Here is a 71,648-nt window from a genome sequence, read left to right as displayed (position 1 = left end):
CCCTCCCTCCATAAAAAAATGCCTTTTGGACAATTATAAGATGCAGTTAATACCAGCCTATACCATAAAATTATTTTGTTTCCCCCATAGATGGGGGAATGCAAGGTACCTGATACCTTGACTCATAGACAAGTTATACAATTATTTGACAATAACTTTTATTTAAATGATTTTATTTAAAAGTTTAAAAGATTCTTATTTTAAAACTTTCTAAGGGGAACAAATGAGAGATTTGAATGTCACAGTATGGTTCCATCTTCAGTTGTGATATGAAATGATCTTGGGAAACCTTCCAATGGTATGGTGTCTGTAGTGCCTTATTGACTCTGTGGTTGCTTCTGGTAACACTTTGTTGCACCTGCATGGAGTGTGGGTTGAGGCTTAGGCTGCTTGTTGAAGAATTGTTTCTATCTTGACTGGGCTCCTTTCCACTTATTCAGATATGTATTACTTGAATAACCTGCTTTTCCAGATGTTTTGGTGTGTAAGATAGGGTGGAACATAGCTGTCTACATGTGTATTGTCAATAAGGTCATAATGCACTACAGACACCATACAATTGGAAGGTTTCCCAAGATCATTTCATATCACAACTGAAAATGGAACCATACTGTTACATTCAAACCAGCAACCCCCCCCCCCCTACAAAACTCAAAACCAAATCTTGATATGGCTAATTTAGGAAATAGAAAATTTATCGAAATAACTTACTCTCATGTCATCTCCCACAAGGAGTATTATAACTATCATTTTTAAATTCATCTTCTTTTTTTTCTACATTCAACTTGTCCAAAATTTTGGAATAAAATCTATCTTCTTCTTCTTCTTATTGTTTTTTTTTTAAATAGATGGCATTATTCTTATTCTTCAGCCATTAATAAAATACATAATTTTAGGAAGTCCAAATGAAATAAACAAAATAATTTTATGGTAATGGCCGGTATTTTATGGCCAGTATTAACTGCATCTTATAATTGTCCAAAAGGCATTTTTTCGATGGAGGGAGGGAGGATAGAGATGAGGCAATGACATAAAAACAATGTTTGATAAGAAAATGTAGCCTAGCTGTATTATCATTCATCCTTATGGCTAGTCTAAAAGTTGATAGAAAATTTACATACACCTTGATACTGTTAAGGAGTATTTTCATACCCCGTGACTCCACAGTATTCCAATATTCCGTATCCTTACCTATTTTTCTGAGAACTAAAATGTCTACCTTCTTCAATTCTTGTAATAACACTCCTGCTTTTGCATTACTTTTTTACAATAGATGGCATTATTCTAATTCAGTGGGTATTGATAAAATATATCATTAAGATGTTTAAATGAAATAAACGAAATAACTTTATGATATAAGCCGGTATTAACTGCATCTTACCATTGTCTAATAGGTTTTTTTGTTTTTTTTTGGGGGGAGGGTATACAGATGAAGCACTTACACTGAACACAAAGATATTTCAGGCGCAAGATTTCAAAACAATATAAAAATGTGCCGAAAGCTCCAATATTCTAGAGATAATGTGCCAAATGAACGACTCCCATCCCACCCAAAACAATGTACCGATTATAAAAAATTAATGCACAATCGCTTCAAGAGTGGCGATTGCCACTCTGATAAAAAATAAGATGTTTAAATGAAATAAACGAAATATTTATATGGTATAAGTCGGTATTAAGTTTATCTTATCATTGTCTAAGAGGATTTTTTTTTTGGGGGGGGGGTATACAGACGAAGCACTTAAATTAAACACAAAATCGCCCCTAGAGTGGCGAAAATGTTCCTATCTGGCAACCTAGCGCAGCACTAACTGATCTATCATCAGTTCCTAGCTTATATTATTGATATCATCAAAAACTAAACAACATCAAAAGCCCTGATCCTTTTTTAAAATCATTTTAAAAACTATCCCAAAAAAAAAAATATCTAAAAAAGTTTAAAGACGATATTAAACTTGAGATCACATAAATAAAAACCTATCGTAGTTTCAACTCAAACTGAACAGAAATTACAACCAAGAACAAATTGAACCCCAAATTAACAGAAATGAAATAAATAGTCACAGGGTTGGATCCAGGATTTTCCCCAGGAGGGGGGGGGGGGGTGAATAACAGTTTGTTTCAACAAGCTAGTGAACAAAGAAATACCCGCAATTAAAAGGGAACCCCCACAATTATCTGTCGTAAGTAGGTAATGGAATTGGTTGTAAATTTAATCTAAAATTTAATAAGGGTTTAAGGTGTAATGAATCTGTTGAAATTGAGATGGTATAAAAATATTGATACAAAATAGAAAAATATAGAAACAACCCCAATATGAAAAACAAAAAAAAATCTGTTCACCATCTAAAAAAAATATGATATTTAGCATTTGCTGTATAATTTTTTGCCTTTGTACTTCTAATCACTACTGTGGATGATTTATGCGTTTTCTTGTAAAAAAAAAAGACCTTGAATCATCTTTTGGGGTCAACCACTCTTTGCGACAATTTGTTTAGGTCAAACCCTTTAGTATGTCGCCCAACTTTGTGGGATCACTTAGTGACTAAAATAGTGATGAAGATTGGGAAATTAAAATAAAGAGACAACTTGTATATTCGTAAAAGATATATTAAACATTAAATACTAGTTATTTTTTGGGTGTAGCAAGAAAACAGAATGAAGAGATAGAAATACATTGAAGACGCTTAAAACGAGGGTTTAAGTACAGGCAATAAAAAGAATTGTCGTGATGTTTTGATGAGCAGTGTCATCTTTGACAAAATCTCAATATATATATATATATATATATATATATATATATATATTATTGATTTTGCATGTTTGTTATATATTTACAATATAGCTTAAAACGGATTTATAACATAATAATACAATATCTCAATTTACTTTAACAGTTTCATTTTGAAACCTCCCAATTATATATGTGTGTGACCTTCAATACCCACAACTTTTCGTTGGTAATAAAATACTTACTGGGAATGGCATTAAAATGAGTTTTTATGTAAACAAGATTGGTGTCTGAAACTATGGTTTTGTATTTTTTCACCCCTCATTAAACTCAATAAAAAGTTTGAGGAATTCCGTTTCATGAAAACCCTTTCCTGCCTCCCTTCAAAATTAGGATATCCAGATGTTTGGTGAGATATATTATACGGGGTGATTTGGTGAAGTCACCTCTGAGTGATAACCTTATAGTGGCATGAAAAGTTTTACACTAGAGTAAAGTTTTACTTTTTTTGCTTAGCGACGAAAATAGCGATTTTTTCAACCAAAAAAAAGTGCAATAAAAGGAAAAATAATCAAGAATTGTAATCAAGTTACTAATATGTCGCCCAACTTTGTGAGATCACTTAGTAACTAAAATAATGATGAAGATTGGGAAATTAAAAGAAAGAGACAACTTGTAAATTCGTAAAAGATATATTAAACATTAAATACTAGTTATTTTTGGTGTAACAAGAAAAACAGAACAAAGGGATAGAAATAGATAGAAGACACTTTAATCGAGGGTTTTAAGTGCAGGCAATACAGCATTATCACTTTAAATAACAGCAACAGATGTTTTGATGAGCAGTGTCATCTTTGACGATATCTCAAAAATCTACTAATCCAAATTTACTTTTCATAACAACGTAGTGTATATTTCCGCCTTTTAGAGTTCAATATATTTTGCTTAAATTAAAGAATCCACAATTTTAAACAAAATAATCTATTTCTCTTCATAAGAAATGAAGATTTTTTGCCTCCCGGTTGGCTTTTGTGGTAAAATAGACAGAATCCCTTGATAAACCTATATTTAATTAATTACTTTTTGGCAGTATGTACCATTAGAAAAACCTAACAGAGACCGCAAAAAGTAACTTGAACCTTGTTTCAAACTTGTTTGCAAGAATAAACGGTCTTAAAAATTAAAAACTAACTAAAAACTAAACTATTAGAAGCCAATTACAAAAAACAACTTTTGTCCCAACCTCAACCAGAACAAGCAAACTTAACCACAAATCAATGACTCCGTCATGGGGGCTCGAACCCTCTATTCCTTCCTCCGGATCTGCCACTGAATAATCATAGCAAACAAATATGCAACAGGTACCAATATAAATGAATAAATAAATCTTAAAACGAGTTAAAGTTATTATGCATTTGTAGATCAATCTTAAACGAAGAAAATCTATTAAAAAAAAAAAAAAAAAAAATGTCCTACGGCCCACTTCCCTAACGATGATTTAAAAAAATAAGTTTTTTAGCTGCTAATAAGGAGCGACATTAAAACTTAACGCAAAAAACAACGAAAAAACAACAACAAATAAAAAAAATAAATAAAAATAAACACGCATCCATGATTCTGGCAAAAAATACAAAATTCCATATTTTTTAAGATATGAGCTAAAAACTTCTACAGCAGTGTTCTTTGATACGCTGAATCTGATTGTGTGATTTTCATTTCGTGATCATTTTGTGATTTCATTTCGATTCTATAAGTTTTAAGGGATATTTCCTCCTAGTTTTTAAAATAAGGCAAGGTAAACTAAAATTTAATGAAACTTATATACTTAAATTTAGCATCAAATACAATTCTATTGTTGTAACTATTGATGTCAAAATATCATTTTTTACACTGTCGGTTGCTATTGAGCCGGGTGGCTCTTTACTACAGATCGTTACCACGAACTTATAGTATAAAGACTACTGCATAATTAGTACTTCACAGAAACTATAGATAGATAGATAGATCAGTGTATTTCAAAAGCCCATAGACCATATACATACAAAAATATTAATAAATAATAAACAAGCAAGGAAATTAAACGTCAGTATGAATTGCAAACACGCATAAAAACAGAATGCCTAATCTAACAACAAAAGAAAATAATCATATAAAACTTTTTCTTTTTATTAAGGATTTATCTATATACACTCCCACTCGAAATATTATGGTTGGATTACTCTATTTTGCAGAATACCCGGAAGCATCAATTTAATCCAATACAAATAAATTTCCCATTAATCCAAGAGCACCGGGTATTTACGGAGAAAATGATCCAAGTCTTCATCCTCATCTTTACAAAAGGGACAAAGATACCGCTTATCAGGACTAACTACCATTTTTTTTTTGTCAAAGTTTTTGCCTGTTCTGGATTGGAGGACAATTCGCCCTAACCTGAATCCAACGACGTAGAATCATGGTCGATAAATTAAATTTAGAATAAACCTTATGGGAATGAGTTCAAACAACAGCAAGTTAATGGCCTTTTAAGCTTCCTTTAGGTGAGTTATATGTATAATTTTGAATAACCAAATTCAAATATCAAGAGCGAGGAAGGTAGTAGGATTTTGTAAATGTCTAGGTAGGGCATTGTCCTAAATCAGTTGAGAATCTCTGGTTTAGACTGACCTGGATATTTGGATTTCAAACTAGTTCCGTTCCAAAATACATTTGAGTCTGAAAATACAAATTTAAAATACAATGAAATGAAATGAGAATACAATGAAATGAAATGAAAATACAAAATACAAATCAAATTGAAAAAACAATTTGAGTCTGAATGATAGTGTTTCAAACATTTTTTTACGTTTATTTTATTGCGTGAAAATTTATTTAAATCACTGTGGTCAAGCCTAATACAAATAATTTATTTCGCATAAAAATTTGTCTTCTTTTTGCAATTTTTAGTAACTTCTGTTAAGGATAAATAAAAAGAAAAATAGTTTTTTTTAGCTGAAAGTAAGGAGCGACATTAAAACTTAAAACGAACAGAAATTACTTCGTATTTCAAAGGGGCTGCTTCCTCATCAACGTCCCACTCTTTACGCTAAACTGTGACTCTTTCTCTCAACTCTAATTTTTAAAACAGTAAAAAACTTAGCGCAAAGAGCGGTGTTTTGATGAGGAAGTAGTCCCTTTCATATACGAAGTAAGTTCTGTTCGTTTTTGAATCAATGCATGTTTTGACTTTGGCTCTCTGCATATGAATAATTAAAACAAAATTTGCATATTTATATTTATGGCTAAATGGCTTTCTTATAGTTTTGATAGAACGATTTCGAGAAAAAAAGTAGCAGGGGAGGAGGCCTAGTTGCCCTCCAATTTTTTGGTTACTTAAAAAGTCAACTAGAACTTTTAATTTTTACGAACGTATTTATTAGTGAAAGATATTCGTAACTCACAAAGTAGCTTACGTAACGAACTTCTGTATTCTCATGTTTTTACTGCGTATATAAGGGGGTTCACCCCTTCATCAGCAACTCGCTCTTTAAACTAAAACTGAAATTGTGTCTAGATTCCTTAAAAATGACCCCTGAATCACAAAAGCAGAAGAATAAATAGTTGAAATAACTAAAAACACTTTGGCGTAAAGAGTGAGGTATTAGGAGGAGGTGAGCCCCTCATATGCGTAATAATTTCTGTTCGTTTTAAGTTTTAATGATTCTCCTTACTTCCAGTTGAAAAAACTTTTTCATATTTATTTTTTCATTGATTTTTTCAAAAAATGCTAGAAAATCCTGCACCCCTTCATGGAAATTTTCTTCCCCATGACAAATTCCACCACGGAAAGTTCCCTCAATGTATCCCCTTCTTCTCAACCCCTCCCTCCAACCACAAAATCCCCCTGAAAACGTCTTTACGACTACGACTACGTCGTTCGACTACAAACTACGACTTTTATTCGACTACGTAGAATAAAATGGCTATGTCAGAATTTTGATCTGGTGACTTCGGGTAAATATTTAGTGTGGGAGGGGGATAGGTTCCCTCCAATTTTTTGGTCACTTAAAGAGGGCACTAGAACTTTTCATTTCCGTTAGAATGAGCCCTCTCGCAACATTCTACGACCACTGGGTGAATACAATCACCCCTGAAAAAAAATACCAATCGTTAAAAATTCCATTTTGTTAAGATTCTACGCCTTTTAGGGGGTGTTTCTCCCTATTTTCTAAAATAAGGCATATTTTCTCTGGCTCATAACTTTTGATGGGTAAGACTAAGCTTGATGAAACTTATATATTTAAAGTCAGCATTAAAATGCTATTCTTTTGATGCAGCTATTGGTGTCAAAATTCTGGTTTTAGAGTTTTGGTTACTATTGAGCCGGGTCGCTCCTTACTACAGTCCGTTACCACGAACTGTTTGATACCACCAACACTCAAGGAGTAACTTAGGTCGATTCTACTGAAAAATACCAAAACTTGGTGAAAATATAATACTTTAGAAACAAATTTGAACTATTTATTTGCTCATTAGGGTGGGGGGGCAAGGATGGTAGGTTTGCATGCAAAATGTGTTAGCTGCAATTATATTGCATATTTAAAAATAGGAATTATTTTGTAACTTCATGCTGTCCAAATATTTTACCCCCACTACCCTTAATATGCAAATACATAGCTCCAATGTACTCGGCCATCCGTCACTTTACGCTTGTAAAGAGAGATAAAAACGGGTTTGTTGTCGAATTTTACGCATCGTAAACTTGAGTGTTGGTGGTATAATACATAAGTACAAAAAATATTAATCCTATATACAAATTTGAAAAAAAAATCTGAAGGAAGTAAAGAGCGAAGTTGAAACTTAAAAACCAACAAAAATTATTGCTTCACAGTCTATCTAACATTCATCGATAAAAATAAGGCAAATGAACCAACTGATTATGTTTTCCTATGTTTGTATGATTATAGAACTAGTGCTTAACTGAAAACACAAAAGCTAATTATAAAGCCAACTATGGGCTATGGACTGTAGTTTGCTCTGAGATAGGCTGCATAATGCAGTACACGTTATTTTGACATCAAGTCGATAAGAAACCACTGTATAGTTATTTTCTTTGCCCTCACAACCAAGGTCTTATTGTGGATTTTGTAAGGGGGGAAAGTGGGTTAAAAAGAAAAGTTAAAAATACAAAAATGTTAATATGAATTTTCGCAACATTTTTACAAGTCGGGCAAATATTTCAGGGAAGGGAGGTTAAACCTGGGAACCCCTCCATATCGGATACGGCCTTGTCCTTGACTCCTTTCTTTTCTATTTTCAATTGGTACTATGTCTAACTTTCATTTTTTGGCTTCTGCTTGTTCTTAATTCTAACCATCTTTTATTGTTTTGAAACTTATCTCTTTACCTTTTTTCCATTTCCTTTTACTATGTTTTATCTTCTCGAACCTCGAGAGATGGATATAGTCATCTTCCACATCTCCATAGAAAAAAAGAGTTGTCTTTAATCTCACCCTTCCTACCTCCTTCTGTAACTTTTATGTTTAGTCGAGTTTTTTACTATATTTATCCTTGGTATTCCCCTTCTCTCATTATCTTCGTTTTGACTTTAAATTATTTTTAACTCTAAATTACAAATTCAGTACTATGAAATCCAAGGCATTCATAGTCCCCACCACCTGGTGTACATCATGGAACGCTACGTGTGCCAAACAATTTTGCCGTGCATGACAGTTTCCAAAACTCTTGCCACAATCCCAGCATGCTTGGCAAGTGCCACCTCAATATGACCCCCCGATGAAGTCACCATGAAAGTGATTATTCTCATGACCAAACCTATGTCTCATCCAAAATAATATGTATTAAAAAATAAAAAAAAACAAAAAAAAAACTATCGAACAAATATTATAAACTGATCCTAACAAACTGATCCCAACTTTATGGTATAAAGAAAGAAAACGATCAAAAATGGGGTTCTTAAAGGCCAAACGAAAATACTGCAGAAAATACTGAAAACGGTGGGAAAATGTAGAAGAATTTTATTTATCTTTAATTTTTCGGTGGTTTTTTCATTGGCTTTTAACTGGTTTTGTTTTAGTTTCCACGTTTTTTTTCTTTGGTATTGTCCTTGTTTATATTATTTTGTTCACGGAAAAGAACAGAGGCGGTTGTTTTCTCGAAATAAACGCTTTCTGTGTTTTCTGCAGCATTTTCGTTTGGCCTTTAAAACCCCTATTTTGGATCCTTTTCTTTTTTTATGTTATAGCCGGCCAATGTGGTTTGATAAATTATCTAACTCTATGGTATGTAAAGGATTATTTTATTTTATGTAGTATTTTATTCCATGCATACAAATTCATATTAAAATTATAAGTAAAGCGATTTTGATTACAGAACAAGTTACAATAGTTCATTTTCAGTCATGAATTTATTGCTTGCATTTTATAAGAATCTCCAAAGGAAAAATGATTTTTGAATCACATTTTTTACTTGAAAAAAATTAAAGATTTCAGCAAAATCTGGTGAGGGTTGTATTTTGCCCGGTTTTTCTTATGTAAGTTTGCATAGATGCTAACTTGCTTCAGTGGCAATATCCTTTGTATTTGTACAGGCTATCTGTGTATTTGGGAGATATGAGTGTTGTTGGATATCTGTGCATTTGCAGAATATCTGTGTTGTTTCCAGGATATCTGTGTGATTGCACAATATGTTTATTACATAATAAATCTGCGAATTCGTCATAAGATGTAAGAAATAAGTCACGAATTGTGAGATGTTTTGACACTAGCTGAAGGGTCACATGAGCTGGGAAGCAGGGTTGCCACCCTTAGTGATTAATCACTATGTTTAATTATTTTTATATTGCCTAAACAAAAAAAAAAACAAATAAGAAACAGCACATAAATTACTAGATTGTTGAAGAAAATCACTAAAGAATCACTAAAATCTATTTATTTTTTAACTAGGATGTAACCTTGAAAGAAGCGTTCAATAGAGCAAGCCGCAAAAGAGTACAAGACAAAATAAATTTTAAATGTCATTTCAGACTGTTTTTCAATCTAAAACAAATTTTAAAGAAAATTAGAACTTTTTTTAGAAGACTGGTAAAGCTAAGCCTTGCATATCAAATGATAAGAAAATTGTCGATAAAACTGGTGGACTGCATAAAAATGACATCGAGAGGGAACACAAACCTTGAAGCATCTCTTAGATATTAAAATTTTATTGTTTAAATGCTGTCTAATTCTTCCTGGGGATACTTTTTTCTTACTTATTGGTTATATAATAGACACTAAAAAATTTCAACGCAAGAAACTGATCAAGTAATTTCTTCTCGATCATTTGGATGGCAAAGATCAAATGGGATAATAGCCAGTTATAAGTTATAAATTTTCCTAATAAAGTATTATATTTCGTCATATTTTGTTTTATTTCATTGGCTTTATCAAAAGTTTGGGCTATATATTTGCACATTAGGGGTGTGTGTGTAAAGCATAGTATATGTTAAATGAAACAACGGTACACATTTATTATATACTATGTCCCCCCCCTAATGTGCAAATATCTAGCCCAAATTTATTTCTAAACTGTTATGTGTTCATCATATTTTGTTTCATTTCATTAGCATTAATCGAACTTCAGTGTCTTTCAGTGTCGAGTGTCTATTATGTAACCGATAAGTATCCCTTTTTTCTAGCTCCATCATTTGAGGACGCCGAAAAACGATTCATTGAGATAGATGTTGACACACATGATATTCACATACCCCTGATGACGCTCACACTTCAAAATATTTATGGAAGATTGGTGCAATTATAATACTTCCCATTGCAATTACTTTAGGCTTACCATTTCTTGTTTGAGCAATACCTTTAGGCTTAGTTTGGTATATTTTTAATGTATTCCTTACTGAATATATTGGAATACTAGAATCAGCGGGTTGATATCCTATGGTGCAGGGGGGATTTTCCCTCCCAGAAATAATTTTGCCCCCCCCCCCGCTGAAATTTTGTTTCTTAAAAGTATTGTCGAAAATTAGATAAATTTGCATAATTCAGAATCGACAGAAATAAATAATTTATCTCAAGTGTACCTTTACCTTTAAGGTACTACAGGGCTCATTTCTCAGTTTTCGCTATAATTTTTACTGGATTTGGAAAAATTGGCTGTAACTTTGCCCCCCTCCCTCCCCCCCGGTATTTAGACGAAATTAAACCACTGATTGAAATTAATAAGCTGAGTGTTAAAGTGTGACTGAAAAATGTAGAGAAATAAGCAAATTTTCGTCAGAAATTGTTTGGTTTATTTGGAAATATTAGGGAGGGGCTCTAATTTGAAAGAATTGACTATAGGTGCCCACTTCTCACACATATTACAAAACATGAATATGTTTTATATTTTTGCTTGAGTTGATCTAAGTCATGAGTAGTATTGAGCTCTTCCAGTTAGGTGGCCAACTGACATTATGATAATTCAGAATATACCCTTTATAGATGAGTTCTACCAATGGTACGCCCTCAGGCCTTCTTTGCGTTCTTTATAAGGTATGGTGGCAAAGGGATGATCAGTGAAGTCAAAAACCTACACAAATCATCTCAAGGGAATAGCCAATCGTGACCTTTTACTTTAAAATCATATATTTTTCCTCTCTTCGGGGATTATACATATTTTTGAAAATACAATCGACAAGAGGAAATTCATCTTTGCTATCACATTTGATTTTGTGAGAAGTACCAAAGTCACTCTTTGTACACAAATTATCGTAGGTGGGGATGGTCGTAAACATTGGGCATAAATATTACATAGAAACCCTTTGGATTCGGGTTCTTTTTCTTTCTTTTTTTGCAGCTATCCAAAAATCGAATTCCGAGTTGTACATATTAACCAGCAAAACAACCACTGTCTCTTACCTTTATTAAATAAAAAAAAAAACTAATTTTCTTAGCTGAAAGTAAGGAGCGACATTAAAACTTAAGACGAACAGAAATTACTCCATATATGAAATGGGTTGCCCCCTCCGCAATCCCTCGCTCTTTACGCTAAAGCTTTTAATTGTTTTAAAAAGTAGAATTGTGGCAAAGAGTCAAACTTTAGCGTAAAGAGCGAGGGATTGCGGAGGGGGCAACCCATATCATATACGGAGTAATTTCTGTTCGTTTTAAGTTTTAATGTCGCTCCTTACTTTCAGCTAAAAAAATTAGTTTTTTTTTATTTAATTTCTGAACGTTTTTGAATTAATGCATGTTTGGTTTTGGCTCTCCTTACATAAATTATTAAAATGAAATTTGTATATTAATTCTTTTTTTTTGGCTAAATGGCTTTCTCTTAGTTTTGATCAGACGATTTTGAGAAATAAGGGGTGAAGAAGGAGGCCTAGTTGCCCTCCAATTTTTCGGTTACTTAAAAAGCCAACTAGAACTTTTAATTTTTAACGAACATTTTTATTAGTAAAAAATATACGTAACTTAAGAATTAAGTTACGTAACAAACTTTCATAACCTTATATTTTTATTATGTATACAAGGGGGTTTGTACCCTCGTTAATACCTCGCTCTTTACACTAAATCGTAAGTTTTGTCCCAATTCTCTAAGAATGACCCCTGAATCAGAAAGGCCTTAGAATAAATAGTTGAAATTACTAAAAATACTTTAGCATTAAGAACAAGGTATTTATCTCCTCCTAAATACCTCGCTCTTTATGCTAAAGTATTTTTAGAACCCCTCATATGCGTAATAATCTCTGTTCGTTTTAAGTTTCAGTGCAACTTCTTCCTTTCATTTGAAAAAACGTTTTCATGTTTATTTTTCATTGTTTTCTTATAGTAATGCTAGATAATCCTGCGCCCTTTTCATTGAATTTTTCTTCCCCCATGACAGATTCCTCCAAGGAAAGATCCTCCAACATAGCCCTCTCTCCTCAGCCCCACCCCCAAACAAAATAAAATCCCCTGAAAACGTCTGTACACTTCCCAATAACCATTACTATATGTAAACACTGGTCAAAGTTTGTAACTTGCAGCCCCTCCCCCAGGGATTGTGGGGGAGTAAGTCATCCCCAAAGACATAGTTATTATGGTTGTCGACTATGTTGAACAAAATGGCAATCTCAAAATTTTGATCCGTTGACTTTGGGAAAAAAATGAGCGTGGGAGGGGGCCTAGATGCCCTCCAATTTTTTTGGTCACTTAAAAAGGGCACTAGAACTTTTCATTTCCGTTAGAATGATCCCTCTTGCGACATTCTAGGACCGCTTGGTCGATACGATGACCCCTGGGGAAAAGAAAAAACAAACAAATAAACACACACCCGTGATTTGTCTTCTGGCAAAAAATACAAATTCCACATTTTTGTAGATAGGAGCTTGAAACTTCTACAGTAGGGTTCTCTGATACGCTGAATCTGATGGTGTCATTTTCGTTAAGATCCTACGACTTTTAGGGGGTGTTTTCCCCTATTTTCCTAAATAAGGCAAATTTTCTCAGGCTCGTGACTTTTGATGGGTAAGACTAAACTTGATGAAACTTATATATTTAAAATCAGCATTAAAATGCGATTCTTTTGATGTAGCTATTGATATCAAAATTCTATTTTTTTTAGTTTTGGTTACTATTGAGCCGGGTCGCTCCTTACTACAGTTTGTTACCACGAACTGTTTGATGAGTTCGAGTTTTTGATACCTTTTGAAATTGATATATGATTAATCAAGTTGATCAATTGATAGAGAACCCTCGCCGAGAATAAAAGAACCCGAACGTTTGAAATTGAGATTAGATAATGTGCAGTAAATTTCATCCAATTTAATCTTTTGTTATATCATGGAAAGAACTAAGAACTAATAAGAGGTAGCTAACAAGAAAGGTTAGTAAAGTTTTTTTTTAAGCTTCAGCATCAAAACTCTAGTAGGCTACAAGCCTAATGCTGGTGTTAGGAGTTGACTTGGTCAGCCTTAGTTGATAGATAAACAAAACAAGTTTTTTTTTAAACTGAAAGTGAGGAGCAATATTAAAACTAAAAACAAATGGAAATTTCTCCGTATATGAAAGGAACTGTTCCTCCTCAACGCCCCACTCTTTACGCTAAAGTTGTTTACTGTTTTAAAAAGTAGAGTTGAGAGAAAGAGTCGTTTTAATATTGTTTCTTACTTTCAGTTAAAAAAACTTGTTTTTTTTATTTGATTTCTGAACATTTTTGAATTAACGCTCTGCTCTTTACGCTAACGTTTGACTCTTTGTCACAACTCTACTTTTTCAAACAATTACAAACACTTTAGCATAAAGAGCGAGGTGTTGTAGAGGGGAGAACCCCTTTCATATACAGAATAGTTTCACATGCTAATATATGAATAGTTTCACGAAAATACGAATAGTTTTAGAATAGCTTTCATATACCCTTTCATATAAGGAGTAATTTCTGTGCGTTTTAAGTTTTTATATTGGTCCTTACTTTCAGTTGAAAAAATTTGTCTTTTTATTTAATTTCTGAACCTTTTTGAATTAACGCTCCGCTCTTTACGCTAATGTTTGACTCTTTGTCACAACTGTAATTTTTCAAACAATTCAAAAAAAACTCAGCGTAAAGAGCGAGGCGTTGCAGAGGGGAAAAACCCCTTCATATACGGAATAGTTTTGTTTCAAGTTTTAATGTTCCTCCTTACTTGTAGTAAAAAAAAAACCTGTTTTTTATTTAATTTCTGAATGTTTTTGAATTAATGCATGTTTTTATTTTGGCTCATTGCACATGAATAATTAAAACAAAATTTGCATATCATTATTTTTTTGGCTAAATGGCTTTCTCACTGTATTGATTGAGCGATTTTGATAAGAAAAAGGGGACGGGGGAGGAGGCTTAGCTGCCCTCCAGTTTTCCGTTCCTTGAAAATGCAACTTGATTTTTTTTTTAAACATTTTTTAATGTTTAAACTTACATAACATATTTCAATACATTAGGAAATAAAACTAGTTTTTACAAAAAGTTTTTTAAATAAAGCTTCCAATAGTGTCTCCTCATTCATGCCCAAAGGGTCAAATAAGATAATAGGCCTACATAAATCTTTGGTGGAACTTGTTGCAAAAGTTTGATGCTTTTCTTTTGAAAAAATTAATACCAATAATATTAACAAAAATTCAGAAGTGATTTTCAAAGAATACAGATCTGCTAATATACCATTTTAACCATACTGCCAGTCAAGGAGCACCTACAGGTAAAGGAACCCACTAAGGATCCCAAATCTTTGCAGCTTGAGGAAAAACAAGTTATACTTTTAACTGAGAATCAAAATGTTCAACATTTCATATAGGATACCATTTAAATTTTAAAATACACAATGAAAATAAATACTTGTTTCAAAAATTGCATATATTTCAAAGGTATTAAAACAAGCCTAGATTAAAATAACAAATAGATATCTATATTCAAAGATGACAAGACATGCCTATGGTTTAAAAAAATTTCTTTGTGTAAAATAAGTAAAAATATAAAACACAAGTTATAGATAATCTTTCAACATATACTTTTAAAGAAAATTATAGATGTTTTAGAAAATTGGTTAGAAGCAATCAAATGTCAATGCTATTTTCTTGGATTGCTTTTCAAATCCAAAGCAACCCTATATTAACAAAAGAGAAAGAGTATTTATTAAAAAAAAAGCCTGATTGGAAGTGGTAGCATATTGAATATTGATTTCTTAACATGTTTCTTTCTCAATAGCCCCAAATGTGAACTAATACAGGGGGTCATCATAAAATATAGCTTATAAGGGCAATAAAAGCACTAGTCACAATAGTCAAATGTAAAACAAGCTTACTAATCCAAAAACTGTCCTTACTTTCATTGTTCAATGAAATTGTTTCATCATCAATTTTTATACATAAGATACTAGTAATAACTGAGTTTGGTCAATATCCTTAAAATTTAAATGAACCCTCTCATTATCTTGTAGGCTAGGCCTAGCAATTGATAAAAGGAAAGTTAAGATTGAAGTTTTATTATTCAAGATAATGCCTCCAGTACTTAATAACTACTCATTTGGAAAATTTTTCATTGTTCATATTTTTGACTTATGAAGAGTGAACATTTAGGTGCTTGATGCTTTTTTTAAACTTTATACAAATGCAAAAATCACTTATTTGCAGACTCAAATTTAAGCCCTTTAAACCTAACCTGAATTTGCTAACATTTTGAATATCTGTAAATTTAAATACTGCTTTGGATTGGAACCTCATGGGATATTTATCTATACCTTCTTTTGCTGGCTTTCATATTTCTAATATTTTATAGAAAACCCATATATTTTAATTGAACATCAAGGAAGAAGAAAACAGCATAATATTGTAAAATTAAAAAATTGATGTATAATGAAATATTAAGTTTTGGACCAATGTTCTAAACCTTTTTTATACCCAGAATCTAGAAATATTTTGGTCATTTTCAAAACTTCAAAAAGTACTGAAATTGGAATTTGCAACAAAAGCAATAATTATATTTGTAAAGACAATGTAAAAAGAAACATTTAGAGGTAGTTTCACTTTATTCTTAAGTCAATAGTATGAACAACAAAAATTTACTTCCCATTCTTGGAAATGTTTATGTTAACAGACTATTCAGGTAGATAAGAAACAAACTTACCTCCTGAATCTCTGTATTGTATCCTGAATATAAATTTAATATTCAATTGCATCAAAAGTGAACTTTAGGGTAAGACAACCAGTGCTGGGACACTTCAATCACTCTGCCTATTCTGGGACAGAATCTTTGGTTGGATTGCAATATGTCAATACTGGGACAGAAGACAACAGGTTTTTTGGATGCAACCTAGAAGAATGTATGGATTAGACATCCAAGATTAAAGTCCTTTGTCCCATTATTGGACATGTTGTGATCTAATCAAAAATTCTGTCCCCAAATAGGCAGAGTTATCAAAGTGCCCCAGTACTGGTTGTCTTACCCTACTGCATACCAATTCAGGGTATATATTTGCAGGTTAGGGGGATGGGGTGGGAATAAAGTTTATTTATGATGAAAGTACATGTTAGATTTGGATTCAGGCTGCAATTTCAGCTATAAATGTAAGTTTCAATTAAAATTTTCAATAAAAGTATAAGTTATTGCTTGTTTTCCACAAAAAATATTATATTTTCTCAGCACCATCTTTTCTTGGTCATATTTGTTAAAATAATGCTACATTTTCTCAGATAAAAAATTATTTGTAGCAAGCTAAGTTTATATTAATAAGTGCTTAAATTTGAATTTACACTAAAAGAAATTAATATATTTGTAAAGAACACAAAAAAGGCAACAAGTGGTATGTTCACTTCAATGGTAAGTCAGTTTTATCACTGTCACAAATTTACCTTGTTACATATTTATGGGGGAATAAAGTTCATTTCTGATGTAAATGTATGTTAAATTTGGATCAGGATGCAATCCTGAATATAGAGGTAGCCTATGTTTGTTCCTTAGCTACCTGTGTAGTCTGTTAATATAAACATTAACCAGACATTTTCTATTGTTGCAAATACTCTCCTACCAGCTGGCAAAAATGTACAGTTTAACCCAAGCAAGAACAATAAATTACAACTAGGCCTATTGCCTATGATTTTTATTTTAAATCGCCTTCAAATTTAGGCTAGATATCAAATGAAGTCAATACAGAATAATCTCATTAATAGACATCATATGCTACAGGCTTCACATTGAAAAGGCAATTTTATTAGCCTACTTAACATACTATCCATTATGCATAGCCTAGTAATTATCTTTTCTTTTGACATCTATCGTTACTTAGAGTTGCAGACTAATTTAAAGAGACCCACCTTGTTAAAATATGGGTCTACATAAAGTATTCAAGCAAGTTTAACTATTACCTTAATGGAAATTTTCAGGTTCCGGTTGAGGAACCTGAAAATTTCTTTCACCAACCCTTTCTGACTCCTTTAAATATGGCCGGCGAAATTTGAGATGGTTGATGATGAAAATAATACACAAGATCAGGGTTTCAAACTTTCAGTTGCATGAATATGTCCCCTAAGCACCCAATTATTTGTCATTTTCAGCCAGATTTTGTCCATACTTTGTCTAAATAATATATTATCCATAATATGACATATTTTGTCTATAGTTTGTCTACAATACGTCAATTTTGAAATCTCAGAATCTTTTGTTTTTTAAGACTTATTTTTGGAACAGGAACTTGTGCTATTGACCAAAAGACGGTTTGTCAAACTCTTTCAAAGTGGCCAGTTAACCCAATTATTTGTCATTTTCAGCCAGATTTTGTTCATACTTTGTATAGACAATAATTGAAAAACAAGTTTTTCAACTGGAAGTATGGAGCGACATTAAAACTTAAAACGAACAGAAATTACTCCGTACATGATAGAGTTGTCCCCTCCTCAACGCCTCGCTCTTTACGCTAAAATTTTTATTGTTTCAAAAAGCAGAGTTGTGAGAAAGAGTCAAACCTTAGCTTAAAGAGGGGGGCGTTGAAGAGGGAACAACCCCTTTCATGTGCGGAATACTTTCTACTCGTTTTATTTTAATCTCACTCATTACTTTCAGTTGAAAAAACTTGTGTTTTTTTAATTCATTTTATAAAGACTTCCATTTTTTTAACATGACCAATCTCGCTTGAAATGTCAGTTAGCACTACATAACTACTGGGTGTTGTCATTACAAGTGACTTAAAATGGGATCGTCGTGTCCAAGCGCAAATACCACATTGTTCCTCCTTAAAATTTTAAATGTCCTAAATCCCATTGCTTGAGAATATACCTTTCATATGTACACACAGTCATGGAATATATGTGTCCTGTTTGGCAATAGTCAGCAAGAGTAGAGGTGGTCTAAAAAAAAGGTACCTAAATATTATTTTGAATGAGGTTAAAATCCTTTATATCTCCATTCTTCGAAGAACTGATCTTGTCAACCAGAATACAAATTTCCTTTATTTCGCCAACAATACCCTTCATAGTCTCTGGGAAAAGTACCTTTTCCCTATTTAGTTCCCCCTTCGTCCTCGCCTCCCTCGTTCTACTTCAATAAAAATCCCCTTTTTACCCCATTTATACTGTCTACCGAGAGACACGGAAGGACTTTCATCCTCTACATAGTGAGCATGTTAAATACATGAGATCCCCCCTCTTTTGTTTACCTTGCAACTCTTAAATTTTTAGCTAACAAATTTAGTTATTTTTTAATTGAGTTGTATTTTGTATGTTTTAGTGTAAGACTAAATTATTCTTATGTGTTTTTTTTATCTAGCTTATTCGTTTTTTAATTTTGCATGTTTCTTACTATTTGGACATTTTCTACTGTTTTGACAACTGTTATTTTTTACAACTTTTTCAACTTTTTGAAAAAAAAACATTTCCAGACTTATTATATTTGCTTGTTTATTTTGTATTTTTTGACACTAAAGTGCGAATTCCGGTCACTTGGGTTTGTGATAGACGTTTTTTAGAAATAAAAACCTCATCTTATAAGCATTTTCCAGCCAACCATTCAGATTGTTTGGATTATCGCCTCTCCACTTAAGATCGTCATTTAGCTGAATATCTCCAAATACTTGTACTTAAGTGAAATTTAATTTTGTAAACAATGATAAAAGACCGCTGAAGTACAACACTAAGAGGTTTCTTTAAAATTGAGCCTTAGGTGGAAGTGACGGCTTCGTTCCTCATTGTTGTCTGACTAATTTTTTAGGTGCTTCCAGATCACGCCGTAGAGTAAAGAATGAAGTGTTTTGGGAAGGGGAAAGGGTGGTACACGCTATCATATATAGTATGGCTTCTTTATCTTTCAATTTTTTAGTTACGCCTTACTTCCATTCGAGTTTTTTTTTTTTTTTAACTTGGTTTATCGAGTAACAGTGGTTGATGTTTTAGAACGAAAATGCTTTTGATATAATAAAATCTAATCTCTAGTATCGTTCAGGCTATTCAATTAGTTCACGTAGAATGGAAACTGTTTCAAGGTAGAGGAAGGAAATATTTGTATAAAACACAAAAAACATGAATTATGTGAAGAGCAGAAAGCTTCAGAAAAATCAATAAAATATGTGAAATTTCTTAAAGTTCCGTTACTTCAGACCTCATATGTCAATATGCAAGGCACATCAGTCGTTTTATTTGAAGTTAGGATACCAGATCATTATGACAGATAATTTAATCGATATTAATTTCAAACGAAACATAAAATTATAACAGGTATATTTTACAAAAATAACTTACAAAACAAAAAACTGTTGCTGCAATTGCCTCTTTCTTGACGACGTGAGTGGCGACTCCTTTTCTCAGGAACTAATAAGACGCTGCTTTTCCGCCGATTCTGGGCTTTAACTGATTCCTCATCAGACATTTCGTCGTCTGCCCCAGAAAGAGGAGTTGCGGATTCTGATATGACAACACTGTGTTTAGGAGATGTACAGTTGCTGTCGATTATCGTATCACTGATAGGAACTGAAGCTACAAAAAGGAAAAAAATAGAATAAAAAAGATTATTTTTAGCTGAATTTGTTTTATTTTTATTATATTTTAATTGACTTAGTCATTTCATTGTAAAGAAAATTTTCCTGTACCTTCGCCAAAACAATTTTTTCTTCATAAAAAATAATCAAGGTATCAATATCTTAATGAAGGTTTTTGAATAATAAGATAATTGCTTATAGTTTTTTTTGTAAAGTTTTAAAATGGTTTATTCTTCCGTTTCTGTACAAAGTAAATTACTTGGCATAATGGCACTTATTAGACTAAGAAATATTGTGAATTAAGTTCTTTTGAGAGAGACAGTGTCGTTTTCGGAGGATATCTCAACAATATTCTAACTCTTAGGTTAATAATTCACAAAATTCTCATTCATCAGGTGAGTGTAGTCTTCAACTTTATATTTTATTTGATTCAACTGATAGAGAGGCTTTAGCGAATGCCCTATCTTTTTAAACGTTATCGATTATTAGATTTAAATGATCAGAGCTATATACAGAAATTATTTTGCTGCTTTTAAGGTTGGAGGTTAGGTTGGTAGTCTATTTGGCAAGAATACCTAACATTAAGCTGTATGAAAAACGAGGTATAACTCCACTAGCTGGGACAATAATGGAAGAAACACTAACATGGGCAGACCATGTTTTAGAGACTATAGATGACAGATTGTTAAAAATTGTGTTTTTGGCCATTCTTTGGGGCCAAAAAATAAGACCTATTAAATAGAATCCTTTATCATATTTTATATTTTATTTTTAGTAATAAATGGAAAGAAGTGGGGACTTTTTTCGACGTTAAAAAAGTATAGAAGAATTGAAAGAAAAGTCTAATTACGATGGTTATGATGTTAATTGATTCTGACAAAAGTAGGAGTCAATCGTCTTATAACCACGGTTATGATGTTATTTGATTATGACAAAAGCGGGAATTAATAGCCTTATGACCACAGTTATGATGTCATTCGATTGTGACAATAACGGGAGTCAATAGTCTTATGACCACGGTTATGATTTTATTTGATTATGACAATAGTGGGAGTCAATGGTCTTATAACCATGGTTATGATGTATTTGATTATGACAATAGTGGGAGCTGTTAAATATGGCCATGGAAGATGATCCTTTGAACGACAGTATATCAAAGATTAAGCTTTATGAAACGTGAGGAATAATTCCTCTTTTATGGATGTCATCTTTATAAAGGCTAGGTCCTTCTCAAATAGAGTGGGAAGAAATTCTGAAGACAAACTTAAAGAAAGTAGAATATTCTTGGATGGGAGAAAACATTGAAGCTCTAATTGGAACTGGGTGGAGGAAGAGCGTTAGCAGCTATATTTACCCCGGCCCGGACGAACTACTTTTGGACCAATGTATTTTTATAAGACTTTATGGACTATGACTGAATTCTTCCACCGTGTAAGATAAGCGGTATACTGTGCATAATAAATAGAAATATTGTCATCTATGAAATTATTTTCAAATAGGGCTACACTACGTCAAATGGATAAAACTTTAAAGACATACAATAAAAACAAGAATAAATTCATGTTTGGAGGATGAATATTACACTGGATCCCAATTTAACTTGGTCCATAGCTTATATAAAGTGCTTCTACACCGTGGTCTGAAAGCTAAATTGTGAGATTTAGTGTTCTTAGATGTATACTTAGCGCCATACCCAATATAGCAGCACTGACATAGTGGAGAGCAAAAGGTCTCTAATTTATTATTTGCATAGTACTAAGGTCTAAGTTATCATATCTGTGGACCCAACAATTTATGTCGAGAAAAAGAGCATAGATTTACTAATATTAATACTCTTTATCAAGCCCTTCTTTTTCTTGGGATTATTGAAAACTTACAATTTTCATTTTCCACTTCAGGATCGGTATCTTTGAGGTTGCCATGCCAAGACCTAGATTTCTAAGCAGTTCCCATTTCTGAGAAGATTTCTCCTTGTTGAGAAATTGTTCTTTCGACTGGAGCTTGGTAACCGGAGAAATTTGTGTTCTTTTTTGAATATTCGTCATTTGATATATTGGAAAGGTATTGACATACCTGTAATTATATATGAAAACGTTTTATTTCTATTTTTTTTTATCCATGGCTGGTAAGAAATTAGATTTTAAAATCTAATTAAAATACTTTAATATTATAGCCAAGATTCTTCAAATGTATTTTTATGTTAATAAAAATAATTGCACAATCATTGTAATAACATCAACAGACACATCAGAATATAGAACACGATTAGAAACACAAAGGTGACACAGGGAAACGCACAGAAAACGTAAGAAAAACACAGAAAACTCAAAAGATGAAAAAGAAAGTCCCCCTAAAATGAAAACTCCCACGACACAGGCTCAAATTATCACTAGGTAGCATAATTATTCACGGAAAAATTTATTATTGACGGAGGGAAGAGGTAGGGGGATGAATTCCAAGAAAGATAATAAAAAGGCAGATCATGTGCCAGACCTTTTAAGAAAATAAGAAATTTTCAACGTTAGCAGAAATCATGTCAAAATTTTCGATGATTTTAACGTTATGAAGGGCCTAATTATTTTTCTCTTTATATCAGATTTTTTCTTTATATCATAAAAATGGAGTGTATTAACTGAGTTTTGACGCAAAGAATAGCAATTGCTTAGATTCTAGGTGGTGTTTTACCCATTTTAACATAGTAATTTTATTTTCAAGAATGATAGGAGCTGCATAAGGTGGATCTAGGATAGCTCGGAAAGTTGACTTGTAAGCCCATAGGCCGACTGATGACAGAATTATTTTTTCTTTACTACACCCTGCCTTTTCAAGTACCTAAAAAAAAACAGGTATCCAGCGGTTTTGAGTCAAACAAAGCTACCGAGTGCTAGATGGCATTGGTTAATTTTCTTTTAAACGGCAACGCCGGTTTCTACTCTTTCGTTTCCTGTACTTTTTGGCTTGGACTGCTACGAGCAGTCCAAGGATGGTTTGATTCTCTTGTAAAAAAAAAAAAAAAAAAAAAAAAAAAAAAAAAAAAAAATGTTTAAACTATCCAAAACTATACAGAGGCTAAGAAATAAATACTGACTAAAGATTAGGCTAGTCTCTGCCAATTTAGCTTATACAAGGTGCATTCCAGGTTTAAAAACAGTTAAAAAAAAATTAATCTTTTCCTTGCAGCTGCAGTTGAAACATGAACGACAGGAAGGTGACTTCAAATTTGCTTTTTCGGTAGCTTTTACAAAAGATAGTTCATAGGCATCTTGGGTAAATTAATTTCATGATCACCATAGTTTTACTACCATATCGAAACGTATTGAAAATATTTATTAGAGTGAAAGAGAGATGGACACAATTGAAACTTCTGATGGTCTTCCCTTATGAGCTTAATTATTCCCCTAGTTACTTCACAACCATTCTGGGCGGATGTCAAAAATGAGTAACTATAGTTATTGTAAAGTTACAACAGCTTACAAACCCAGAATAAAGGCCGTATCCAAGGGGGAGGAGATTCACCCCCCCCCAAAAAAAAACAGAATGTTTTGTCCAACTTGTAAAAACCTAACAAAAAGGCATATAAACAAATTTTGATGTCTTCCGTGCCCAGAATGTACCCACAGTTTAGCGTAAATAAAAGTTGATCCCATACCTACCAAAAAGGTCCTTTTTTGTCTTTATAGTTTTAGACTTCATCAGCTATGAAACATTACGCTGACAGACCAGGGCATATTAGCACAACTATTGGAAAGCTTCCTGAACTGTTATCAATAGTGCAATGCACAATGACATGAAAATATGACACACTCAAAAGCAACGCATTAGCCGGGTTAGAGTTTTAACTAGACTATAACCCATGTTCACAGTCTATAGAACTGGGGGGGGGGGGGACAAAATCATAGTTTAAGATTAAACTTCTCATTTAAGGAGTGGAAGGAAGAGCAACCAACAATTTGAAGGTAGAGAAGACATGGGTCAGATCAGACACGCATGAAAGAATTGCTTCAGGGGGAGAGGCAGAATTGCTTCAGGATAATTGAGAACATATCTTATTTGATAAATTTGAATAGTAAGCACCCAGTAATTCGTTAAAATTCGGGGTTTCAATGGGTCCACGCTCCAAGCCGACCCTTGCCCCCACGAATGAGTCTCTGGCACAGATAATTTTTGCTATCTGCTTGCAGTATAACCACATACATCATAATCTGGCGTTGCGTCCGCAATTTCTTGCGGATGGTTTAGCCTGAAAAATTATTCTTAGTATACTTTAAGTTGAAAAAGACTTTAGTCTATAATGGGTTTCTCGATCACTCTGGAAATCCCTCCTTTCGAATCGGGAAGCAAAACACGCAAAAATGGTCCTCAGATAGTTTCCCCGAAAGATCTCCGCATGCAAAATTCAATTGACAAAGATAATGTAAGTCAATTAACAAAAATTTTGTGTATTAATCTTTCAAATCCCCCCTCCAGTGTAGAATTTTCCCTGGAATTTGTAGCCCCCCCCCAAGGACTTTCCCTCCTTAAGGAAGATCCTCCAAATGGAAATCCACTCCAAGCATAAAATCCCCACACTAAAAATTATCTGTATACTTCCCAATAAAAAATATTATACGTAAACAATGGGCAAATTTCGTAACGTACAGACCTCTCTCCATGGACTGTGGGGGGCAATTTTTTCGACTACAATAAACGAAATGGCAATCACAAAATTTTGATAAGAAAATATTGGGAAATAAATGGGCGTGGGAGAGGGGCCAATTGCCCACCAATCTTTTCTGTCACTTAAAAAGGGCACTAGAACATTTATTTTGGATTTGAATACGACCTCTCCCAGTCTTTTAAAAGCAGTTTTTCAATACGATCACATCTGAGGAAAAAACCAAAAAAAAAAACAAAAAAAAAAAAAAAAAACACAGCAAACTAACAAATAAACAAGCATCCGTGATCTGTCTTCTGGGAAAAATAGCAAAATTCTACATTTTTGTATTTAGGAGCTTGAACTTCGACAGTAGGATTCTCGGGTACGCTGAATCTACTAGTGTGATTTTCATCAAGATTTCTTGAATTTTAGGGGGTGTTTCCCCCCTATTTAGAAAATCAGGTAAATTTTCCCAGGCTCGTAATATTTGATGGGTAACACTAAACTTGATGAATCTTATAATCTTATATATTTGGAATCAGCATAATAATAAGGTTCTTTTCACGTATCTACTGATACAAAAGTTCCGCTTCTTAGAGTTTCGGTTACTATTGAGCCTAGTCGCTCCTTACAGTTATAATATAAAAATTTCTTTAATGAAGAAACTAGTACTTACTTCTTTTTCTGAATCGCTGTCAACATCCCAGAGGTCTATTTCACAGTCGTACTCACTAAGCAGAGAAGTCACTTGAATTGCCGGCATACTCTGCAGTACAGGTCTATATTTTACTCTTTCCTTTGATTCCATTGAATTTATCACAGGACACTTGAACCTTTACTGATTTTTGCCATAAATTCAGGTAGCTAATGGAAACGTAATCTGCGCTTTACAGACTCCTCCTGTCTCCTTGATAAATCATTCGTTTCTAGTTCACTTATCCAGAAACCAACAGGTGAAGGCCTCATTATACTTTTGGTCCATCGACAGGACTTTATCCGGAGTTTCTGTTCATGAGGGGGTTTTGGGGTGGGGCTATGATTTATGATTTTTCTACCTTTATTTTAAGATCAACCTAAGAGTCATAGAAATATCCTCAATTTATGAGAGAAATAGTCTTTTTGCTTGCATTTTAATATCTATTTCTGATTTATATATATATATATATATATATATATATATATATATATATATATATATATATATATATATATATATATATATAATATATATAATAAATATATATATATTTTATATATATATATATAATATATATATATAATATATAATATATATATATATATATATATATATATATATATATATATATATATATATATATATATATATATATATATATATATAGATATATATATATATATATATATATATATATATATATATATATATATATATATATATATATATATATATATATATATATATATATATATATATATATATATATATATATATATATATATATTTGGGGGGGAGGTGTCAAAACCAGTCCCATCTCTAGATTTGCCCCTGTCAATAGAAAATATTTGAACTGGGAGTTCAGCTGGATAGAGTCAAGATTAATGATAGCTTTTGAGATTGGATTTCTTAGAATTTAGCAACAAAATTTGAATTTGTTGCTTTGGGTAATGATTATTGAAGACACAGTTAGTTATTAAAGTATTTGCTGTTCCCCAAGTGACTTTGCTCCTTTGTTTTAAATCCTATCTATAAATAGTACATTGATAAAAAATACATCAAGCGTAATAGACTGTCTAACCCAATAGGTCTACACCGACTCTGTACAAAATAAAATAAAATAGAAAACTAAGAAAACAATGATGCTAAAAAACAATCACTATTAAAAAAACATGAAAAAAAATAATAGCTTCTTAAAAATGAAAGGGAAAAAACAGCAGAAAATATATAGCAATGCTATATGTTTAATTTTGTCGGCCTTGAAGTTAATTAAATTTAGAAAAAAACAAGTTTTTTCACCTTCATTCACCCCCCCCCCCCCTCCCAACGAAAATATCTTCTAGAAAATTGAATATCGGTGAGAATTTACCCCGGACAATTACGTTTGACAACTCCACGCGTAACATAGAGACGGAAATGAGAATGCAAGATATATAAAAAGCGTTTTGTATTGGATTTCTGCCAAATTTCCCCAGTGCATAATTTCCCCTAACAGATTCACTCCCCTTGAAACTTCCCTTCCAATAAAAAAATTCCCCTGTGGAAAAAAACAGCAAAAATTTGCTCCCCCCATCCGGAAATGCATACACACTTCACAATAACGAATACTATGTGTAAACAATGGGCAAATTTTATGACTTAAAAGCCTTTCCCCTGGGGCTGTTAGGGGGTCATGTTATATTCAAAGGCATGGTTATTGGCCTTTCAACTATTTTGGGCAAAATGGCTACAAATTGTGATAAAAGAACTTGAGAAAAAAAGGTGGGGGTGGGGGAAAGGATACCCTCCTATCTTTTTGTAACTTAATTTTGATCAGACAGCTTTAGAAAAAAGGCGGGAGAGGGGGACAAGATATCCTACAATCTTTGTAGTCGCTAGAACTTTCACTTTCGTTTCAAAGACCCTTCTCAAAATATTTGAGGACCATTGGGTCGATACGATCACCCCTTAAAAAAAAAACGTATCCGTGATCTTTCTTCTGGTAAAAACTACAAAATTCCACATTTTTGCAGACAGGGGCCTGAAACCATCAAAGTAGGGTTTTCTGATAAGCTAAATCTGATGGTGTGAATTTCATTAAGATTCTAATACTTTTAAAGGGTCTTTTCCTCGTTTTTCAAAAATTTGTTAAGACTAATCTTAGTGAAACTTATATATTTAAAATCGCATAATAAGCCGATTCCATTGATATATCTATTGGTATCAAAATTCTGTTTTTTTAGAGTTTCGGTTACTATTGAGCCGGGTCGTTTCTCACTTACACACCATTACCACAAACTGTTTGATCAATAGCTATATTTCAGATAGGGGCCTTAAGCATGAAAGGTGACATACATGGGTCAATTCTATTTCAAGAACAAATGAAACAGTTTCTATGTAAATCACCCAAGCTTACGGCGAATATGGTGGGAATACCCTCCTCAAAGGGCTCCTCGAGGGGCAAATGGAAGCATTAGTTATTATTTGGGTCAGCTTAGTGGTAATGCCGAATCATAAGACTAATGTCAAATAAAATGGTTTTTAAATTTCTATGTACGCTGAATCTACGAATTTTGAATTTGAAATCTTGAATTTTCATCAAGATTTCTTGAATTTTAGGGGGTGTTCCCCTCTATTTCGAAAATCAAGTAAATTTTCTCAGGCTCGTAACATTTGATGGGTAACACTAAACTTGATGAATCTTATATATTTGGAATCAGCATAATAATATGGTTCTTTTGACGCATCTACTGATATAAAAGTTCCGCTTCTTAGAGTTTCGGTGACTATTGAGCCTAATCGCTCGTTACAGTTATAATATAAAAAATTCTTTAATGAAGAGATTGCTACTTACTTCTTTTTCTGAATCGCTATCGACATCCCAGAGGTCCGGTTCACTGTCGTACTCACTAAGCGGAGAAGTCACTTGAATTGTCGGCATACTCTGCAGTACAGGTCTATCTTTTACTTTTTCCTTTGATTCCATTGAATTTACCACAGGACACTTGAACCTTTAATGATTTTTCCCATAAATTCAGGTAGCTAATGAAAACGTAATCTGCGCTTTACAGACTCCTCCTGTCTCCTTGATAAATCATTCGTTTCTACTTCACTTATCCAGAAACCAACAGGTGCAGGCCTCAATATACTTTTGGTCCATCGACAGGACTTCATCTGGAATTTATGTCCTGGAAATTACCTGGAAATTCATGACGGGGTTTGGGGATGGGGCTATGATTTTTGTGCCTGCATTTTAAGACCAACCTACGAGTCAAAGAAATATTTTCAATTTATTAGAAAAACAGCCTTGCATTTTACTTACATTTTACGATCTATTTTTGATTTTATATATATATATATATATATATATATATATATATATATATATATATATATATATATATATATATATATATATATATATATATATATATATATATATATATATATATATATATATATATATATATATGTATATATATGTATATATATCTATATATATATATATATATATATATATATATATATATATATATATATATATATATATATATATATATATATATATATATATATATATATATATATATATATATATATATATATATATATATATATATATATATATATATATATATATATATTAGGGGTGGGGTGTTTTCAAGACCAGTCCCATTCTCTAAATTTGACCCTATCTATATAAAATTTATGAATTGGGAGTTGAGCTGGATAGAGTCCAGATTAATGACAGCTTTTGAGATTTGATCTCCAAGAATTTAGCAACAAATATTGAATTTGTTACTTTCGGTAATGATTATTGAAGACACAGTTAGTAATTAAAGTATAAACACAGTTAGTAAAGTAAAGTCCCTGTTCCCCAAGTGACTTCGCTCCTTTGTTTTACATCCTATTTATAAATAGTACATTGATAAGAAATACATCAAGTGTAACAGACTGTCTAACCCAATAGGTCTACACCGACTCCGTACAAATAAATAAAATAGCAAACTAAGAAAACAAAGCAATTGCTATATGTTTAATTTTGTCGGCCTTGAAGTTAATTAAATTTAGAAAAAAAAAATGTTTTTTCATCTTCATTCACCTTCCCAACGGAAATATCCTCTAGAAAATTGAATCCCGGTTAGAATTTACCCGGGACTATTACCCTTAACAACCCCACGCGTAAAATTGAGACGGAAAAGAGAATGTAAGACATATAAAAAGCGTTTTGTATAGGAATTCCACCAAATTCCCCCAGTGCATAATGGGAGTGAACCCCTGACAGGTTCACTCCCCTTGAAACTTCCCTTCCCATAAAAAATTCCCCCGTGGAAAATAAACAGCAAAAAATTTGCTCCCCCCCCACCCAGAAATGCATACACACTTCAGAATAACAAATACTATGTGTAAACAATGGGCAAATTTTATGACTTAAAGACCTTTCCCCTGGGGCTGTGAGGGGGTCATGTTATATCCAAAGGCATGGTTATTGGGCCTTTCAACTATTTTGGGCAAAATGACTATCTAAAAATTCTGATCAGACAACTTTAGAAAAAAAAGGTGGGGGAAGGGGACAGGATACCCTCCGATCTTTTTGGTCACTTAATTTTGATCAGACAACTTTAGAAAAAAAGGCGGGGGAGGGGGACAGGATACCCTCCATTCTTTGTGGTCGCAAGAAGTTTCACTTTCGTTTGAATGAGCCCTCTCAAAATATTTTAGGACCATTGGGTCAATACGATCACCCCTGAAAAAAAAACAAAAAAAACGCATCCGTGATCTTTCTTCTGGCAAAAAAAAAATACAAAATTCCGCATTTTTGCAGATAGGAGCTTGAAACCCTTAAAGTAGGGTTTTTCATTAAGATTCTAGTACTTTTAAAGGGTCTTTTCCTCTTTTTTCGAAAATCAGGCATATTTTCTCATCCTCATAGTCTTTATTTGGTAAGACTAAGCTTAATGAAAGCTTAATTATATATTTAAAATCAGGATAATAAGCCAATTTCATTGATATGTCGGTTTGTATCAAAATTCTGTTTTTTAGAGTTTCGGGTTACCCTATTGAGCCGGGTCGTTTCTCACTTACAGTTCATTGCCACAAACTGTTTGATCAATAGCTATATTTCAGATAGGGGCAATAAGCATGAAAGGTGACATACATGGGTCAATTCTATTTCAAGAACAAATGAAACAGTTTCTATGTAAATCACCCAAGCTTACAGCGAATATGGTGGGAATACCCTCCTCAAAGGGCTCCTCGAGGGGCAAATGGAAGCATTAATTATTATTTGGGTCAGCTTAGTGGTAATGCCGAATCATAAGACTAATGTCAAATAAAATGGTTTTTAAATTCGCTTTGTTAAATTTATGAATTGTTATTACACAGATTTAGTAGGCAGTTATATTCTTAGTTATACATTAAATGTGTACCAGCTATTACGGGAGAAGTTGTATATCCTTTTGTTGTCTAATGGGGGGGGGGACTAGACTCTTGTATAAGTTTTCTGGGTTATCCTGCAGGTCAAAGGAGCGGAGAGATTAAACCTCTCAAGCCTACTTGAATTAAGCCTACAATGTGAAGGCTGAGGGGTAATAGCTAATCCATAGACGCATAACTTCGTTGAGTATGAACTAAAATATAACATTCATAAAATTACCCACGCAGAGGTAGAAGGTTTTTGGTAGAGGTATTTCTGACAGTAAGATTTTTCCAAACAGACTTCCCTCAATTACAAAAATTAAAATTTTGACCATTCAGCCCCTGGGGGCGGGGGGCTGAAAAACTGACAACGAATACATTAACACAGAACTTTTTCGAGTGTAAAAGAACAGACAACATTTGTATATGTACCCGCGCCGAAAAGCCCAAATTGGGGACGGTAGGGCAAAATTGCCCCTATAATTTTTGCTCCTCTCCCCCTTTGGGTTTTGAAATGTACCAGAGATTAGAATTTTACAGAGAAAGAATAATAGGCTTATGAATTCCATAGAGAAAATTCCCTCCTTCCTTTAGGTTTTGCAAATACATTTACTATCCCCCTACATTTTCGTGAATTGATATCCCAGAGAGCTTCTACTCTTTATATTTTGGATAGTCATGGATATGATGGAGAATGAGTATAATTTAAATTTGAAGAAAACAGGCTTTTCAAAGGAAAGTCCAGAGGAAAATAAAATCTTGAATTGCCTAGAAATTACAACCCGGTCCTGCGTATGTCCGGTCCTGGGTATTGGGTATCGAGGGGCCTCTTGTTCGAGAGTTCTGACCCTCCTAAAAAATAAAGTTACAGGTTGTTAAATATTATGTTGGGGCCCTTGTTGGAGAGTTCTGCTCCACTAAAAATATAATGTTAGACTATTAAACATGATGTCGGAACCTCCTGTTCAAGAGTTCTGCCCCTTCTAAAAAATAAAGCTATAAACCTTTAAACAATGATGTTGGGGCTTTTTATCGAGGATTCTGCCACTCCTAAAAATAGTTACAAGCCTTTCAACATGGTGAATTCATTCTTTTTTCAATTTAATAAAACCATCCCATTTCAAACAGATGTTGAGTAACCCCCTGTTTGACAACTACTGCTCCTTCCACCAAGTCCCCTAAAAAAATAATTTTATAGGCTTTTCAATACTGCTGAATAATATATTCTCGTTCAGACTAATAAAACGAAAATCATATCCAAATAATTTGGACTGCCGGTCCCACCCCTGTTCGATAGTATTGGGGAGACAGGGGGGAGGTTTGAGGGCCCCTGGCCTCCAAAAAATAAAATAGATTATTAAAACGATGAAAATTATAGATTTGAAAAAAAATATGCTGGTAGTATTATTTTTCTTCCAGCGAGCGACATTATCAGCGCCATCAACTTAAAGGGTCAATAATCTCTTTGACGGTATGAAGACACCTGTCTTGTTGCACTATCAGCATATTATGACAGTATCTGTGCCCAAATTGAGACAGAGAAGGCCCCAAAGGAGAGTGAACGAGAGGGATTAAACATATTTTGTGAGATGATCCTAGATAGTATAAATCCCCCAACTTTGACTTAGATAGTTTTCCAGCCAATCTTGGTCTTAATGCAGAATTTTTGGATTGGGTACAAGAGGAGTTAACAACCAACACAGTCCAGAGACTCTTGGCAGAGATAGAGTGGCTATCCCTCCTAAACACTCACAGTGACCGTAAAAAGGAGAAGCTGGGGGTGTGGGACAAAGTGAAAGTGGCTCATCCCCTGTATTACTATACTTCTACTTGTTGAACTCTGCCTTCTGCAAAATATATGTCTATAGGGCAGACTTTGGGATCCATTTAACTTAATTATAGTGGGCTGTTGAATCACAAATTCTACAGACATAGTATTCTCATATGGGGGCAGGATTCGAGCCCTTCTTGAAAAACAGATACAGGATTGGGGAGGTAGGGATAGGATCAACCCATCCATCTCACATTTTTTTTTAATTAAACCAAAAATCGGGTGATTTGTATTAGTATTGTATGCAAACTGAAAATCACTTGACCCAGACTTGCAGGATCAGAGTGGGTCAGAGGTATTATTTATTGAGAATTTATATATTAATGGGTGCAATTTAAAAAAAGATTTTGTGTAAGAGGTGGGAGGGGAAGGCAGGTACAAAATACAATTCAGATTGGGGGAGGTGTATAGTATTCAAGAAATTTGTTTTGAAACAAGGTTGCATTGCTTCAATGCGCATTTGTCATAGCAGCCCACAACAAATTGCAAAAGGGTACTAGTAGGGTAGATTTGGGTGATTTGGCAGTAAATGGGCCCAGAGAGGGGCAGATTTTCCTAAGGTAAACTTTAACTGTTTAAATGGTCAATATCAGTAACACTTAAAGGAGTAAATATTTGTAAGCGGGCCAATGAGCATTTAAGGATTGGTGCTACTGTTTTACAGTATGATACAGAGTTTGAGGAGGGGGATGTAAGGATAAAAACAGGGTAGCATATTCAGTGAGGGCTCCGTCCATTGAATCAGTGAAACACTGGGTATGACTTCTTTTCGAGCTTGCTAAAGAGGCTAATTCAGTTCCACATTTTTTCTATAGTACATATTTTTCGGGGAGAGGGGAGGGGGACAAGCTACTATTATCTAATGTGTCAGACTAGATTCCACACCAAATTAATATCAAAGCACCCTTTTAAGCACTATAAGCGTCATGAGTATCAATCTGTGGAGACATTTTCGGGCGACAATGCCATCTTGTGATTCAAGAACTTTTAGAATTCACTAGTGACAAGATGGCGTTAGTTTACGAGGACAAACTCACAGATGGACATGATACATCAAATTTAAATAGTGTCAAAGAACATGAAGCCATTGCTGCCTCTTTTGCATATGGAAAAAGAGACTCGAGAAATAGGATGCAATTGGTAGATTTTTGAAGCATTGAGTGGGAAAGATTTTGTGGTTGCAGCCATGATTGCACTTATAAAACTCATAATTAATCAATTTCATAGGTGGGCAATACAGCCTATCCAATGACCCTTTAATCAGATGACAAGTTGGCCATTAAAAATAAGAAAATGTATTCATTGTCTAAATTGAAATTTATTGAGAGTATTGGGCAGACACCAGTTCACGCTCATGATCATTTACACAATCTTAATTTATCGTGGTAATAACTTTCTCGGACTGGCCCATAAATCTTGCAATTTAAGTATTAAGCAATAGTTATTCTACCGTTTAACATACACAACTCCAACTACGATTTGAAATTGGCACGTTTGCAGAGAGCTGAGGTTGAATATGGCACATGATGGATGGTTCTATTTTTTATAATATCTTACCCAAATCTTCTTAGAAGCTGCTACATTTAGATTTAAAATGGTAAACAAAACATTATTATAATACGTGCTCGAATATGATCCGTTCTTTAGATTCCTATTTTTCCCCCTCAAATCTGTAAGTCTATTAATTCAAGCACAGAAAAGCAATGATTTTAATAGTTTTCCCCTCCTTAAACAGCGCTCTCCAGATGATGAAATACATGATTTGTTAATGCGTAAGGACATATATATTTGTTGACGTGTAAGGGATTTAATTCTTAAAATTAGCAAAGAGAAAAGAGGTTTGACCACCGCTGTGAATAAGAACTTATTTGTAGAGAAGTACTTGAGAGGAGGGTATGTTTTCCATGGGAATCGTATCATGGAAACTGACCCGACCGGAAAACGCACCGGTGACAAATTTGACATAGTTTTTCGTAATAGATAGATAGATAGATAAGTGTATTTCAAAAACCCGTGGGCCATATACACACAAAAATATAAATAAATAAATAACAAGCAAGGAAATTAACAACAGTACGAACACGCACAAAAAAACAGAATTCAACGCAAAAAGTACCTAATCTAACTACAAAAGAAATTAATCATATAAAACTTTTTCTTCTTAATAAAGATTTATCTATATATACTCCCACTCGAAATATTGTGGTTGGGTTACTATTTTGTAGAATACCCGGAAGCATCAAATTAATCCCATGCAAATAAATTTCCCGTAAATCCAAGAGCACCGGGCATTTTCGGAGAAAATGATCCAAGTCTTTATCATCATCTTTACAAAGGGGACAAACATACCGCCTATCAGGACCAACTATCATTTTATTTTTGTCGAACGTTTTTTGCCTGTTCTGGATTGGAAGACAATTTGCCCTAAGCTGAATCCAACGACGTAGAATCATAGCCGGAAAATCAAATTTAAAATAAACTTCCTCCCCAAAACTAGGTTTTGCCTGATTATAATGTTGTAGGGTTGTAGAATCAAGAACCAGCATTTGCCAATGCTGAATTTCCTGACTTTCTAATATAAATCGTACCTGGCTTTCTAAATTTGTTGGTACATCGCGAGAGCAGATCATTATTCCATAAATAAGGCATTCCTACTTTTTCTAGTAATGATTTAATTTGGGATGGCCACGAGGTTTTTAAACCACATTTCAACATCTCTTCATATGCCACTCTTACTAGTCTATCTTCATTACTCTTAGTTAACTTCAACCAGAATCTAAGCATTAAAATATACCTACGTAGCTTTAAAGAAAACAGGCCCATATCACCTTTCAGAATCTGTGAATGAGTTGTCTGATGTAGACCAAACACTCTTTTATAATACTAGAGCTGAAGGGACTCTAGTTGCTGTACCGTTTCTCCACCCCACATTCCATCACGGGTAAAATTTTTGTGTTAAATATTCTTTTATGCATTTTTAGGTTTTTGATCCCCATTATCGTTGGGTTTCTAAATATAGCTGACATGGCCACCCTACCTCTCTTAATTATTTCATCAATATGACTTCTTAGGCTTCCATTTTCCGATAAGATAAAGCCTAAATATTTTATTCTTTTACTTATAAATAGTTCTTATTATTAAATTTAAATGTATATTTTTCATCGTCCCCAACCTTCCTTTTTTTAAAAATAACAACTTCTCTCTTTTCAGTATTCAGCCTTAACTTTTTTATATGCAAATAATATGAACTTATTTCATATGTCGGTAATGTCTCACTACTCTTTGCCATGTGGGAAGTATAAATGGCTTAACAGTCTTTGTGATCCAAATTTTTCGTATATTGCCACTGTTGAGATGAATGGGCCACAAGGGTAGTTTTTGAAATTGATAGTGAAATGCCTTTTGAACTTCATGACTCAAGCTCATTTTCAGTTCAGCCTTCGGTAAGAGGTGCGAGAGTGTACGGAATAGCAGTTGCTGTGACGTTGTAAGTGACTCAAAGGAATGTGCTTAAATTACTGTTGAGCTGAGCTTTACATTGTTTTCCAGCATAGGCTCAAATATTGTCCTTTTACATAGAAAAGAAAAAAGAAAATTTCGTTAAATAAAAATATTGCCACTGGCGTGGCGATTTTATATGTTCCAAAAAAAAACTCGTGTTTTAATTTTATTAAAATATGTGTAGGCTCAAATAGCTGAGGGAGGGGAAGCTCAAGTATATTATGGAGACACTGATTCACTACTGTTAAAAGTTAAAACAGACACTATATACGATGATTTGGGAAATTAGCTCTCGAATGGACTTTACCCACTGGAAAGAGTCCATTTACCGGGAGCTAGTTAAGCACCATGCCCAAATAAAGTTTTATTTGTAAAATCTGAGACGCGGAGTGATGATTTTCCACGCTGTTCTTGCAGGTTCGAAGGTGTACTCTGTGCAAACACACGATGAGAAAATTCAAACACTCTCTAAGAAAGTACCAATACTCTATGTGAAGGAGAATTTTGGTGTAACTGTTTATAGACACTGTGTATAAAATAATCTAGTTCCAAGAGTGAGTCAGAGCAATTTGCTCTATAAAATTTAAAAACTACATGGTTAGACTAGAGAAAAATCCCAATTCCATATCGGACAAAGTGAGTGTGTGTGCGGATGGTGGGGAAGTTCTACATGGACACTACTTTACTTCGAACCGAGATGAATGTGTCAAATACTGGCAACATCTTGGTCTGGAATAAATTCAGTAGTAGGTGGGACGGGGTTCTTTTTTTCATTTCACCAGTGCTTTTTTTACATGTGTATGTTTGTTCCGTGTAAGGCAGAGTTTTTATTGTTGTTTTTTATGTGTCGGTACATTTTTCTATATCTTGACATAAAGTGTTTAATATTATACTATTATTTACCTGGAATCTGCCACTGCCTAGCTCCGTCCTTTAGCCACCGAGACGACCACCGTGCTTTCCAAGGCCCCCTTTCAAGAACTTTTATATCGTGTCGCTGTTTAATATTTTTCTCCCAAGTGTCTATTTTATCTAAATAAAAATGTTTGTTGTTTTCCCAAGTGCCTACTGTGTGTTATTAAAAATTGAAATAAATGTGATATTCGAATGTCATTATATTTTTTGTAGTGAATTTTTGTCAATAAAGAAACCATTTATTATTCTTAATTTTTGCATTCTCAAACATAGGAAATTAATATTTATTCAACAGATTGAGGCATTTTAGAGTTAGTTGTATTTTAAAATTGAGAAGAGCAAACTCTACATTCAGATCGTTTCTTTGTGGGCCATCAATATCTGGCAAAACAAGATTTTTAACGAAAATCATTCAATATCGTAAAAAAAATATTTGATAAAATTCGAAAAATATCTGCTATTTTTATAGCGTGTGGCAAGAGTCGTATGATAAAATAAAGACCATTGTACCAGACACAAAATTCATACAAAGGCTTGATGTATTTAACGTTATTGAACCAAACTATTTTACTGAATCAAATGATTTATCTGAATCTATTGAAGAATGGTCTCAATAGATGCTTCAATTATTCAAGGTCCAATCTCATCATGAAAAAATATCTGTAAAAGCTGGCCTCCACAAACATTTCAACATTTTTGACGATAAAATTACCCTACTTTTAACAGTAAAAGGTCATTAGTTGACATCAAGTTGCTGAAGAAACTACAAGAAAACTGACATTTATTTTACGTCCTAGGTAATTCCAAACCAAGGCATAGGAAAGCTACGCTCAAAATTGAGGTCGACAAAAAATTCATTAATCTCTTATCAGAGCTTTGTTTAAATTTAACTGAGAGTGATGCTCTGCTGCTAGAAGTATTTTAGGAACAGACAAAGCTAAATTTTTCACTAGTGCGTGCCATAGCAGGCAAAAACAAGGGGAAGAAATTTAAAAGGAAGTGTCCTTCAAGTAGGCAGTTGCTTCTTTGCACTTTTACAGCCGTTAATTGCTGGACTTTTAAAAACTATTTCTTAAAAAAATGGCTAATCCCTACAAGCTGACACCAATAGAATTGGTCCTTTCGCCAAAACAGCACTTTGAGGGCAAACTAAGTAAATTTATCAACAATATGACAATTGCTGACAATGAAAAATTGATTTTACTACGAGTGGACAGGCATAAACCCTACCGTGATGAAGCCGCTAAAAAAATGCCATTGATTGCAAAAAGGAAACGCCTCAACCAGAGTCCTGATTGAACTTCGCTGAGGTAAGGATGCTGGGACTGTTTTGAAAAACTTTTCATTTTAGTTTTATTGATTTTATCCTCATGTCAGTTGTTTTTTCTTATTTGTATTGCTGAAGACGGCCCTTGGACATAGGGCCGAAATATTCATTCTAATTTGTTTCCCGCTGTCTTAAAAAATTCCCTATTGTTCTTCTTCTTTTTGGTGTTAGAGATCAAATAATGATACTGAAAATACTCTCCTGGTTATTGACATTCTAATGAATCTATTTGTCAAGTTCTATCTATATACCCGAGCAAAGTTTTCTCAACAATTCCAAAGATTTCACATGTGCTTTGACTCAACTGGAAACGCTTTAATCTTTAACATTTTCGAAAATGTCATACAATCCCTTTTGTATTTCGCTCGGCCGTACTGTATTGATCTTTTGAAGGATGATCAAAATTCTTCATCAATAATTTTATTAGGTTCTTAAAAAATTCCTCTAGCCTTCTCATACAAGCCTAGATACCCAAGAAAATACCCCAAGGTTTTTGGGGGTTAGGATGATCTTCTATACACCTGAAGCTATACAAAAGTAATATATGCACTATCATTTCACTGAAAATCCAATCCACGAAAACTATGTATTTTCTCCCAAGAAAAGGCAGAATTATATTCATATAATGGTTTTTCAGTTTGACAACAACACATCGGAGATTATCAATACAGCATAAACGTCCATAATCAAAACATATTAAATTCATTGGTTCCGCATTGCCAACTTTTTGCCATTAAATGCATAAATCGAATTCTCTAAGTTAACAATCTTAAACCAAACAGACTACGCTGAATGAAGATATCGAGCACAAAAAAAAACAAACGAAAAAGCCATAAATATGAGTTGCACAACTCTCATTTAACTCCCCCAAACAACTAGCGGTGTTGGCTCTTTAATGAATACGGAACATATTTTCAACAGAAATTATTCTTTCTCCGATGGTTTTTCAACATATTTGAGAGAATGAATTATTTTAGTCATTTCATAATTATTATTATTTCGCCATTAGTAAGCATATAGATACGGTAAATTCTGGCATTTCGACAAGCAAGATCGCCTTTCCAACTTTTATCAAGGTTCAATCTATATATAAAAAAGCCTAGCTACATTAAGTTTAGCATTAATCCGTAAATATAAAATTGTGGGTCCAGAAACAGATCTGTCGAAACTGTTTTTGAGACATAACCACAAAACCAGTTTTCCTTTATGACATCCCCATCTTAAAAGGGGATGTTTAAACTTATAAGTATCCAACACATGTTCGTGTATAATAAGTGATTTTCATTAATTGTTTTGATGAACGCCGTTTTGTATTTATCTGTCTTGTACTCCGTTCCTATGAACTATCCCTAACTCTAGGATCAACAAGTAGTTTGTAAGAATGCAAAGAAACAATATTTTATTGATTTAATTTCTATTAAAATAAGCAAAAAAAATGGTCTGGAATGTTGAGTCAGGAAGGGGTTCCTTGGCAGGAGCAGAGGCCACATAATTGCACAGCTTCAATGAGCAGTAAATTCGTTAGGTGAAGGATGAGCAAAAAATAAAATTGATTAGAAATTTTTTTAGGGTTCTATTTTTTTGTAAAATATGAAAAGGTGAGAGAAAGAAAAATACACGCGAATTTTATTGAGATTCTATTTAACTTAAGGTTTAGAACCCTTGATTTTTTATTTATTTAAAATTATAAGAAACCAGTTCTGCTGCACTGTCTTTTTATGTAAAAATAAGCGTCTATACACAAAAAGACGAATGCAACAGAAAACAGACTTAGAGTTCGAAATTTACTGCCCAGCAGCTACTTCATTGCCTAGAGAGGAACGTCAGAGGAACTTCATTACCTAGAAGAGGAACGTCAATCATTTACAGACAATAAATACTATGTTTTTCCGACCTAAAAAATTTATAAAGGGATAAATTTATAAAAAAGGGATAAATGTTGAAGACTGGCTAAATATATTACAAGAGCGAAAACCTCAAGGTGGTTGGGATGCTAGGTCAAGACCTTTTTCCCCTTACTATTAACAAATTCGTTTAGACTTTCCTGGCTCATTTTGATATGTAGAAAAGCACAGAGACAAATGCGTTCCTTCAAATTCGATTAGCAAATACAAGAAAAATGTTTAAAAATGAAAATGTGTATAAACGCTCCATTTGATAAAGTTGATCCACACCAAGAATTTCTGTGTAATTATGGATCATTAAGCACCATCTATTAAAAGATGAGGCCGTGAGTCGGTATAAGCATAGATGATTTTTTGGAGAAGAATTTTCTGGGGAAAAACTTTCATGGGTAAATAAGGTATAATTTGAAAAGTCAAGACTTCAGAAAATAAAATAAGTTTGTTTTTGTAAGACAATATTTTATTCCAACAAAACGGCTATCACAAGCCCAAAAGGGCCGAATTCGCTCTTTAGTGTCAGTATAAAAAGAGCGCTAAGAGTTCATATGGCACTTGTGACGAAGTCGGAAGAGCCAAGAGAACATATGGCATGAGCTCTAGCAAAATTCTAAGAATCAATAGATTGATTTAAAGGAAATCAGAGGCTTAATAAAGGTCAGGATTTAAAATATTGCTCTAAGACACGCGCTACTTCTAAATTCATTAAGATCTGATCACCCATTTGTACCAAGTTTCATGCCACCTGGTTTCATCTCTCCTCTCTATGAGTTTTCCAAGATTTCCTTTTGTCCCCTCCAACTCCCCCAAGTGTAACCAGATCTGTTTGGAATTTAAAATAAGACCTCTGAGACATGAATTCCTTCTAAATATCAAATTTCATTAAGATCCAGTCACCCGGCCCTAGGTTAAATTACCTCAATTTTTCTAATTTTTTCGAGTCACCCCCCCCCCCCCAACTCCCCATAAAGAGAGCAGATTCAGTCCAGTTGTTTCAATCACGTATTTAAGACTTGTGCTTATTTTCCCCACCAAGTTTAATCCCAATCTCTCCACTCTAGGCGTTTTCCAAGATTTCCTGTTTCCCCTCCAACTCTCCCCAATATCGCCGGATACGGTCGGGATTTTAAAATAAGACCTCTAAGACACGAGTTCCTTCTGAATATCAAATTTCATTAAGATCCGATCACCCATTCGTAAGTTAAAAATACTTCTTTTTTCAATTTTTCTTCTCCCTCCAGCCCTCTAGATGGTCGAATCGGGGCAACGACTGTTATAAAGTCAATTTGAGCAGGTCCCTGACACGCCTACCAATTTTCATCGTCCTAGTTCGTCTAGAAGCACCAAACTCGCCAAAGCACTGGAAATCCCCCCAACTCCCCAAAGATCCGGTCCATTTATATCAATAATGTATCTAAGACTTGTGCCTATTCTTCTCACCAAGTTTCATCCTGATCTCTCCACCCTGAGCGTTTTCCAAGATTTCAAGGTCACTTTAAATATCAATTGTTTGACCCCAAAATTGCATACTTCCAAAAAAGCTTTTGCACACTTTTTTGAATTATTTTTTTTTTTTAATTTCCTCTCACTTTAACTTTTTTCACAACAAAAAGGCCTTACATTTATTTCAGGGCTCCTGAATTTGTAATAAGGACATATTAAGGTCTTTTTGGTATGGTTGATGATTGCTAGGGCGTTCAGAACTAATGAAATACTGCCACTTCTATTTATCTTAGCCCAAACCAATATGTTTTAACTTGTTTGCATTGAACTACAGTTTATTCTTAGCAGCCCAATTTTAAATACATCAGTCTGTTAATCTTCAGTCAATGTTATCTTGTGAGACAAGATAACATGTCTGGAATATGATTTTTGACTTTTAAAGCCAGGTAAGGCCTTGAGATAAAAGTCACTTCAAACTTTAAAGCAAAACCTTTAAAAATAAAAAAAATCGTTGCACTTATACGGCTTTTGAAATTGCAAACAGGTACATTTACGAAAAGAGGACATGCATGTTCCATGACAGGTCTGATGCACGAAATGAAAAGTGGTAGAATAGACTCATCAGGGAGAAGACTTTTGCATCTAAGGATAACTCCTAACTTCTTAGAGAAAGAGGATCGAATTTTACTGAGTTGCTGAGTCCATGAGAGTTCCGAAGAGAAATTAGCTCAAAGTAGGCACAATGTATCAATTCGCATTATTTCCTCTCCTTTGAAGACGAAATCAGGATGAGCCCTCATATTAAGCGCCTTAGAAAGTAGGAGCTCTTCCATTTTTGATGCGTTAAAACTTTCACGCCATGCATCTGCCCACGCCTCGATTCTCTCCAGGTCAACCTGGAGTTCCTTATGGGGTTTGCTGGGATCGTCATCTTTTGCAATTGATGTTTTTGTTGTCGTGTCATCAGCAAAGTGGTGAGGTTTCTTCACAAGGTTGTCCCCTAGATCGTTTACGAATACCAAGAAGAGTTAGCCCAAGAATACTTCCTTGGGGTACTCCCGATAAGATTGGATGTGCTTTTGATATGAAGCCGTCGAGGACAACTTACAATGATCATTGACAAAAAAAAAGTCAGCAAGCACCTCAAATAGTCGAATATCAATTCCACAGGCTTTCAGTTTACAAAGAAGTCCCTTTTGCCATACACGATCAAAGGCTTTCGCGATGTCAAAGGAGAGAAGGCAAATATCGTGACCCTGAGAAAGGAGCTCAACCCACTCATGATTTACAGCCCAAATGAGTGTATGTCATCAAAGAAAAACTGAAACAAAAAACCGAAAAAATAATAAGGACAAGAAACTAAGCCAGAAAACAAAGGTGAAAGACGTTTTCTTGTCTTTGTTTTTCTGTTCCTTTTTTTTATTAGTCAAAAATGATATTTGATCTTTAGCAGCTAGAAAAGCAAAAAAAAAATCTTGACTTTTGGGGAAACAATTTTTTTTTCAAATTTGTAGTTTACACACACAAAAAAATAATGAAGAAGACAAACCGATTCTTCCTCGGATATGGAATTTTGACAGAGTCAACTTTCTGATAAAAAAAATAAAACCGTCAGCTTTCTGTAAGTGCTTCAAGTTTTAGAGAGTAAATTTTTTCGTAAAATTGCGGTGTTTGTTTAAAAATCTTACTACCATACAAGCCTCAGGCAATGCCAAATTTATTTACAGTCTACCACCAGTATCAGAACATCTACCACAAGCCTCAGGCAATGCCAAATTTATTTACAGTCTACTACCAGTATCACTTGAAACATTTTATAAGTGGAATTTTAATATTTTAAGGCGCCGATTCTTCAATGGATGAACTAAAGTCCACTTAACAAGATCTATAAAAACAAGATACTGGAAACCCTCTAGTAGTACCTTTGCTTAGATAATATACGTTTCTTATAAACACAAATAAATTTCTTTGTTGAAACAAAGCACTTTTTTTTTCAGGGCAACAACTGCTAAAGATCAACAATTACTTCCCAGTTCACACAGAAGCGCTTTAAAGCAAAATCGATGTTTTCCAGTTTTTGTCACCTGTTTTTTGGTATAAGCTCGTAAGTCACAACAATTTACATCTGTGTTGAAGCATTTGAACTTGAAGAACAAGTCGGCTTAGTGTTTATAAATTTACCGTAGACTGATCAGGAAATCCAACTTTCAAAAACTGATTTTATCTTTTTAGAAGCAATTTTACGAGTTTTCTATGAAAAAATAATTTCTCATTGTTTGCTAATTTCTTTTACTTATCATATTTCTGCTTTTTGAGACTTGCATTCTAACAGTTTAATTTTTACATTCCAAAGATCATATGTATAAAAAAAAAAAATAAAAAAAAAAAAAAAAAAAAAAAAAAAAAAAAAAAAAAAAAAAAAAATTACGTGCCCCAGAACATAAATCAAAGCCAAAAATCCGTCATATTTTACGGAAAACCTTATGGAATATCCCAAAATGCGAGGTTGTTTTACGTGTTTTCTTCGTATTTGAGGCAAGTGTTTTGTGTCTTGAATACATTTATCATACATATGCCTTTCTTCATAAGAAAAAAAACAACGTCGCATTGAGTGTGAGCGTAGGATTAGACATCCATCATAAAAACAATCTTCAGAATCATAGAACCAGTCACGAAAAAGCGGAGAAATTACAAAGACAAATTACATCATAGATTAATGAACCTCGTTAAAAAAACAAAAACAGAAAATACAGTAAACATCATGCGACAGTCAGTGGGAAGCAACAATTTCGGCTGTGGAAATTTTATAAGTGACAATATAAGGTGGAAAACCACGTTCAATGCATCATCTCATTTCTGTCGATAGTCAATTCTTTATTATTTGGTTGATATTGATCGTAATATTTAGCATATATCTATTTTATAGGATACTAGCTGAAACAATGTCACGAAAAAAAAAGGAAAATATAGATAAATCGGTACAAGTAGGCCTATCTAACCATAATTTAGATTAATTTCTTTGCTAATGATTACTTCTACAAAACTCGCAGACGAATTCGAGGAAAGGATTTAAAAATATTTTAATGACTTTCTAGCCAGTTGAACTTATCTTTTTGTATAATTAGTATTGTAACGGTTAAAACTTACAATAACATTGCTTTTTAGAATTGTATTGCTGCAGCTACTTTCCGACGTAATAATTGCAAAACTACCTGATGTTGCATTTTTATTTATCGAAAGCAGAAAAATGGCTCGATGGACGAAAAATTGGCTGCATAACCCCAGATACAAGTCTGCATAACCCCCAAACAAGTCCCCATAAAAATATCTAGCGTATCCTTTTCAGTGCTTCAAAGCACCCTCACTTCAGCAAATTTTCTCAGGGTCGTAACTTTTGATGACTATGACTAAACTTGATGAACTTGTATATTTAAATTCAGCATAAAAATCCAATTATTTTTATGTATCTATTTGTATCAAAATTCCGTTTTTAAGAATTTCGATTACTATTGAGCTGAGTCGCTCCGTACTCACAGTTCCTTACCGATTAACAAAACTAGGGATATTTTATGATTGCAGTTTCATCCCGGTCTCTCCAGTCTAAACGTTTCCCAAGATTTCTGTTCCCCCCGCCTCCAACTCCCTATGTCCCCGGATCCAATCCGAATTGAAAGTGGAGAATCTGAGACATAAAATTTTTCTATATATCAAGTTTTATTTGAAATGGTTTTTTTCAGGAATGTTTTGTTTTCGATTAACAAAAAGCTGTGCTTACTCAGCCCACTTCGCCTGGAAAAGCCATAGTGAAGACGGGGCTATATAAATCGCCTACTCACTAGCAAAAACTAGAAAGCTACAGTAACAAAGAGTAAAAAAAGAGAAAAAAAATACAAATAGGAATATAAAAGGAGGATTATTTATTGTTACACTTACTTATTCAAATTTTTGGCTTATTTTCACTATTTACTTGACAGGACAAAACTATTTGTAGCTTATGGCCTAAAAAGAAATCATAGTACTAAAAACCTATTTGCATTTTTTTCTGTGATATTCTTTTTTTATTGTCAGGTTACATTCAAAAAATTCTGTAAGGTTTCAACCCCCCCCCCCACTTCTCCTTAGCTATGGATCACTGCATTATAAAGCAAATCACTATATTTAAATAAGACATTATAGTAAACAGCAGACACATTTGTGCGCAAAAAAAAGGGAGATGTCACCTTGCAGCAACCTTGTGGACATTACCCTTATTTTTCCACGGCCTCTCTTTTGTTACTGTAGCTTTGTAGTTTCTGCTAGTCCCGAAAAAACATTTTTTTCAAATGCATCTGATTTACCTTTTTGAGCCTTAAAAAGTACCAAGAGGAGTTGCCTGAAAAACTAAAAAAAAGCACGAGCGACATTGCCTGAAAAATCCATAATGAAGACAAGGCCTAATTAATATTAAGGGAGCTGGGAGGAGGAATATATAATACAAAGAATTTTTGAACCTCAGAAGGCAGGGTTTTGAACCATTGAGATTACAATAGCGCCCATTTCATTATCCCCAGCCTTTCTAATCCAGAAATAACTCCCAAAATATAATTTTTGGTGTCGTATGGTCCTTTACGATGGTGCTATCTAGTCAATAGCGCAATAGACTAGATAACCAGTTTTTTGTGTAGGATCTTATCCTCCTCCTCGTTACACGAAGACATACTACCCCTCCTTAATAATGGACCACTGAATTATGAAGCAAATCATATCAGTTAAATAAAGGATTAAAATAAACACCAGAAACAATTTTGTGCAGTAAGAATTGTGCAATGTCACCTTGCACCACCCTTTAGGATATTGCCCATATTTTTTCACGGAAAAATCTTGCCACACAATTTGATCCCCGCTTAAAATTTCGACTGGACAAATCCGCCGTAATATTCTCTCCATCCGTAAAGTAGCGCATCGAAAGAGGAAGAAAGACAAACGAAAACCGTTCTGTAGGATAATTCAGGTAATTCTTCATTAAATTTAGGTAATGAATACAAACGCAGTTTATAATACCATTTATAGAAACTACACAATAAATGGTCTTTTTTCGAAATATCGATTCATTTCTAAGTGATGAGTGGCTTTTCTATTTAGAGACGGATCAAATAACTACCTAGGCCTGAAGGCACATTTCTGTCTAGCTGGCAAAATTGTCGATACACGAACCTGTCCGCTTAATTAACCTTTTGCGTCAAAGTTACTCGCCTGGAGCTAATTTCTTAAGTGCTACTATATTAGATTTTTTTTTTTTGCAAAGAATTAGACCATTTCTTTTTTTATTTCTTTTTTTTTACAATAAAACGACAGTGTGTTTTTTTTTTTTTTTTTTTTTACTCTAGACATAGACATAGCTAGACATATTCTTTTACGACTTCGTTCAGCTTCTTAATAAGGGTTGAGGGGTTTTGTCTCCCACATATTGGAGGAGATTAGAAATTATATAAGAGAATAACTTTCAACTGAATCTAAAGAGTAACATTAAAACTTAAAACAAACAGAAATTATTCCGTAAAAAGAAAAAAAAATCATGACAGTGTTGTTTCTATATTAAATTTTAATCAAAAACTAGTAAAAATTAATTTCTAAAAATAAAGTTCTTCCGAGGAAAGTAAAAAGTGAAATTGAAACTTAAAACGAACAAAAATTATTACTTCGCAGCCTATCTAACATATTAGTGCAAATAAATCAACTGGTGATATTTCCCTATGTTTGTTGGAAGACGGAAAACTAGCGCTTTACTGAAAACACAAAAGCCAAGTATAAAAAATAAGAATGTTGATTTAGGAGTCAAATACAAGTACGTAGCTTTACGACAGCAAACTAATCTTTAAACTATAACACTTTTTATAGTCTCACAGGAAACGTGATATCAGTGATTTTCAGAGTACAATTAAAATTGTCTCAAAATCTTAGTCATAAAAATAATAAGTTTAAAGTCATTAAACAGCATACAAAATAACGAATTGATTTATCTTCAAATATGATCTATCAAATAGTAATACTCGAAATGAAGAACATATCAACCGTAATATGAACTCTGGATATATGGTTATTTCTCTCAATAAGACGGAGAATCTCATATTGTGATACAAATTCTAAAGCGAGTCTGTAGTCTTAGCACTAACAAGAACGCTTCACTTCAAACTTGTACAAAATAACCATAAAATGTCCTTTTCAGATCCAAAACGACAGTTTATCATTGAACTGAGCCAGGGGCGGATCCAGCCTTTTGTTCTAGGGGGGGGGGGGGCGATTCTTACCGAAAAGAGTGGGGGTAGTGTCCTTTTTGTCGGCCACAAGGCTGACTTTATTTTTCACGTTTTAAGTTTCCCTGGCGGTTTATTGTTTAACGAAAATGCGGTTTTCATATATTACAATAATGATTACAAAAACTGTACTTGATCAACTGACAACTGTTTACAAGCCAAATTCAAGCTTCCTGGCTCCACTGTTCGCAAACCTGTCGATTACTCTGTCAATGCTGATATCGATGTTGCGGAGAATATTAATGAGGGCAAAACCATTGAGTCTAGTTTGCCCCATCTGTGCTCTGAGCCAGGTTTTCAGTTTGCGTAAAGATGAGAAGCTACGCTCGGCAGATGCCACACACACCGGAACACATATAAAAATATCAAGAAGTGAGCTGACATAAGGATACAGGTGTCTGTCACATTTCTTGGCAGTTTTTTCCACTGAACTAGGAAAAATACGTCCTCCTCTCTTAACTCGAGGCCATCTACTTCTCCACACATGCACCTCTGCCAAAATAAGTGTTGCCCTGGTCGATGGCACGGTTAAGCCAAGAAGTTGACCGTACATACTAGAGATCTCTTTGACGGAAGATTGCAGCAAATCATCAGTAAAATTCACAATATTTGATGGCAGCAGTACAGTTAACCGGAAAGAGTTCAGCGTATCTCTTGAGAATCGGCTCTTTAAGTCACTTATGACTGAGTCGAGCATAGGTATAAAAACAACACGTCGATAATATTCTTCAGGCGTAGTATAAGGAGGATTATTTCGATAAACCTGTCTTTGTGTAATCCTTGGAACTTCAACAGCCAATTGGATTTTATCTGACAATTCTTTTACTTGCTCGAATACTAATGCGAACTTTTCGTCACACGTTTACCGTCGCTTTGCTAGAATATCCAAAAGATCGGAAACGTGGCCATCGGCAGCGCCCAAGTCCAAAGTCTTCTTCTGGAATAGCCGACTAAGAGGCAAGGTCAGAGCGCAAATACTGTGTAGACACTGAAGGGAAACGACGAATTCCGCACTATGTAACGCTGTGACAAGCGTCTTTGCCTTCGGAGCGGTCACTGATTCACTCCAGTGACTAATAGGTTCCAAAGCCTGGATGATTTTTGGAAGTTCGGACACAAACTACATAAGTGACTCGTGTCGCTCGATCCACCTCGTCTCGCCGATTCCCGTGAGCTGAGCTTCTAGAACCTTATTCAAGACGTAATTTCTCTTCGCAAATGCATTAAAAAAATGCAACAACTTCTTTTATAATGCCTATGGCATTTGTGATGCTCGAAACAGCTGAGCTTCTTGACAAAGAAAGGTTCATGGCGTGGTTAAAGCAGGGACAACGAAACATTTTTAGCTTTTTTCTGAATTTCAACTACAGCACCACAGTTATTTGATACCATCATTGCACACTCATCCGTACCGATTCCAACACAGTCGACTAAATTCAAACCCATTTCTTCTAAAAGGCTTAGAACTAGCTGACCAATCACTTTTCCGTTGATAGTCGACTCTTTGTCTGCAGTGGAAGGTTCAAAGGTGTTTTGCTGATGTCTATTGGAATCCCTGAAAGTATCATTTTCCTATCCTAACCCTTTTCTGAGATAGCCAAAAGTCAAAAAACTAGAATTTAACTAAAACATTGATATAGCTTTAACAAATAACAGAGGTAAAATACCTCAAAACCGGGATTCTTGTTCTCTCTGCGGAGGGCATCCTTGTCATAAGCCCCTTTGGGTCGGAATATTTGACTGAAGAAGTTTGTACCCTTTCTTGGGTATTGACCCCAAAATGGGTCCTGAAAAGATAAAATTTAGGTAAGAAAAAAGAATTACAAAATACAGACACAATTCAAAAAGTCAACAACAAGTCAGACAACAAGTCAAAAATTCCCCTCAAAAGATTAGATTCAGCTGTAATCGGACCGTGTGAGAATGCATTAATTACACCAAGGGACTAACCACTCGGATTGTTCAGGAGCGATTCAGTCAAGCATTAATTAGTTATAACCTGTTTAAACAGAGTCTAGAGAATAAATAGGGTGTAGACACCAAACTGCCGGTTAATGAATATGTAAGAAAATTGTATTTTATAAATAACTATAAGAAGAATGGCTAAGGATAAGCTGCGTCTTATTCTAGAGATAAATTGAGCACAGCACAAGGGCCGAATAAGAAGCAGTTTTATTTTAAAAAGAATGATTTGTCGATTTGGTTATTATTGTACAATTAAAATCAATTCAGGACAAATCTATATGTTGGAGTATAAGTACAATTTCGCCTAATCTTCCTACTGGAATAAGAATTAAAGATGTATAAAACAAGGTAATTAATAACTAATGTGAACGAAACAAAATGTCCCCAGAGTATTTAAATTTGTTATAGCAAAACTCGAGTGTTACTGTAGAATTACCAAAGCAAACTACCAAAGCAGTCAATGACCAGTCTCAAGCCCAAGGCCTTTCCAAGAAACAATTCAACCCATTAGTTTAAGCAAATTTAGAAAAAAAAAGAAATAAGCAAGGGCTCAATTTGCCAAATGTGCGGGCCCATCGTGAAAAGCTGAAATTAGATTATCCTGCTAGAGGCAGGAAAAATATTTATTAGAAGGCTTAACAGTTACTTCGGTTCACGAAGAATCAAGTTCCGAAAAAAGTGGAACAAATTCCCCTTTTGCGATGAAAGTAATCACTTCTGGAAGAAATTTGGGATCAGACCTACTCAAAGGCGCACGCTGGATTGTAAATCTACCTTACCTTTTTAAGAATTACGAAAAGCTCGTGATTCGCCACATGTAAGTTTTTTCTTTGTATTTCATTTTAGGTCATTGATTTACAGCTATCAAAAATTATTATGATGGGGAATTATTCTGGGTTACAACTAATACAACTTGTACCTTAGTAATGCTTGACAATTGTCTTTTCTGCTATAGAGAAAGAATGTTCGATAGCTTAAAAAAGATATTTTCATCCCAAAACATAAGAACACTCCAACGGTATCTGCTTGGGTTGGTTTAATTTCACTATTGTTGGTTTTACCAACAATTTAAAGCTTATATAGAATAATCGGCAGTTGTTTCGCTATTTCTTTAGCAATCTCATCTTCATACTCAGATCTCATCTTTCGTCCTTCAAGTTCTGGCTCTTCTTTTATCATTTTTCACAGGTTATTTATCACATTATTATCAAACTACGGTTTAAACAATATTTATTTCTAGCAAACGGCTATCACAAGCCCAAAAGGACCAACTTCACACTTTAGTGTCAATAAAATTTTTTTTTAAATGGTGAATGTCAATCAGTAACAAATAACAAACGAGTTTAAACTCATAAAATTACAATCCATAAAAAAGTCAAACGATAAAAAGTCGTAAATTAAAACAGGGAAAACAAATTTATATATATATATATATATATATATATATATATATATATATATATATATATATATATATATATCATGAAAAGAGAAATCACCAATGCAACAGCACAAAAAAAAAAAAAAAAAAAAAAAAAAAAACATGAAAGAGACAGAAAGAGAAAAGGAAAACTGTTTTCCTAAATTAGTGACTAATATAGACCAGCACTTGAATGAGGCCTTAACCCTACTCATCCATACAATCACATAGGTCAAACAGCATAGCCATACACAATCAACCATAAAGAATAATCCATGGACAGGCAGTCATGTCGTCAATAAGTATAAGTCGTCATTTACCAAACAATAGAAACAATAAAGACAAATAATTCAGAGGCAACAACCCAACACAAGGGCTCATCAGGAGAATACACTTGCCTATAGGGTTTCGCCACATTAAATTCTCTACCCAGCCAAGTGTTGTGGCTACCACAGAATATCCATGGCATCCCCGTGTCAGGTATCGCCCCCCCAAAATACATGCCTATGAAAGAAAAGAAAATGTAGAACAACCAAGTAACACCAAAACAAGCTTATCCTGTTAATATATCCCTCTTTTTAGCAACAATAGGTAAACTAAATATGATAAATTTTACCAAATCAGAAATATTAACACACTGCAAAAAACATGAATGAACTAAACAATTATAGAATTCATCTTTACCATGTGCCTATTTTTTTTAAGAAATCCGCTCTATTTGAAACACAATTCGAAATAAATGGCGCTGCGTCATCATTTCTCGAACCTCCGAAATTAGTTGAAAATTTCTTTAAGTATCTCCAGATAATTCTTTTGATATTTATTTAAAAGTTCGTTATAATGAAAACTAAGTTTTTTAAATTGCCAAGTTAATTTATTTGCAGAAAAAGCTCTTGATATCAATTTTTGGCTTAAGATTTTAAATCTATTTTTAAAATCAATATAATTACTACAAATTACATACATATACTACAAATATATATATACTGGCAGGGAAGATATTTAAGAGTTTCGGTTTTTTCTTCAAAATACACTATATTCCCTATTTTCACTAGCACAACAATTTGGAAAATTTGAAAATTTGACCCAAAAGTTGCCTTTCCCATCCGAAGTTCCTTGTGACTTTCTAACTTTCGTAGAAAATTTCATTAAAACTTTCCTTGTGACTTCTTGCTACCCCATTCGAGAACGTCCTGTTTTTCCACTAGTCCTAATTAGACAGCCAAAAAGCGCAATTTTCAGCAAACCCATCTTCCCATATCTGTAAAACGAAACCCATCCTTCTCAATCACTCTTTATAATAGCCCTAGAAGGTAGGATCGAGCTATATTTTTGATACAGTTTATTGTTTAATGCCAGGTAACAATAACAGATCGTTAATATAAAACAGTTCGTGGTAACGAACTGTAGTAAGGAGCGACCCGGCTCAGTCGTAACCGAAACTCTAAAAAATAGAATGTTGATACCAATAGTTACATCAAAAGGATCGTATTTTAATGCTGATTTTAAATATATAAGTTTTATTAAGTTTAGTCTGATCCGTCAAAAGTTACGAGCCTTAGAAAGTTTGCCTTATTTTAGAAAATCAGACCATCAGTTTCAGCGTATCAGAAAACCCTACTTGTAGAAGTTTCAAGCTCCTATCTACAAAAATGTTGAATTTTGCATTTTTTTTTTTTGCCAGAAGACATCACGGATCCGTGTTTATCTATTTTTTTGTTTATTTTTTTCCCCAGGAGTGATCGTATTGACTCAGTGGTCCTAGAATGTCGCGAGAGGGCTCATTATAACGGAAATTAAAAGTTCTAGTGCTCTTTTCAAGTGACAAAAAAATTGGAGGGCACCTAGGCCCCACCTCACGCTCATTTTTTCCCCAAGGTCACCGGATCAAAATTCTGAGATAGCCATTTTATGCACCATAGTTAAAAAATCTATTAACTATGTCTTTGGGGCCGACATACTCCCCCAAAGTCCTCGTGGGAGGGGCTGCAAATTACAAACTTCGACTAGTGTTTACATATAGTAATGGTTAAAAGGAAGTGCACAGACGTTTTCAAAGGGATTTTTTTGGTTTGGGAGGGGGGGGAGAATTTGAAGGGGGATTACGTGGGAGGATCTTTTCATGGAGGAATTTGTCATGGGGAAAGAGAATTTCAATGAAACGGGCGTAGGATTTTCTAGCATTATTAAAAAAAATAAAAAATAAATATGAAAAGTTTTTTCAACTGAAAGTAAGGGGTAGTATTAAAACTTAAAGTGAACAGAAATTATTACGCATATGAGGGGTTCAACTCCTCGTAATACCTCGCTCTTTAGGCTAACGTATTTTTAGTAATTTCAAATATTTATTTTACGGCCTTCGTGATTCAGGGGTCATTATTAAGGAATCAGGACAAAATTTAAACCCCCTATTTCCCCCCAAAATAATTAAAGGCCAAATCTCATTTATTAGCGAAGTTTCTTTCTTTTAAATCAAATTTTTGTTTCTGTAGTCTTGGCAAAAGTATCAATTATCTAAGACCATAGGTAGGCAAGTTTTGTATAGGTAGGTGGTCCCATATCAATTTTAAATTCTTAGTCACCCTGCCCGAGACTCTAAGCAGGCATGACTTGCTAAAAAAAATAACAAACAAGGATTGGTCCAATAAGAGAGGCACAATTAGTCCCGCCGTTTACCCGTACTATTTAACCAAACACTTGGAAAACTACAAGTTCTGTGACTACCTTAGCTCTATGAAAATCTACTTTAGTTCTATTGCCTTAGGAATGACGCATGGACAAATAATAGATAAACCTATCAATCTATTAACAAGTGAACTAACATCATTTTTACTAAATCCTAATAAGGGCGGTTCATGCCAGAATTGCCCCTCACTCAATTGGACTATCTGTCTTGGCTTTTCCTACAATTAGCCATTACTTGATGACAATAACTCTTTGATTTTAAACTGCAACAGCAACGCTTTAAGAAATTTATAATAAAATTTCATATGATATTTATCTCAATTTATCAGCAGTCAACCCAACCAATGGTGGACCAAACCAACTTCTGGACCACACTGTGGTTTTTTGTAGATAGTGAAGTCCTCCCTTTGTAAGAGTGCAGACATTCTGGTATTATAATATTATTTTTGTTAGTATTAAACCTTATTCCAATAGGCAATGCATAGAACACCTCCCAAAAAGTCCCCCCTGGACCATACCCAAGGATTATCAAAAACGTTCAACATCTTGGCTGGTCAGGTTCACTATCTCAAAGCTCACATGATGAATCAATGAATAAGATATTGGTGAAAGTGATATTTAAATAAGATATTTCATCCATGATGAAAATGAAATTGAATTTCAAGAGGTCCTATCAAGGAGCTCCAAAAAAAGGAAAAAAAATCTGCCTGATCAAAAATAACCCCTTGTCATGATCCAATTCCTCCTTCACAAACTTGGAATTTACTTTAAAATTGCTCCAGATACCCCCTTTGAGATAAATAAGATAGCTTAATTAAGGGTTGCATTCTTCAAATTATTAAAATCCATTTTCTCTTTAAACATTAACCATGATGGATCTCTGCTAATAGCCCTCCAAAATGCTAAATCAGCAGAAATATTGCTGAGTTTAAAATCTCTTCTTAACATCCCAATAAAATCTGTTCTATGGACTCCAAACCACAATCCAGCAAAAATAGTTGTGTATCCCTCCAGAAATACCTATTCTGGAGCTAAATGAAGGGCTCTCTGACAGAGCAGGTAACCTGTTCCCAGTTGCTGATGTCATCCAACTGAGTCAACCAGATGTCAATGGCGAAAAGTCAAGCAAGTCTTTCTTATTCACACTCAGAGAAGAATGCAATATCTAGGCCCAGATATTCCTTTTTGGACAAAGGAAACTCCATAAGCCCTACAAGCCAAAACCAATCCAGTGCCAAAAATATTTAAAACTAGGACATACAAAAAACAAATGCAATAAATGAATTCCTATCCAAAATAATTTCTTAATTGCTGCATTACTAGACTTTGAAGAGGCATATGACAATGTTAATCACCAGATTCTTTTGGTTAAACTTGCAAGTCTTTGATTATCCCCCCCCCCCCCCCCGCTTGTACTCTTTATAAAATCTTTCCTAGAAAATCGAAGTTCCATTGTGTTTGTAGGTTCACCCTTCTAACCAAAAACTGCAATAACCAAAGGTCTTCCACAGGGTACAGTCCTGAGCTGCCTCCTCTATTCCATATTCCTCTAGGACATGAACTTCCCACACACCAATTTACAATATGCTGATGATCTGGTATTATGGGCAACTGGCAAAACCTTTGGGATTGCACATTCAAAGTTGCAAAAATCACCTTTCCTATTTGAAAAGTTTTCTCAAAATTCTGATTTATCCATTGCACCAACCAATTTGAAAATCATCCAATTCCACCACAAGCAAAATAATCTTAATGCAAGGCTAACTCTAAATGGAATAATTATTCAAGAGGACAATCAAATAAGTTACCTAGGCCTCATGCTTGACCCAAAACTCAATTTCCACCTTCACATCACAAACAATTAAAAATTACCTTAGAAAAAATAAGAATAATAAAAAGACTACTATCAACACCTTGGGGCTGTCATAAGAAAACATTATTTAAATTTTATAAATCACCTATAAGACCCCATATTAATTATGGCTTCATTGTTTATGGTGCTTGTGCTAATACCCATATGCAAAAATTGAAACAACACAAAATGATATAATCCATCTCACATTTGGTCTTAGGAAACCAACAAACACCAAGTTTCTCCTTACTGAGAGTGGATTATCAACTATAAATGAAAGATAAAGATTTATTTTAATTAATTATCTTACAAAAATTGAACTAATAGCTCTCATACTCTGCATAACTGGTTAAGAAATCTATCCATGTATAGAGGCATTGCAAATGATTATGTCAATACCCAGAAGAAATTCCCAGTGCCAAACCCCATTAGGGATATTCACCAACGGAGATTATCAGAGATGTTGTTACATAGGAATAATCCAATCCTATTGCCTTTCCCCAACAAGCACCTTTCCAAGATTTATCATAGAATTTTGTCTGGCTCAAATGGGCTAAATTTTGAGGTGTTATCATATCAGTTCCCTAATTCAAGTGGCACAGTTCCCTCTTTGCAGGTTTTGTAATTTTAAAAATGAAACAATTGACCATTGCCTATTTGAATGTAATAGGCTGATGTCCGCACAGAATATTCTGCAATGTCAACTCTTAAAGTGCTTCAAACACCACAAATTTTCACTATCAGCCAAGAGTCTATCTCACTATACATGCCCCCAGAGCTCAAAAATCAGTATTTATCATCTTATATTTCATCTACTTTAATCAAAAGATCTACTGAAAAAAATCTGAGCAAATTTTATATAAATAAGAAGCAGCTGAATCAGTAACCCTGTCCATCACAGAGTGAATCAAAAGAAAAATGGCTGAGTAGTCTTGACTGAAAAGCCTGCGTCTGCCAAAGAAGAAGATTTCAAATATGCAAAATTTTCGACTTTCAATTTAGGCATCAAAGTTAGCTTTAAATTCAGAGCCATAATGGTTATTTGTTTGGTCATCCACTGAGATTTGACCAAATATTTGACTAAATGACAGCTGTTATCCTCTGACTAAGATATCACAGTGACAATCAATTATCATCTCTAACACAAAAAAAAACCTTGGTCAATTTTGTCTGATCATCTATAAAGTGATCCATACTCAGCTGCTGTTTGTATTACCTTATATCTTTGAAGTGTATTTCTTATCCTTTTTATCTGGATTTGTAATTTAAACATTTGAAAATAAAGCTTATCTTGTATGGAATATATATTTCAATACATTAGAAAATAAAACTAGTTTTTACAAAAAGTAAAATGATTTTTTTTTTTTAAATAAAGCTTCCAATAGTGTCTCCTCATTCATGCCCAAAGGGTCAAATAAGATAATACACAAATCTTTGGTGAAACTTGTTTAAAAGTTTGTTGCTTTTCTTTTGAAAAAGTTAATACCAATAATATTAACAAAAATTCAGAAGTGATTTTCAAAGAATGCAGATCTGCTAATATACCATTTTAACCATACTGCCAGTCAAGGAGCACCTACAGGTAAATGAACCCACTAAGGATCCCAAATCTTTGCAGCTTGAGGAAAAACAAGTTATACTTTTAACTGAGAATCAAAATGTTCAACATTTCATATAGGATACCATTTAAATTTTAAAATACACAATGAAAATAAATACTTATTTCAAAAATTGCATATATTTCAAAGGTATTAAAACAAGCCTAGATTAAGATAACAGATAGATATCTATATTTAAAGATGACAAGACATGCCTATGGTTTAAAAAAATTTCTTTGTGTAAAATAAGTAAAAATATAAAACACAAGTTATAGATAATCTTTCAACATATACTTTTAAAGAAAATTATAGATGTTTCAGAAAATTGGTTAGAAGCAATCAAATGTCAATGCTATTTTCTTGCATTGTTTTTCAAATCCAAAGCCACCCTATGTTAACAAAAGAGGAAGTGTATTTATTAAAAAAAAGCCTGATTGGAAGAGGTAGCATATTGAATATTGATTTCTTAACATGTTTCTTTCTCAATAGCCCCAAATGTGAACTAATACAGGGGGTCATCATAAAATATAGCTTATAGAGGCAATAAAAGCACTAGTCAGAATAATCAAATGTAAAAAAAGCTCCATCATAAAATATAGCTTATAAAGGCAATAAAAGCACTAGTCACAATAGTCAAATGTAAAAAAAAGCTTACTAATCCAAAAACTGTCCTTACTTTCATTGTTCAATGAAATTGTTTCATCATCAATTTTTATACATAAGATACTAGTAATAACTGAGCTTGGTCAATATCCTTCAAATTTAAATGAACCCTCTCATTATCTTGTAGGCTAGGCCTAGCAATTGATAAAAGGAAAGTTAAAATTGAAGTTTTATGACAGCCTAAGATAATGCCTCTAGTACTTAATAACAACTCAAATGGAAAATTTTTCATTGTTCATATTTTTGACTTATGAAGAGTGAACATTTAGGTGCTTGATGCTTTTTTTAAACTTTATACAAATACAAAAATCACTTATTTGCATATTCAAATTTAAGCCCTTTAAACCTAACCAAACCTGAATTTGCTAACATTTTGAATATCTGTAAATTTAAATACTGCTTTGGATTGGAGCCTCATGGGATATTTATCTATACCTTCTTTTGCTGGCTGTCATATTTCTAATATTTTATAGAAAACCCATATTTTAATTGAACATCAAGCATCAGGGAAGAAGAAAACAGCATAATATTGTAAAATTAAAAAATTGATGTATAATGAAATATTAAGTTTTGGACCAATGTTCTAAACCTTTTTTATACCCAGAATCTAGAAATATTTTGGTCATTTTCAAAACTTCAAAAAGTACTGAAATTTGAATTTGCAACAGAAGTAATAATTATATTTGTAAAGAAAATGTAAAAAGAAACATTTAGAGGTAGTTTCACTTTATTCTTAAGTCAATAGTATGAACAACAAAAAATTTACTTCCCATTCTTGGAAAGGTTTATATTAACAGACTATTTGGGTAGATAAGAAACAAACTTACCTCTTGAATCTCTGAATTGTATCCTGAATCTAAATTTAATATTCATTTGCATCAAAAGTGAACTTAAGGGTAAGACAACCAGTGCTGGGACACTTCAATCACTCTACCTATTCTGGGACAGAATCTTTGGCTGAATTGCAACATGTCCAATACTGGGACAAAAGACAACAGGTTTTTTGGATGCAACCCAGAAGAATGTATGGATTGGATGTCCAAGATTAAAGTCCTTTGTCTCAGTATTGGACATGTTGTGATCTAATCAGAATTCTGTCCCCAAATAGGTAGTGATCAAAGTGCCCCAGTACTGGTTGTCTTACCCTACTGCATACCAATTCAGGGTATATATTTGCAGATTAGGGGGATGGGGTGGGAATAAAGTTTATTTACGATGAAAGTACATGTTAGATTTGGATTCAGGCTGCAATTTCAGCTATAAATTTAAGTTTCAATTAAAATTTTCAATAAAGTATAAGTTATTGCATGTTTTCCACAAAAAATATTATATTTTCTCAGCACACTTTTCTTGGTCATAGGCTATCTGTTAAAATAATGCTACATTTTCTCAGATAAAAAATTATTTGTAGCAAGCTAAGGTTATGTTAATAAGTGGTTAAATTTGAATTTACAGAAAAAGAAATTAATATATTTGTAAAGAACATAAAAAAAGGCAACAAGTGGTATGTTCACTTCAATGGTAAGTCAGTTTTATCACTGTCACAAATTTACCTTGTTACATATTTATGGGGGAATAAAGTTCATTTCTGATGTAAACGTATGTTAAATTTGGATCAGGATGCAATCCTGAATATAGAGGTAGCCTATGTTTGTTCCTTAGCTACCTGTGTAGTCTGTTAATATAAACATTACCCAGACATTTTCTATTGTTGCAAATACTCTCCTACCAGCTGGCAAAAATGTAAACGGTTTAACCCAAGCAAGAACAATAAATTACAACTAGGCCTATTGCCTATGATTTTTATTTTAAATCGCCTTCAAATTTAGGCTAGATATCAAATGAAGTCAATACAGAATAATCTCATTAATAGACATCATATGCTACAGGCTTCACATTGAAAAGGCAATTTTATTAGCCTACTTAACATACTATCCATTATGCATAGCCTAGTAATTATCTTTTGATAGGCCTATCTATCGTTACTTAGAGTTGCAGACTAATTTAAAGAGACCCACCTTGTTAAAATATGGGTCTACATAAAGTATTCAAGCAAGTTTAACTATTACCTTAATGGAAATTTTCAGGTTCCGGTTGAGGAACCTGAAAATTTCTTTCACCAACCCTTTCTGACTCCTTTAAATATGGCCGGCGAAATTTGAGATGGTTGATGATGAAAATAATACACAAGATCAGGGTTTCAAACTTTCAGTTGCATGAATATGTCCCCTAAGCACCCAATTATTTGTCATTTTCAGCCAGATTTTGTCCATACTTTGTCTAAATAATATATTATCCATAATATGACATATTTTGTCTATAGTTTGTCTGCAATACGTCAATTTTGAAATCTCAGAATCTTTTGTTTTTTAAGACTTATTTTTGGAACTGGAACTTGTGCTATTGACCAAAAGACGGTTTGTCAAACTCTTTCAAAGTGGCCAGTTAACCCAATTATTTGTCATTTTCAGCCAGATTTTGTCCATACTTTGTATGAACAATAATTGAAAAACAAGTTTTTCAACTGGAAGTATGGAGCGACATTAAAACTTAAAACGAGCAGAAATTACTCCGTACATGATAGAGTTGTCCCCTCCTCAACGCCTCGCTCTTTACGCTAAAATTTTTATTGTTTCAAAAAGCAGAGTTGTGAGAAAGAGTCAAACCTTAGGTTAAAGAGGGGGGCGTTGAAGAGGGAACAGCCCCTTTCATGTGCGGAATACTTTCTACTCGTTTTAAATTTTAATCTCACTCATTACTTTCAGTTGAAAAAACTTGTGTTTTTTTAATTCATTTTATAAAGACTTCCATTTTTTTAACATGATCAATCTCGCTTGAAATGTCAGTTAGCACTACAAAACTACTGGGTGTTGCCATTACAAGTGACTTAAAATGGGATCGTCGTGTCCAAGCGCAAATACCACATTGTTCCTCCTTAAAATTTTAAATGTCCTAAATCCCATTGCTTGAGAATATACCTTTCATATGTACACACAGTCATGGAATATATGTGTCCTGTTTGGCAATAGTCAGCAAGAATAGAGGTGGTCTAAAAAAAAGGTGCCTAAGTATTATTTTGAATGAGGTTAAAATCCTTTATATCTCCATTCTTCGAAGAACTGATCTTGTCAACCAGAATACAAAGTTCCTTTATTTCGCCAACAATACCCTTCATAGTCTCTGGGAAAAGTACCTTTTCCCTATTTAGTTCCCCCTTCGTCCTCGCCTCCCTAGTTCTACTTCAATAAAAATCCCCTTTTTACCCCATTTATGCTGTCTACCGAGAGACACGGAAGGACTTTCATCCTCTACATAGTGAGCATGTTAAATACATGAGATGTTTACCTTGCAACTCTTAAATTTTTAGCTAACAAATTTAGTTATTTTTTAATTGAGTTGTATTTTGTATGTTTTAGTGTAAGACTAAATTATTCTTATGTGTTTTTTTATCTAGCTTATTCGTTTTTTAATTTTGCATGTTTCTTACTATTTGGACATTTTCTACTGTTTTGACAACTGTTATTTTTTACAACTTTTTCAACTTTTTGAAAAAAAAACATTTCCAGACTTATTATATTTGCTTGTTTATTTTGTATTTTTGGACACTAAAGTGCGAATTCCGGTCACTTGGGTTTGTGATAGACGTTTTTTAGAAATAAAAACCTCATCTTATAAGCATTTTCCAGCCAACCATTCAGATTGTTTGGATTGTCGCCTCTCCACTTAAGATCGTCATTTAGCTGAATATCTCCAAATACTTGTACTTAAGTGAAATTTAATTTTGTAAACAATGATAAAAGACCGCTGAAGTACAACACTAAGAGGTTTCTTTAAAATTGGGCCTTAGGTGGAAGTGACGGCTTCGTTCCTCATTGTTGTCTGACTAATTTTTTAGGTGCTTCCAGATCACGCCGTAGAGTAAAGAATGAAGTGTTTTGGGAAGGGAAAAGGGTGGTACACGCTATAATATATAGTATGGCTTCTTTATCTTTCAATTTTTAGTTACGCCTTACTTCCATTCGAGTTTTTTTTTTTTTTTTTTAACTTGGTTTATCGAGTAACAGTGGTTGATGTTTTAGAACGAAAATGCTTTTGATATAATAAAATCTAATCTCTAGTATCGTTCAGGCTATTCAATTAGTTCACGTAGAATGGAAACTGTTTCAAGGTAGAGGAAGGAAATATTTGTATAAAACACAAAAAACATGAGTTATGTGAAGAGCAGAAAGCTTCAGAAAAATCAATAAAATATGTGAAATTTCTTAAAGTTCCGTTACTTCAGACCTCATATGTCAATATGCAAGGCACATCAGTCGTTTTATTTGAAGTTAGGATACCAGATCATTATGACAGATGATTTAATCGATATTAATCCCAAACGAAACATATAATTATAACAGGTATATTTTACAAAAACAACTTACAAAACAAAAAACTGTCGCAGCAATTCCCTCTTTCATGACGACGTGAGTGGCGACTCCTTTTCTCAGGAACTAATAAGACGCTACTTTTCCGCCGATTCTGGGCTTTAACTGATTCCTCATCAGATATTTCGTCATCTGCCCCAGAAAGAGGAGTTGCGGATTCTGATATGACAACACTGTGTTTAGGAGATGTACAGTTGCTGTCAGATATCGTATCAATGATAGGAACAGAAGCTACAAAAAGGAAAAAAAATAGAATAAAAAGATTATTTTTAGCTGAATTTGTTTTATTTTTAGCTGGATTTTATTTCCTTTTAATCATATTTTAATTGACTTAGCCATTTCATTGTAAAGAAAATTTTCCTGTACCTTCGCCAAAACAATTTTTTCTTCATAAAAAATAATCAAAGGATCAATATCGTAATTAAGGTTTTTGAATAATAAGATAATTGCTTATAGTTTTTTTTGTAAAGTTTTAAAATGGTTTATTCTTCCGTTTCTGTACAAAGTAAATTACTTGCTATAATGGCACTTATTAGACTAAGAAATATTGTGAATTAAGTTCTTTTGAGAGAGACAGTGTCGTTTTCGGAGGATATCTCAACAATATTTTAACTCTTAGGTTAATAATTCAGAAAATTCTCATTCATCAGGTGAGTGTAGTCTTCAACTTTATATTTTATTTGATTCAACTGATAGAGAGGCTTTAGCGAATGCCCTATCTTTTTAAACGTTATCGATTATTAAATTTAAATGATCAGAGCTATATACAAAAATTATTTTGCTACTTTTAAGGTTGGAGGTTAGGTTGGTAGCCTATTTGGCAAGGAATACCTAAAATTAAGCTGTATGAAAAACGAGGTTAAACTCCACTAGCTGGGACAATAATGGAAGAAACACTAACATGGGCAGACCATGTTTTACAGACTCTAGATGACAGATTGTTAAAGATTGTGTTTTTGGCCATTCTTTGGGGCCAAAAAAATAAGACCTATTAAATAGAATCCTTTATTATATTTTATTTTTAGTAATAAATGGAAAGACGTGGGGACTTTTTTCGACGTTAAAAATGTATAGAAGAATTGAAAGAAAAGTCGTATTACGATGGTTATGATGTTAATTGATTCTGACAAAAGTAGGAGTAAATCGTCTTATAACCAGGGTTATAATGTTATTTGATTATGACAAAAGCGGGAATTAATAGTCTTATGATCACAGTTATGATGTCATTCGATTGTGACAATAACGGGAGTCAATAGTCTTATAACCACGGTTATGATTTTATTTTATTATGACAATAGTGGAGTCAATGGTCTTATAACCATGGTTATGATGTATTTGATTATGACAATAGTGGGAGCTGTTAAATATGGCCATGGAAGATGATCCTTTGAACGACAGTATATCAAAGATTAAGCTTTATGAAACGTGAGGATTAATTCCTCTTTTATGGATGTCATCTTTATAAAGGCTAGGTCCTTCTCAAATAGAGTGGGAAGAAATTCTGAAGACAAACTTAAAGAAAGTAGGATATTCTTGGACGGGAGAAAACATTGAAGCTCTAATTGGAACTGGGTGGAGGAAGAGCGTTAGCAGCTATATTTACCCCGGCCCGGACGAACTACTTTTGGACCAATGTATTTTTATAAGACTTTATGGTGTATGACTGAATTCTTCCACCGTGTAAGATAAGCGGTATACTGTGCATAATAAATAATAATATAAATAGAATTAAAAATATAACTATAAATAGAAATATTGTCATCTATGAAATTATTTTCAAATAGGGCTACACTACGTCAAATGGATAAAACTTTAAAGACATACAATAAAAACAAGAATAAATTCATGTTTGGAGGATGAATATTACACTGGATCCCAATTTAACTTGGTCCATAGCTTATATAAAGTGCTTCTACACCGTGGTTTGAAAGCAAAAATTGTGAGATTTAGTGTTCTTAGATGTATACTTAGCACCATACCCAATATAGCAGCACTGACATAGTGGAGAGCAAAAGGTCTCTAATTTATTATGTGCATAGTACTAAGGTCTAAGTTGTCATATCTGTGGACCCAACAATTTATGTCGAGAAAAAGAGCATAGATTTACTAATATTAATACTCTTTATCAATGCCCTTCTTTTTCTTGGGATTATTGAAAACTTACCATTTTCATTTTCCACTTCAGGATCGGTATCTTTGAGGTTGCCATGCCAAGACCTGGATTTCTTAGCAGTTCCCATTTCTGAGAAGATTTCTCCTTGTTGAGAAATTGTTCTTTCGACTGGAGCTTGGTAACCGGAGAAATTTAGAAAAAAACTAGTTTTTTCACCTTCATTCACCCCCCCTCCCAACGAAAATATCTTCTAGAAAATTGAATATTACCTTTACCTTTACCCGGACAATTACCTTTAACAACTCCACGCGTAACATTGAGACGGAAATGAGAATGCAAGATATATAAAAAGCGTTTTGTATTGGATTTCTGCCAAATTCCCCCAGTGCATAATTTCCCCTAACAGATTCACTCCCCTTGAAACTTCCCTTCCAATAAAATAATTCCCCTGTGGAAAAAAACAGCAAAAATTTGCTCCCCCCCACCCGGAAATGCATACACACTTCACAATAACAAATACTATGTGTAAACAATGGGCAAATTTTATGACTTAAAAGCCTTTCCGCTGGGGCTGTGAGGGGGTCATGTTATATCCAAAGGCATGGTTATTGGCCTTTCAACTATTTTGGGCAAAATGGCTATCTAAAAATTGTGATAAGAGAACTTGAGAAAAAAAGATGGGGGTGGGGGAAAGGATACCCTCCAATCTTTTTGTAACTTAATTTTGATCAGACGACTTTAGAAAAAAGGCGGGGGAGGGGGACAGGATATCCTCTAAACTTTGTGGTCGCTAGAACTTTCACTTTCGTTTGAAAGAGCCTTCTCAAAATATTTGAGGACCATTGGGTCGATACGATCACCCCTGAAAAAAAAATGTATCCTTGATCTTTCTTCTGGCAAAAACTACAAAACATTTTTGCAGACAGGGGCCTGAAGCCATCAAAGTAGGGTTTTCTGATAAGCTAAATCTGATGGTGAGAATTTCATTAAGATTCTAATACTTTTAAAGGGTCTTTTCCTCGTTTTTCAAAAATTTGTTAAGACTAATCTTAGTGAAACTTATATATTTAAAATCGCATAATAAGCTGATTCCATTGATATATCTATTGGTATCAAAATTCTGTTTTTTTAGAGTTTCGGTTACTATTGAGCCGTTTCTCACTTACAGTTCATTACCACAAACTGTTTGATCAATAGCTATATTTCAGATAGGGGCAATAAGCATGAAAGGTGACATACATGGGTCAATTCTATTTCAAGAACAAATGAAACAGTTTCTATGTAAATCACCCAAGCTTACAGCGAATATGGCGGGAATACCCTTCTCAAAGGGCTCCTCGAGGGGCAAATGGAAGGATTAATTATTATATGGGTCAGCTTGGTGGTAATGCCGAATCATAAGACTAATGTCAAATAAAATGGTTTTTAAATTCGCTTTGCTAGTCCTGGATATGATGGAGAATTAATATAATTTAGATCTGAAGAATATAGGCTTTTTCAAAGGAAAGTCCAGAGGAAAATAAAATCTTGAATTGCCTAGAAATTACAACCCGGTCCTGGGTATCGAGGGGCCTCTTGTTCGAGAGTTCTGACCCTCCTAAAAAATAAAGTTACACGTTGTTAAATATTATTTTGGGGCCCTTGTTGGAGAGTTCTGCTCCACTAAAAATATAATGACAGACTAATAAACATGATGTCGGAACCTCCTGTTCAAGAGTTCTGCCCCTTCTAAAAAATAAAGCTATAAGCCTTTAAACAATGATGTTGGTGCTTTTTATCGAGGATTCTGCCACTCCTAAAAATAGTTACAGGCCTTTCAACTTGGTGAATTCATTCTTTTTTCAATTTAATAAAACCATCCCATTTCAAACAGATGTTGAGTAGCCTCCTGTTGGATAGGTACTGCCCCTTCCACCAAGTCCCCTAAAAAAATAATTTATAGGCTTTTCAATACTGCAGAATAATATATTCTCGTTCAGACTAATAAAACGAAAATCATATCCAAACAATTTGGACTGCTGGGCCCACCCCTGTTCGATGGTTTTGGAGAGACAGGGGGAACTTTGACGGCCCGGGGCCTCTAAAAAATAGAATAGATCATTAAAATGATGAAAATTATAGATTCTTTTTCAGGTTAAAATCCTAACCGTTTGAAAAAGAAAATAAGCTGGTAGTATTATTTTTCGTTCCAGAGAGCAACACTATCAGTGCCATCAACTTAAAGGGTAAATAATCTCTTTGACGGTATGAAGACATCTGTCTTGTTGCACCATCAGCATTTTATGACAGTATCTGTGCCCAAATTGAGACAGAGAAGGCCCCAAAGGAGAATGTAGGAGGGGGACTAAACATATTTTGTGAGATGATCCTAGATAGTATAAATCCCCCAACTTTGATTTAGATAGTTTTCCAGCCAATCTTGGTCTTAATGCAGAATTTTTGGATTGGGTGCAAGAGGAGTTAACACCCAACACAGTCCAGAGACTCTTGGCAGACGATAGAGTGGCTACCCCTCCTAAACACTCACAGTGACCGTGGAAAGGAGAAGCTGGGGGTGTGGAACAAAGTGAAAGCGGCTCATCCCCTGAATTACCATACTTTACCTTGTTGAACTCTACCTTCTGCAAAAAATATGTCTATAGCGCAGACTTTGGGATCCTTTTAACTTAATTATAGTGGGCTGTTGAATCATGTATTCTACAGACATAGTCTTCTCCTATGGGGGCAGGATTGGTGCCCTTCTTGAAAAACAGATACAAATTCAAATTCAAATTTAATTCAAATCTTTTTGAATTAAACGAAAAATCGGGTGATTTTATTAGTATTGTATGCAAATTGAAAATCACTTGACCCAGACTTGCATAATTCTGAAGGGGTACTTCCAGGTTGAGTAGATAGTATCATGAATAAACTGGATGACTGTAATGGAAAGGGGAGAGGGTCAGAGGTGTTATTTATTGAGAATTTATATATTAATGGGTGTAATTTCAAAAAAGATTTTGTTTATGAGGTGGGAGGGGAAGGCAGGTACAAAATACAATTCAGATTTGAGGAGGTGTAGTAGTATTCAAGAAAATTGTTTTGAAACAAGGTTGCATTGCTTCAATGCGCATTTGTCATAGCAGCCCACAAAAAATTGCAAAAGGGTACCAGTAGGGCAATTTGGGTGATTTGGCAGTAAATGGGCCCTTAGAAGGGCAGAGTTTCCTAAGGTAAACTTTAACTGTTTAAATAGTCAATATCAGTAACACTCAAAGGAGTAAATATTTTTAAGCGGGCCAATGAGCATTTAAGGATTGGTGTTACTCTTTTACAGTATGATACAGAGTTTGAGGAGGATGTAAGGATAAAAAGAAGGTAGCATATTCAGTGAGGGCTCCGTCCATTGAATCGGTGAAACCCTGGGTGTGACTTCTTTACGAGCTTGGTAAAGAGACTAATCCAGTTCCACATTTTTTCTATAGTACATATTTTTCGGGGAGAGAGGAGTGGGACAAGCTACTATTATCTAATGTGTCAGTCTAGATTCCACACCAAATTAATATCAAATCACCCTTTCAAGCATTATAAGCGTCATGAGTATCAATCTGTAGAGACAGTTTCGGGCGACAATGCCATCTTGTGATTCAAGAACTTTTAGAATTCACTCTTACAGAGTGACAAGATGGTGTTAGTTTGCGAGGACAAACTCACAGATGGAAATGATACATCAGATTTAAATAGTGTCAAAGAACATGAAGCCATTGCTGCCTCTTTTGCATAGGGAAAAAGAGACTCGAGAAATACGATGCAATTGGTAGAGATTTTTGAAGCATTGGGCGGGAAAGATTTTGTGGTTGCAGCCATGATTGCTCTTATTAAAACTCATAATTAGTCACTTTCACAGGTGGGCAATGCAGCCTATCCAATGACCCTTTAATCAGAGGACAAGTTGGCCATTAAAAATTAGAAAATGTACTGAGTGTCTAAATTGAAATTTATTGAGAGTACTGGGGAGATGCCAGTTCACGATCATGATCATTTACACAATATCAATTTATCGTTGTAATAACTTTCATGGACTCGCCCATAAATCTTGCAATTTATGTTTTAAACAAAAGCTAATCTACCGGTTAACATACACAATTCCAACTATGATTTGAAATTCATACTGCCAGCGTTGCCACGTTTGCAGAGAGCTGAGGTTGAATATGGCACTTGCTGGATGGTTCTATTTCTCATACTATCTTACCCAAATCTTTTTAGAAGCTGCTAGATTTAGAACTAAAATGTTAAACAAAACATTATTATAATACGTTCTCGAATATAATCTGTTCTTTAGATTCCTGTTTTTTTTTCCTCAAAGCTGTAAGTCAATTAATTCAAGTACAGAAAAGCATTGATTTTAATAGTTTTCCCCTCCTTAAATAGTGCTCTTCAGATGATGAAATTCATGATTTGTTAATGTACAAGTACATATATATTTGTTAACGTGAAAGGGATTTAATTCTTAAAATTAGCAAAGAGAAAAGAGGTTTGACCACCGCTGTGAATAAGCACTTATTTGTAGAAAAGTACTTGAGAGGAGGGTATGTTTTCCATGGCAATCGTATCATGAAAACTGACCCAACCGGACAACGCACCGGTGAAAAATTTGACATAGTTTTTCTTAATATGAACTTACTTCATATGTCGGTAATGTCTCACTACTCTTTGCCATGTGAGAATTATAAATGGCTTAACAGTCCTTGTGATCCAAATTTTTCCATATATTGCCACTGTTGAGAAGAATGGGCCACAAGGAAGGTTTTTGAAATTGATAGTGAAATGCCTTTTGAACTTCATGACTCGGTAAAGAATTTTATTTTCCTGTGTAAAAACAAACCGGTGTCTGAGGACCCCCTGAGTCTACGTTAAAGGATGGGGGTATGTTCTGGAAACCTTCAAAACAAAAATTAATTGCCGACCTTCGTCCGAAACACAATATTTTTTTTTTTTTTTACACCCCGTTCTTTGGAGATGGATGCTAGGAAACAGTTTCAAGGTCACAAAGATTCATAAAGCCAACCAATCTGACCAATAGCCCTGCATGAAAAATTTTAGTGATACTTTCGTCATTAAAAGTTGTTAAGCACGCAACGAAGGTTGAAAAGAAAGTTCAGCCTTCGGTAAAAGGTGCGAGAGTGTGCGGAATAGCAGTTGTTGTGACGTTTTAAGCGACTCAAAGGAATGTGCTTAAGTCACTGTTGAGCTGAGATTTACATTGTTTTCCATCATTGACTCAAATATTGTCCTTTTACATAGAAAAAAGAAAAGAAAATTTCGTTAAATAAAAACATTGCCACTGGCGTTGCCATTTTTTAAATTTCAAAAAAACTTGTGTCGTAATTTTATTAAAAGATGTGTAGGCTCAAACACCAAGGGAGGGGAAGCTCAAGTATATTATGGAAACACTGATTCACTCCTGTCAAAAGTTAAAACAGACACTCTATACGATAATTTGGGAAATGGTAAGGAAATTAGCTCTCGAATGGACTTTACTCACTAGAAAGAGTCCATTTACCGGGAGCTAGTTAAGCACCAGGCCCCAAATAAACTTTTATTTGTAAAATCTGAGACAGGAAGTGATTTGATTTTCCACGCTGTTCTTGCAGTTTCAAAGGTGTACTCTGTGCATACACACGATGAGAAAATCCACACACTCTGTAAGATAGTACCGATACCCTATGTCAGGGCTTCTTAAACTATGGGTCACGACCCTATTTGGGGTCGCGTAGCAAAATTATGGGGTCGCGAGTGATAAAAATACAATTTAACAAAAAAATGTTTTTTAACTTGTAAAATTATTGTTATAAAGAAAAATAACAATCATCGTAGATAAATGAATCATAAAATCTTCTGGTTCGGAAAGACTGTTTATACCAGCATTTCTATTCCGATAGTTATAATATCTTGTACTAAATTACTATGAATCAGAAGATGTTATAGAAATTTATAAGAAATGTCGATTTATTTTTGTCAATCTCTTAAAACCGAAATAATCCTGATAAATATTATCAACAAAATTTTTAAGTGTTATTTTGAAGAAACTATATAAACATTTGGTATTATTTTCATTTAGACATTGTATGATTGCGAACGAAGTGCATTTTATTTCGGATTTGTCGGTTTAATCTTTTCACGACCGGCGGGACCTTACAGTCCCGGCACATAAAGATGCTATGGGCGCTTCTTAATTGATTAATAGCACCAGAATTGAACGATGTGCTTCAGGATGCTGTTAAGGTCATAAATTTGATTAAGAACCATGCCCTTAACAGTCGCTTATTTTCAAATCTCTGTAAGGATACGAATTCCAACTACACAATATTGTTATTACATGCAGAAGTAAGATGGTTGTCAAGAGGTCAAAGTTTCAGAAGATTATTGTTATTGAAGGACGAAATCGAAATACTTTTAACTGAACGAAAATGTGAATTTGCTGCTTTTTTTCAAAATGACTTGTGGCTATCCAAGCTGTGTTATTTGTCAGATATTTTTGCGAAGTTAAACCATCTTAAGTTGTCTCTTCAAGGAAAAAATTGCGATATATTTACTTCAAACGACAAAATTGAAAGTTTTATTAAAAAGATCAGCATTTGGAAAAGTAGGGTCGAAAAAAATTCGTTCGAAATGTTTTCCGGTGTCGACAATTTTGTAATTGAGAAAATTTATCGTAAAACTTTTATTGCAAAAAGTATTGCAGATCACTTAAAAGCGCTAGAAATACAGTTCCGGACATATTTTATATTAAATATTGATTTACAAAAAATAGTTTGGAGTCAAAAGCCGTTT

The 71,648-nt window shown here is 33.8% G+C and overlaps 2 long non-coding RNA genes across 2 annotated transcripts; both read right to left on the bottom strand.

Annotated features, from left to right (window-relative positions):
* Positions 1-19,883: 19,883 nt before the first annotated feature.
* Positions 19,884-28,664, bottom strand: LOC136037640 (uncharacterized). Its single transcript, XR_010619998.1, has 3 exons — positions 28,338-28,664; positions 22,049-22,244; positions 19,884-20,169 (listed from the first exon to the last, which is right to left on the bottom strand). It is a non-coding gene; the product is annotated as an uncharacterized LOC136037640 (long non-coding RNA).
* An 11,193-nt stretch (positions 28,665-39,857) lies between these two features.
* On the bottom strand, positions 39,858-60,511 carry LOC136038214 (uncharacterized). The gene is made up of 3 exons (XR_010620153.1): positions 60,365-60,511; positions 49,780-49,899; positions 39,858-40,316 (listed from the first exon to the last, which is right to left on the bottom strand). It is a non-coding gene; the product is annotated as an uncharacterized LOC136038214 (long non-coding RNA).
* Positions 60,512-71,648: the final 11,137 nt, after the last annotated feature.

Source organism: Artemia franciscana, chromosome 17 (genome assembly GCF_032884065.1).
Source record: "Artemia franciscana chromosome 17, ASM3288406v1, whole genome shotgun sequence".
NCBI classification, from domain to species: Eukaryota; Metazoa; Arthropoda; class Branchiopoda; order Anostraca; family Artemiidae; genus Artemia; species Artemia franciscana.
The sequence above is the reverse complement of the archived record's forward strand: the minus strand, read 5'-3'. Positions and strand labels throughout refer to the sequence as shown.